The sequence below is a fragment of the Chenopodium quinoa genome, unplaced genomic scaffold (genome assembly GCF_001683475.1).
Source record: "Chenopodium quinoa cultivar QQ74 unplaced genomic scaffold, ASM168347v1, whole genome shotgun sequence".
Classification (NCBI taxonomy): Eukaryota; Viridiplantae; Streptophyta; class Magnoliopsida; order Caryophyllales; family Amaranthaceae; genus Chenopodium; species Chenopodium quinoa.
The window spans coordinates 2,201,083-2,273,171 of NW_018742974.1; the positions used below are offsets into that span (position 1 = coordinate 2,201,083).

At 32.7% G+C, this 72,089-nt stretch overlaps 2 protein-coding genes across 3 annotated transcripts in view; one reads left to right on the forward strand and one right to left on the reverse strand.

The window, feature by feature from the left end:
* Positions 1-12,361: 12,361 nt before the first annotated feature.
* Positions 12,362-55,772, forward strand: LOC110729234 (calcium-transporting ATPase 3, endoplasmic reticulum-type-like). 2 transcript variants are annotated; one of them, XM_021908949.1, is made up of 35 exons: positions 12,362-12,452; positions 12,702-12,809; positions 12,900-12,950; positions 13,180-13,213; positions 16,758-16,775; positions 20,115-20,251; positions 23,456-23,530; positions 25,812-25,857; positions 26,042-26,101; positions 26,243-26,323; positions 27,455-27,540; positions 30,171-30,272; positions 30,406-30,459; positions 31,586-31,687; positions 32,926-32,984; positions 33,083-33,227; positions 37,420-37,527; positions 38,550-38,702; positions 38,854-38,958; positions 39,636-39,832; positions 40,466-40,577; positions 41,577-41,675; positions 41,849-41,994; positions 42,379-42,436; positions 44,057-44,149; positions 45,706-45,756; positions 45,852-45,983; positions 47,442-47,543; positions 48,118-48,172; positions 48,661-48,746; positions 50,157-50,305; positions 51,096-51,201; positions 51,297-51,350; positions 53,399-53,447; positions 55,136-55,772. In XM_021908949.1, the coding sequence occupies exons 2-35, from the start codon at positions 12,777-12,779 to the stop codon at positions 55,201-55,203; spliced, it is 3,006 nt and encodes a 1,001-aa protein (XP_021764641.1). In that variant the 5' UTR covers positions 12,362-12,452; positions 12,702-12,776; the 3' UTR covers positions 55,204-55,772. The 2 variants fall into 2 exon arrangements, with proteins under 2 accessions (XP_021764641.1, XP_021764640.1); XM_021908948.1 differs by lacking the exon at positions 12,362-12,452 and having other exon boundaries at positions 12,459-12,809.
* A 15,770-nt stretch (positions 55,773-71,542) lies between these two features.
* Positions 71,543-72,089, reverse strand: part of LOC110729235 (9-cis-epoxycarotenoid dioxygenase NCED1, chloroplastic-like) — a 2,767-nt gene continuing 2,220 nt past the window's right edge. The window contains exon 1 of the mRNA XM_021908950.1: positions 71,543-72,089. This exon is cut by the window's right edge and continues 2,220 nt beyond it. Coding sequence (XP_021764642.1) covers positions 71,951-72,089 — 139 coding nt within the window. The 3' untranslated portion in view covers positions 71,543-71,950.

Consider the following 72,089-nt stretch of genomic DNA (forward strand, 5'->3'; position numbering starts at 1 on the left):
CAATATTCCCGAAAATACCCCTAGCATCGGAGTGCCCCGAGCATCCGAATGCTAGGGGCAAGACGAGCTGGCGCACCGTGGTGGCAGCCACGGCCAGCCGCGGCTAGGCACAACAGCAGCAGCCGCACCACGCCACAGCAGCACCAGGTGCGGGCTGGGTGCGGGCCAGGTGTGGGCTGGGCTCGGGCCGGGCTCGGGCTTGGCTCGGGCTATAGGGCCGTGAATAAGGGGAAGGTTGAAATATGGGAGTAAGTGGGATTGCCATGTGGCACAAGGTGAGGGAGAGAGTGGGGAGCAAGTTTGGTCCCCATCTCCAAGTGGTCCTCACCTACTCTCTCATGTATGCTTGACACTTGTTGATTTATTACTAGTTTTCTTAATAATTTTATTTTAGCTTTAAAATAAAATGTGAAAATCTCATTGTCCCACATTGATGGGAGAGATTTTCATACTCCATCATTCCCTATAAATACCCAACTTTGGGCATTGGAAATGATGCTTGAGTGGGAGTTAAAAAGAGCATTCCATAATTTTGGGAAAACTCTTAAACTCATATAACACTCGGGTTTTGGTCGGACCTCGCTAACCCCCAGGTAGTAGACCTTAAAGTTGTGTTCGCCCTTTTGTGGGTGGATATCGTCGGAGGCACGACGCTTGACGTGCTCGTAGCTTTCAAGTAAGAGCCCCGGTTTTTGGGCGAAGCTCGCTTCGAGGGTAAGATTCGTGATCTTTTCTTTGTGATTATTTATTTATGCTTTATGATTTTAATTATTGCGAGTGGTTCCTCGGGTAGGGGTTCGTTTCCGCGGTGAGTCGGACTCACCAAACCCCAACAATGACTACTCTTATGAAGAAGCAGAGCAAGTTTTTAGTGGAACGAGAGTTGTGAATCAGCTTTTCAAACCCTCAAAGAGCGGTTGACCACTGCACCAGTGCTGGTATTACCTGATGGGAGAGAAGGATTCAAAGTGTATAGTGATTCCTCGAAGCATGGTTTGGGATGTGTCCAACAACCGAATGGAAAGGTGATCGTGTATGCATCGAGACAACTGAAGAAACGTGAAGTCAACTACCCTACCCATGACTTGGAGCTTGCAGCTGTTGTGTTTGCTTTAAATATTTGGAGGCACTACCTTTATGGTGTTTCTTGTAAGATCTTCACGGACCATAAGAGTCTAAAGTACATCTTCTCCCAAGATCACTTGAATATGCGGCAACGTCGATGGTTAGAGTTTCTCACAGACTACCATGTCCACATCCAGTATCATGAGGGAAAGGCGAATGTTGTTGCAGATGCCCTTAGCAGAAGGTCAAGCCATGATGTCAATGCTTTAATTGTGGCCAATGAGTTGTGTGAGGATATGAGAAAATTAACCTTGAGGTTGTTAATCAAGGAGAGTTAGAGGGGTTGCTGAGTGCCCTGACAATCCAACAATTCATATTTGAGGAGATTATAGTGAAGCAGTCGGAAGATGAGTCATTGCAGAAAATCAGAGATCGAGTGACTAGTGGGGCAGAGACTGATTCAAGATTCATGAAGATGGGAGTCTGAGATACAAGGAGAGATGGTGCATACCACAGAAGTGCGAAGAGATAAAAAGAAAAATCATGGAGGAGTGTCATAATACACCATATCCAGTTCACCCTGGGGGAGATAAGTTGTATAAGGATCTGAAAGAGTTCTATTGGTGGCCAAATATGAAGAGAGAGGTTGCTGAGTTTGTATCAAAGTGTCTGACGTGCCAGAAGGTGAAAATAGACCACAAAAGACCCATGGGAAAGGTGCAACCATTAGAAATACCAGGTTGGAAGTGGGATTCCATACCCATGGACTTTGTGACAGGCTTACCAAAGACTCATACTGGGAATGACACGATTTGGGTGATTGTAGACAAACTTACTAAGTCAGCGATGTTCATTCCTATCAAAGAGACCTGGAAAAAGAAGCAGCTAGCAAGTGTCTACGTGAATAATGTAGTTCGGTTGCACGGAGTTCCCAAGGATATAGTGTCAGATAGAGACTCGAGGTTTCTATCAAAGTTTTGGCAAAAAGTGCAAGAGAACCTTGGAACAACATTGAAGATGAGTACTGCCTTTCATCCTGCAACAGATGGTCAGACTGAGAGAACAAACCAAACCATGGAAGATATTGTACGAGCTTGTGCTTTAAATTTCCAAGGGAATTGGGAGGATCACCTACCTTTGATCGAATTCTCCTACAATAACAATTACCATGCAAGCATCAAGATGGCACCATTTGAAGCATTGTATGGAAAGAAGTGCAGAAGCCCTGTTTGCTGGAATGACTACAGTGAGTGAGTAACCTTGGGAACAGAGTTCATTGAGGATATGGTGAGCAAGGTGAGACTAATCTAGTCGCGTATTAAGGCAGCACAAGATAAACAGAAGAGTTATGCCGACTTGAAGAGGAGGGATGATGAGTTTAGTGTTGGGGACAAGGTCTTTCTAAAGGTTTCTCCAACAAAAGGTGTGATGCAATTCGGGAAGAAAGGGAAGCTTAGTGCAAAATATGTGGGTCCATACGAAATTCTCCTGCGTGTGGGGAAAGTGGCTTACAAATTGGCTTTGCCAATGGAGTTCGAGAAAATGCATGATGTGTTCCACATTTCCCAATTGAAGAAGTATGTGCCTAGTGAAACCCATGTTTTGCAACCGGAGACTATTCAACTAGATGAGTCTCTAACTTATGAAGAAAGACCGGTCAAGATACTAGATCACAAGGTGCATAGTACTAGAACCAAAGATGTGAAGATAGTGAAAATCCTTTGGTCGAACCAGGAGTACGAAGAGGCTACTTGGGAGGCCAAGGAAGAGATGAGAAACAAGTATCCCGAGTTGTTTGACGAGGTGAGTTACGAGGGCGTAACTCTTTTCTTTTGAGGGGGGTAGAATGCGATGTAATTTCGTGCTTTTACCTCAACTATACCATTTATTGCTTGAATTTTCATGTTTTTGGTTATCATTATGCACTATTATTGCGTTTACATACAATAAAAGTATGTAAACTCTACCCAAATATGAGTTCATTGAATACAAAGTTCAGTTTGTTGAGTATACTTGTTAAGGAGCAAGCAATTTATAGCAATACAAAAAATAAAAGTTTGAACAGTTTTGGGAGAAATTATGAATTTTGGGTTAAGTTTCAGGGCGAAACTTCTTTTAAGAGGGGTAGATTGTAATCCCCCATAATTTTCTAATATAATTATTTATTATTTTTACAATATTTTAATTTTAATTTTATAGTATGAATTATTTTGATGTAAAAGTAATAAGATTGACTATTGAGTTTTAATTTAAATCATAAGTCTTTTCAAGTTAGTAGTCCAATGCTTAAATTCTACTCAAGCCCAAACCATACAATTCCTACTCCTAATAAAATTAGAAAACTAAAGCCCAAATAAAAATACAAAAACCCTCACCTCTCTTCCTCTCTTTCACGTGAAACACAAAGAAAAAAAAACCCTCACCTCTCTTTCTCCTCTCTTTTACGTGAAACCAAGAAAAAAAAACCCTCAAGGCCACCGACGCCCCAGCACTGCCGCTGAACCACCGCTGCCCCCACCGACGCACCACCGCCGCACCTCCGGCCACCAGCAGCAGCCCCCTTTGTAGTAACCGCCCTTCTTCCTCCCTTTTTCTCACTTCTTTTATTTTGTTATTTTGATTTAAAGATTTAATTTTTATTTGATTTCAATTCTAAATTATTGTATTAGGCTTTGATAGTATGTTTAATTTATAAAATATTATAAATTTATGAGTTTTAGCATATTTAAATTATTATATAAAATTTCAGATTACATATGTTGTATAATTTAGGGTTTAAACATTGATTTTTCATGTTTTAGGGCTTGAAAACGTGCTAATCAAGTTATCTAATTATACTATGTTTAAATTTTGTTAAAGTATAATTATTTTGATCATATATAAATTTTCAGATTATTAAAGTTTCGATTTTTATGAGCAAATTATGTTAATTTCATGTTTTTATGCTTCTAAGCCTACAAAATAATTATTGTGGGTATTTTATGATTGAAAAAGCTTTGAACTTTAAATTCTAATCTTAAAAATAATTTTTAGCTTTCATACTTTTTTATTTTGAAGCCTCTAATTACATTGAATTGATTTATTTTTGGATTTTTAACACACTAACTTGCTATATAATGATTATTTCAAGTAATTATGCTTATGGGGTTATTTAATATATTTAAACCAAATTTTCAGATTTATTTACTTACTTTAAAGTTGCTGTAATTTGATATTAAACGCTATATTTTCATAATTTTAACATATAAACTTATAGTTGGGATGTTATATTATTAACTTTGACTATTGGGGACAATTTAAAGGCTTTATTTTGATGATTTAAGAGGTTTTAAAGTAGTTTAGTATTGCTGTAAATTTATTTGCTTGAGTATTGATTTATTTCTAACAGTTTGTTTTAGGAGAGGACTTTGTAGAAGGTGACTTCTAGTTTTAAAGTGGCCAACCGGATTGTTTACACAAGGTACGTACAAGTTACGAAACCTTGCTTGTAGGTGCATGTTTAAGGACGGATCGAGAACTTAGTATCATGTATAGGATTGATTGGGTTAAATTGTTTGGTTATACATTGTGAATTTCAAATGATGTGCACTATTTTATATTGCAAGTATTATTTGTGCTCTAATTATGCAAGGTGCGCTTAGAGGCAAAGGTATGTGATTGGTGTAAAGATTAATTTTTACTCATTCATGATTATGCAAACAGGATGAGTAAAGGAAGAATTCAAGTCTTATAAGACGAGGTTAAAGTTTTGGGGTGCCTTATGCACTCAAGGTGTTTATACACCGAGGTAGTAAAGGAATAAATAATAAATGTTGTTTGTCACTAATAAATCAAGAATTTAAATTGGGAATTTGCCTTGTTTGATTGAATTGTGTTCGGAATGTTTGTATTGTAATGCATATGAGTCATCACCAAGTCTAAACTTGTAAAATACGTAAAGTGCAAGATGGATGAGCAATAAAACTCTGGATTGGTGCACGTCTGGAGTAATGACAATCAGGGGTTGGGGTACATGGGGTATTAGCCGTGTACTTTTATCAAGGCCGTCTGATCTACGAGTCTCCTATTTCAAATATTTTTTTAAAACTAGGAGTTAAGTGAGATCTCATACTAACTATGGTCATGGAGTCGCCCCCGTGGTCGTTGGATGTTTATTGATGTTTCCAAATGGAGGCATGGGGTCTTTCTTTTATTGATGTTCCAAATGGAACATGGGTTAAACAACCTTGTCTATTGCTAAATCCAATGAAATAAATAAATGAGTTAGTTAATATCAACTAGTAAGGTCTTAATAAATTTGATAATTGAGTCATGTGTTGAGTATGTATTTAATGATGCTTATGCTTGAATATTAGTAGCATGTTAAGTATTTTCTTAATTCATTTCGCAGCTTGTATGTACTCAGCTTTGCTGATTGCGTGCTTTTGTGTGTGTCTTTCTTTGGTCATGACCTTCGCCTTTCATTGACCCTGTGACGATCCAATTTTTACACTTGTAATATTGGGGAGCAGAATATCTACAGGTTTTTACACATGCAGCATCTATTTCTAGATGGTGGGATCTTGAGTGAAGAGTTGGTTGCTTTTCTTATTTTATTTACTATTTACATTTAAAGTTATTTAAACTCAATTTTGCTTTCACACTATTTCTATTGGTTTCAGTTTTGAATAAGGGCCTTAAGGGTTCCAAGTTGTAAGATTTAATTTGGTTTTGGTTATTGGTTTTGAAACTTATATATATTTATTTTAGTCTTTCCGCTGCTATTTTCTGAAAAAAACCTTAATGTTTGAACACGTGGCGGTAGCACGCCGGTATTTCTCTTGGAATTGTTCAGGTTTTTCACAGGTTTTTAAGAGAGAATTATTGGGGTGTTACATTGCAGTTACCTAAGGATAAGGGTGGACTCGGTCTCCGTTCAGCTAGGCAGGCTAACTTTGCTTTCCTCACAAAGCTTGGTTGGCGTGTTTTGAAGGAACCTTAAGCACTTTGGTCTCGTGTTCTTCGTCATAAGTATTGTAAGGGCTGTTGTGACATAGACATGTTCCTTCCCGCCTCTAATATGTCTAATGTTTGGCGAGGTATCATTGACAACGCTGCTTGGATCATAAGGTTGGGGTTCGCAAGTTGTTATTGGAAATGGTCGAAGAACTTTGTTTTGGGAGCATAATTGGACTTCCGGAAAACCTCTTCGAGACTTTCTCACTGCCTTAATTCCCACTGAGATTGAAGGGGCAGTAGTAGAAGAAATGTGGGATCCTCTCAGTGGCTGGAGGTGGGATCTTTTTGCTCATCTCCTATTAGCATAACAATTAAAGCAAATAGCAGCCTATTTGCTTGTTGATAGTCTTGATGCTGAAGATGTTAGATTTTGGAGGGGTTCTACGAGTGGTAAATTTTCTATCAAAAGTGCAATAGAACTTATGTGTGATGATGATGTGATCCCAAGAGATCCCAAATGGGAACTTGTGTGGTTAATCCCAGCTCAACAAAGAGTGCGCACTTTTTTATGGTTAGCACTTCATGATCATCTCTCTGTAACACAAATACACTCGAGAGAAAGCTTACTAGCGTCCCATGCTGCCAGAGATGCACCCCCACCAGTTGATGAAACCTTGCTGCATCTGCTTAGGGACTGCCCATTTGCTCGAGAAATTTGGAAAAGTGTAGGAGGTATGGCAAATTCCGATTTCTTCTTTATTGGTAATCTATCTGATTGGATTGCAAGGAATTTAGATGCTAAGGGCCCTAATTTTTCTGAAAATTGGCCTACTTATCTTGTTACCACCCTATGGTGGATTTGGAAGTGGAGGAACAACCATGTCTTTGGTCGAAGTGATGAGATTCCACATGATATAAGGGTTTTTCTTAAAAGTCAATCAGAAGAAATTTGGGAGATCTTCACTAAGACGAAACCTCAATTACTGACCCAAGGGCAGACTTCTAAGAAAAAAAATGGATTTCATGTAAGGTGGCTAGCTCCTACCCTTAGATGGTATTCCCTAAACACTGATGGGGCTGCAAAAGGACCCCCAAGACTAGCTGGATGTGAAGGTGACATTCGAGATGCTGAAGGAAGGTTTGTGAAGGGGTTCAAAATAAACTTTGGTATATGTTTATTTTGCAGGTAAAGGCGCTACCAAACCAGTCTTCGAGCTGTAACTCTCCCGAGGGACAAAAACACCCAAAACAATTATTATTATTAAAAATTAATAATTAGTATTATATTAAAATATTAGTTATTATCTTTAAATATTAATTTTTATTATCAAAAATATTAGTTATTATCTTTAAATATTAATTTTTATGATCAAAAATCAATTATTATTAATAATAATAATAATAATAATAATAATAATAATAATAATAATAATAATAATAATAATAAGTATTATTATTACTATTATTGTCATTATTTTTATTATTACTATTATTATTAAATATTAATTATTATTAATATTATTATAACTATTAAATATTAATTATTTATTATTATTATTATTATTATTATTATTATTATCATTAAGTATTGATTTTTACCACCTTCAAATAACCACTTAATTGAATTTACCACCTCAAAAAAAAAAAAGATTTACTTTACCACCACTAAAATTTCCAAAAATTTGATTTTACCACCAACTACCATATTCCGTCCATGAATCCGTTAGTAGGGCCCACATTTTTGACGTTTCTTATTCATCTTCCCCGATCTTTCATGTCAACCAACCAGCAACGAAATCAACTACCTCGGTTGGTCGGAATTTCGTGTGGGTTTCGCGTTTGGGTGGTGGTGGTTTCGGGTCGCGATGGTTTCGCGTCTGGGTGGCGTGGCTTCTGGTCTGGGGTAGGTTGGTTTTGAGGTTAGGTTGGCTGGGGTGGATTGCGGTGGTTTCGCGTCTGGGTGGTAGTGGTTTCAGGTCGCGGTGGTTTCGCGTCTGGGTGGCGGTGGTTTCTGGTCTTGGTTTGGATGGTGGTGGGGTTGGTCGTAGCTGTTAGGTGGTGGCTAGGGTTTTGAGGTCGGAAATTGGTGGAAAGGGGTAGAAATCGGTGCGGCTGTGGTGTGCGGTGCGGTGGTAGCGGTTAGGTGGTGGGGTTGGTCGTAGCTGTTAGGTGGTGGCTAGGGTTTTAAGGTCAGAATTGGTGGAAAGGGGATCGAAATCGGTGCGGCTGTGGTGTGCGGTGCGGCGGTAGCGGTTAGGTGGTGGGGTTGGTCGTAGCTATTAGGTGGTGTCTAGGGTTTTGAGGTCGAAATCGGTGCAGTGGCTATGGGTCCCGACGGTGGCTGGTAGCGGTTAGGTGGTGGGGGTTGGTCGTAACGGTTAGGTGGTGGGGGTTGGTCGTAACGGTTAGGTGGTGGGGCTGGTCGTAGCCGGTCCAGCGGTGGGGGGTCCGACGGTGGCAGCAACCACCGGTTGCTTGCTGGGGATCTTTTAGATTTTTTTTTTGTTTTTTTTATTTTTTTTAAAACTTACCCAATAATATGGAGACACGTGTGCAAGGTAGGCCCCACTAACGGATTTTTGGACGGAATCCGTTAGTTGGAGGTGATTGGTGGTAAAACTGATGTTAAATTTTTTTATGAGGTGGTAAAGTAAATGTTTTTTTTTGGAGGTGGTAAATTCGACAAAGTCGTTATTTGAAGGTGGTAAAAATCAAAATTTCCTATTATTATATATTAATTATTATTAATATTTTATAATTATTAAATATTAATTATTTATTATTATTAACATTAAATATTAATTTTTAATAATAATATTATTATTAAATATTATTTATTTATTATTATTATTAAATGTTAATTTTTAATAATATTATTATTAAATATTTAATAATAATATATTTAATATTATTATAATAATACAATAATAATAAAAATAATAATAATAATTATTATTATTATTAAATTTTAATTATTATTATTAAATATTAATTATTAATATAATAATTTAATATTAAGTATTATTTTTAAGCAAAGGGCATATTTCAACAAAGCAGAGTAAATCTAAGGAACGGGGCCTAAGTCGTTAGCTTCTTACCATTTACGGAGACACGGAGTATCAAGTAAGGTAATACGGATTACTCCGTAATATACCTACTCTCTCTTTATACGTTTATTAGGTTAGGTCTCGTGCCATGCACGGTAATTTTCAATAACTATATTTAAAATTAACATTATATACTTTCGTATGTTACATACATTCATATCAATAGAATCATAAAAAACAACAAAAATGGCAAGAAAAAATCATACTACTAATCAGCGACATGTGTCATCTTTAGCAAGTATTATTGAAGTTTTCATGGAGTGCTAATTGATTAAAATACTAATCATAAATTATTCAAGGAAATAACAAAAGTATTATTTGTTGATTTTATATTCGCATTTCATTGTTTAAGCTTGTAGCTTCCATTACATAATTAAAAAAAATCAAGAAAAAAATTATGTAATCTTGTTGTAATAAACATATGTTGTACATAATTTATATCTTTCTTAAAAAAAATAGTCCATCACAAATGATGTTAAAAATATTATTTTCCATATTTTTTGCTTAAGTTCATAGTTGTCAATATATTTATTATGGAAAGATACATCAAATCTTCAATTATACTTTGTATGTAATTATTACCTTATAAATATATGTAAAAAGATTTATTTTTGAAATTGATTTTTTTTTTTCCAAAAAAAAAAAACACTAAGGACACACTAGGAGATGACACGTGTCATTGCAGGTGTGCCTTTTAGTATATACTAGATGTAAGCCCGTGCGATGCATTCATTAGATATATGGATAAAATTTTGTATATCATTCTATTTAATTAAAAATTTTGTATATTTATAAAGATCATTCATTAGATATATGGATAAAATTCCTAATATCATAAGATAATTTTAATTTTAACACTAAAGTTATCTTTTGTTGTTTTATTTATTTTACGTGACGCTTGAATTTAAAATTCCAAACCTTATTCACTAATTTGCTTATGTGACAATATAAATTTTTAATTCAAAAAAAGAAATGACAAATCTCGTTTTTTATTGATCAAAATAAGTCTTTTGCCTATGCATTTATTTAATATACTCGTTCTGTTTAAAATGTTAGTCTCATTTATAATCGGTTAACTATTAAAAATTATGGAAATCAGTCATATAAGATTTAGTTTTATTCGTCTTGATGAGTACATTATTAAAATCGAACTTTTATAATATTTGTTAGGGAGGGATTAAAGATACGTAGAATGTTTCATCAAAAATTTGCATCCATATGTGTAAAAAGATATTACAAAATTTTCATGTAAAAAAAGATATTTATTAATTAGTGAATTTTTTTATTTTTTTTAGTAAAGATAATTATTGGTTTTTAAAAGTAATTTAAATTTTAATTATTCAATACCTATGTGTCAAAACTCTTAAATCCTATTCGTCACTTTTTCTTACTAGTATTAATTTTTTCACTAATATATACACAAATAAAATAGGCATTTTTCCTTACATATTGTTTTTAAAAGTAAGATGAAGCCCGTGCGATGCACGGTTTGTTAGTATTTTTTTATCAAAAAATATTTTTCATATTTATGTGATTAAAATTGTTATTATATTAGTTTTAAAATATTAGATAAAATTCCTAATCTTAAATGATAATATTTTGTATTTAATTAATTTAAATTTTAAAATCTCATTTGCCAATTTTGCTTACGTGGAATTTGAATTCTTTAATTGTAAAAGAAATTAATAATTTGTTTGATTTTTTTAAATAATGTTTTTTTTTTTGTATTTACGTGCCTAAAATTTGTTATATATTTAGATAAAATTCCTAATATTAAAAGATAATATATAATATTAAATTAATTTAAACTTAAAAATCTCATTCTCCAATTTTGCTTACATGGCATTTAAATTATTTAATTTTAAAAGAATTTAATAATCTCTTATTTAATTGGCTACTACTAAGATTCATAATCCTACATGGCGCGCTGAGAAAATTAGATCCTACGTGGCTCTCTAAAAACTCGGGAAAAAACTCCCCTTTATATATATATATATACTAGATGTAAGCCCGTGCGATGCACGGTTTTTAAATATATCATTTTGTATATTTTTTTGTCTAAGAGCTAAAAATCGAATAAAATGCCCAGCTTCAACGCATTTCTTAAGAGTTTGACTTTAGTTGTCTTACCTTTTTTTTCTTCTTCTTTTAGGCCCATTTAAGCCCTAGATCTCCAAAGGTGTGTTTTTTTACAGAAAAAGGGATTAATCCTCAATTTTGTAATCTATGCTAGTAAGCCCGTGCGATGCACGGTTTTTAAATATTTTATTTTGTATACGGAGTATTTTTTTAAGGTAAAATATTTTGTTAAATTTTAAATTATTCTTATTCAAATTTTACGTGTATAAAACTTGAATTTATAAATTGAAATAAATATTATCTCATTCATCAGATAGTTAGATAAAATCATTAAATCAAAATATATTTTTTAATTTCTAATTATTTGTTAAAATAATATAAATCCTAATGTAAAAGATAATATAAAAGATAATTTTTGTTTTTTTATTCATAATTTAAATCTTAAATTACTATTTTTTATTTTCAATTCTCAAATTTCATTTGTTAATTTTTTCTTAAATGGCGTCTGAAAATTAAAATTCTAAATTAATATATAAATCTAATTTTTCATTGGTCGAAATATTACTTTTGCTTATGTGACGTGCGATGCACGTACATTTTGTATATAAATATTTTTTTGGTGATCTCTTAATTTTTTTCTTGCATTATAAGTTTTATTCCTATTGAAATTTTACGTATATAGAACTTGAATTTATAAATTGAAATAATTATTATCTCATTCATCATATAGTTAGAAAAAATCATTAAATCAAAATATATTTTTTAATTTCTATTTGTTAATTTTTTCTTAAATGGCAACTGAAAATTTAAATTCTAAATTATTATATAAATCTATTTTTTCATTGGTCGAAATATTACTTTTGCTTATGTGGCGTGCGATGCACGAATTTTCATATACATTTGCAAAAATTTAAAATTTCATTCGTCACTTTTGTTTAGGTGGCGAGTGTTTTTTTAATTATAAAATAAAATAGAAATCCAATTTTTAATTGGTCGAAAATATACCTTTTCTTATGTAGCGCACCCAATGCTCTCCAAAAATACCCACTTTATATATATATATATATATATATATATATATATATATATATATATATATATATATATATATATATATATATATATATATATATATATATATATATATATTAGATTAGATTATTGATTATTGATGATTTTTCGTGGTTGCACTCTCCTTCCTACTCTCTCCCCCATTTGAAATTGCTTGTGAGCTTTCTCTCCTCCATTGGAGCACATTTTGAGGCAAGATACGTTTCTCTAATCATCAAATATCAATCTCACAATCTAGGGTTTAATTCCACACTTTCATTGATTTACTCCTCTATCTTAATCATTACAGTTCTGCCACTTTTCAATGCTTTATTTATTTATTTATTTATTTATTTATTTATTGCTTAATTTGAACGATAACTTTCTCTCGATTTCGCATTTAGTCAAACCTTTAATCAATCAAACCTCTGTTGTACCTCCGATCATCAAATCGTGCAACAGTTACATTATTGAGCGCTGAAATTGAGGAGGGAGAAAGAAGTTAGCAGAGAAATCTCTGCTATCGGGATCGATTTCATGGAGGATGCATACACTAGAACTGCTACTGAGGTGAATTTATATATTTTTTTGAAATGTTTGATCTATTTATAATTTGGTTTTTGTTTGATTTAAATTAATGGTATTTGTTTATGATTTTAGGTTCTAGACTTCTTTGGAGTCGACCCATCAAAAGGTCTTATTGATTCCCAGGTATTTGCAAACTTCAATCACATTGCATTTTGAATTTGAATTTTGTTGCAATTATAATTATTTATTCATTTTTTAATTTTTTTTTTTTTTATTATTTTAGTGTAAAAATTCGTCGGTTATGGTGTTATCTTGAAAGATTTAATTAAAATTACTTTTTTTTTTTTTTATTTTTGTTTTTTAATTTCTATTAAGTGTTATTTGTTAAGCATTAAGGGTTTTGTTTTTGCAGGTAGCCGATCATGGAAGAATGTACGGCCGAAACGGTAAATTTAGCTTTAAGCTATGCAATTTCGTGATAAGTCAGTTTTGTATTAGCATGTGGCTTAAATGTGAATGCGGCTTTACTTAGAGCTCAGTTCTTATGCTGACATTTTACCCTTATGTTAGGCTTTCATTGTTCTTCTTAGGTATTTGTCTAGAACAGCGCAATGTTATTGTTCAGAGCTATGGTAGTTTGAAATCAAAAGATACATTCATGTAGGATTGTTAATAAAGTTTGCTTTTTTATTGAATAATTTACAATAAGCGGAAGGTTACAAATCCTGTGTGATGATTAAGTTATTGCGAAGAACTTTTAAATTACGTAGTATAAAGAATTCTTGTGAGTGGGAGTTTCAGGGAACTCTCCAAAATCCTAAGCATTCTTGAAACTACTTTCTCAGCAAAGTATTAAGAAAAGAATATTTGGACTATTCATACTTCTAAAGCTACCTACTGGAAGCATTAAAGATGAAAAAAGCTCTGTTATACTTCATATTAATTTAATAAAAGATCAAGGCTTCAAGTTATTTGATAGATATGAGCCCTTTTGAGACATTGTAGGTGTAAAAGAGGCCTAGAATGGTGTTGTTTCTGCAGTGTGTACCTTTGCTTGTGATGCGATAAGAGTCAACTGTTTTCTTGCACTATGTTGGAAGATACTAGCAGTCTTTAAATTTTAGCAAACATAAAGGGAAAATAGTTGAACCAAAAAAAGAAAAAAAGAGTTTGAATTTATTTATTTTTTATTATGTTGTTCTTTATTTTACTTTTATAGGTGAGTTTATTGTATGTGAAATAAATTAATTTCAAATTTTTAATTTGTTTTCTATGATTAATTACAAATAAATTCGAAAGTTAGTAATACCTCTGTTCCCAATTTTTGACAATTGCTAATTTAGGGGTATTTAGGCAATTAGAGAGACTGAAGGAGTGTTTATGTGGTAAGTGCTAGAAAAATGTGGATAATGCAAGAGAGAGATTAAAAAATGTGTATGTGTATAAAACAAAAATGGAAAAAGTAAGTGAGAGTGAGTAGTGAGTACCAAAGTGTAAATATTGTGGGGTAAAGAAGGTAGAGTAGCGAACTGGTAAAGGGGTACAGTAGTGAACTAGTAAATGGGTGCAGTAAAGGGGGTACAGTACTGAACTAGTTTTGGCAAAAATAAAATTAAGCGAAAGTGTAAAGAAATTTAAGGAATGAACCATCGGAGAAAGTGTTAAGAAATTTAGAAATCGAGGTAGCACAAAGTATTCAATTTGAATCAGTACTTATTTCTACTGTTATGATATTTAGAGAATTGAGTTTTTGATTTGGCTCATCAAAACCAAGTTGTAAAGAACATAACTATTGTAGGGACTAAGATAACTTATTTCCGTAGCTGATTATAAAAGCTTCATAAGAGCATAAGTAGATGGCAAATTGGACATGACTTCCTGTAGCCAAGCCTATGTTAAATATTTGTTTTTTACTAAGCTCAGTGTCCTAAAACTATTGTGTAGTTAAATGCCTAAAAGACAATATGTTGGATCTTTGAGGGAAAAAGTTCTTGTTATCGTGGATTTATTTTATTTTCTTTTTATAAGGCTACTGTATGACTATAGCCAAGCAGTAAAAAAAGAAATTTGTGAACTTTTGTTTGCCAACTTTACCTTTTCTTGGTGTCTTTCTAATATAAATTTCTATTATATAATAATAAACAAGGGGAATAAGGAAAAAAGCTCTTACAAATATATCTAGAGGATGATAGATAGCAGGGTCTTTGTGGATGACTGAAGACGTCTCAAACCATTGGAGCATGATTCACAATTTCACATTATTCCCCATTTATAATTTCATTCAAAAATCAATTTCTCGAATCTGAGTTGATTAATGTCGACTTTTTCATGGTTTCACCACAATAATATTTTCGCCAATATACATTTAGATGCCAATTTCAGATGCCATTATGAATGTATGATTGTAATTTGTAAGAGTGGGGGGGGGGGAGGGAGGGTTGACGGGATGTCATACTACCAATTTCTTAACTCATGAATTTTTCGTTCTAACCAGAAGCTTGTGCAATAATGAATAACAGAAAAAATTCCTCGCCCTTAGTTGTTAAGGGAATAGATATTGATCCGTTTTGTCCTTTATATGAGAACGTCCACTAATATAGTTGCATGCCATTGTTTGGATAAAAAAGGAGGAAGGAAAAGAAGGGGAGGGAGGAGAAGAGGAGGGGAGGGAAGAATGTTGAATTTTCTTCCAAATCTCTCCATTGTTGGAGGGATCAATTTCCAACAATTTAATCCCTCCATTTCTCTCCCCTCCAATTCCCTTCCTTCTTCATTTGTTATCCAAATGAAAGATATTCCATCTCTCCATTTTCCTTTCCTTCCTTTCCTTCCATTTCCTTCAATCCAAACACACAGTAAAGATCAAACTAGCTTTTGTCTAATGAATTAGTGCTATTAAATCGGGTGTTCGTTTGAGTCAATGCACGTTAGGTCGTCTCGGGTTGTATTCATGCAGATTGGGTTGTTAGGTCATGTTCGGGTTGGGTTATGTCAACTGATCCATCTTATCGGATTTGGTCGGGTTAGGTTGGTTCAATTTGGGTTTGGGTTCACTAGGTTTGGGTTTGATACATGTTAAGTAGGTTATTTTAGTTAGGTCATCATCGGGATCAGGTTAATTTTGGGTTGGTACATTATCAGATCGAGCTAAGTTTAGATTAGGTCAAGTTTGGAATGAAGTCATTATAAGGTTCGGGTTTGTGTCATTTTGAGTCATGTACAATTTCATATTGAGTTGTTTGGAGAACGATATACTTCTCTTAGTAAAAAAAACAATTAAAAAGGAGCATGCATGTAATTATGTAAGATAAAGGATGTCTAGGTTGAACTCAAGTTGAGGTGTATACAAGTCGGGTCATATAGGGAAAAGTCAGTTGAATCTGAGTCGGTTTAGTAATAGGTTAAGCTGAATTTGAATCGGGTCGGTAAGTAGAATTTGTGTCAATAACAAGTCAAATTGAATTTGGGTTTCAACAGATTAAGTCGGGTTTGGATCGTTATAATTTGATAGTTATATTTAGGTTCAATCATCTCCATGTCCTGTCATGTTCGGGTTGAGTCTTGACTTTTCGAGTTAACTTGGGTTGGGTTGATTTTAGCTCAGGTCGGGTTTGAGTCACCATTTTCGAGTTAATAGGTTTGAGTCATCATTATAATTTGAACAGGTTGGTCATGATTGGGTTCGTGTTAATTTATTTGGTCAAGTTAGTGTTTGACAGCTCTATTTTCAAATGGTCAGCCTTTTTATCAGCTATTGGTATGCATCATATAAATGCTTCTTTTCTACAAGACCACATTTTTCACATATGTGCACCCAATTTAAATATGCTTCACAGATGCTCTTTAATACTATTTGATTATCTAGATTTGTGTTTGTATGTCTGATCTTTAATATAGTAGTCCTTTTTTGCTTTCTAATGCATGAATCCTTTTTCCTCTTGTAAATACCATGCTGGAATTTTTGGGCTTCTGGCTTCTTGAACATCTCAGTGCTTCCGCAAGAGAAGAGTAAGTTCATATCTAAATCCTCCTTATTCTTACATTAACATTAGAGAGATCCATATTGGTACTATTGTTGCTGCTGTTTCCTCTTCACTTTGTCCCTATTTACCTTTTCACTTATGAAAAGCATTGTTTATATGAAAGTTGTAAAAGATATTTAAATATCAAAGGTTGCCAACTCACTGTAAATTCTTATTGTTGTGATGCTTTTGTTTAGCAAAATAAGTGCTAGGCTGATTAGAAGAGTTACTTTACTAAAAAGAGGACTCTTAAGGGGCTTAAAGGTTGATGTTTAAGGACAGAGTATGATGATTTAGAATTTGAATTGCATGATTCTTGGATAATAATGTAGATGACAATACTTTTAAGAATTACCACAATTTCCACCTATTTCCCCCTTATAATATACATTGCAAAAAATACTTCCTCCGTTTTTATATACTTGACCTATAGCCCTTTGGCACACAACTTAAGGAAGATATTGAAGAAAATAAACATACACTAGACTAGAGTAAACTAATACCGTAAAACCCCAAATGATCCCTGTTATCGGTGGTTATATTTTTTTTTATTTAAGAAACCATTTAACTTCTCTAATTTCGTCCTTAAATTGCGTGCCATGGGACTATAGTCAATTAAAAAGAAACACACAAACACATAGAGGAAGTATAGGTCGTAAATCTAATTTCTATACTCCTTAAAATAGCTCATAGGACTTTGGTTTATATTGGATTATAAAAAAAAAAAATATTAATTAACATATATGCGTTAAAACTAATTAAGCAATGCAAATCCCTTCCCTTGAAAGTTACAAGACTTACAACACATAGCGTTTAACTAAGGCCTTGTTTGGTTCACTTTATTTTTGCTTATTTGAACTTATCTTATCTGGTCTGATTTGATTTGATTGTCTGTTTGACCAAACTTTGATCTTAAGTGTACGATAATCTATAAGGAAAAAATATATCAAGTAGGGTCTTGTTAGATTCATAATAATGCGTATTTTATTAATATGTAATTTTCATAATTTTTTCATTATGGAATTAAAGATAATTAACGATAAAAAACTGCACATAAAACGATGATCTTATCTAAACTTATTTTTTCTGATTTGATATGAACTTATTTTTTCTGAAACAAGTAAAAATAAGGTGAACTAAACAAATAGGCATAATTTAACTACTGAGAAAAAAAACTATTGTACGCCTTGTGTCCCTATTATCAAATGTAGAGTTTGTTCAATTGGCTAATATCTCACGAGTCACACTAAAGCTATATACCCTACACCTTATTTTAGTTAAAATAGCAAAGCAGGGCATGCTAGACCAAATTTTCTTTCTTTTTTGGCTTACTTATTACACCGTTCTTTTTTTGTCCAACTCACTTTCCATTTTAGTCCATTTTCTTTTGTTCTACTTTTTTATTTTGGTCTGTTCTTTTTGCTAACTCACTTTTATTCTATTTTTGGTCTACCCCTCGTTATGACCTTACCCCTTAAACCCATCTTAATTACACATTTCTGCACCCTCTTTCTTACTTTGATCACCTTTTCTTACATCCACTTACCTTTTTACTTTCTCTTTCTTACTTTATCTTACTTTTATTATATACCCATTTCCATTTTTTAATATTATTTTTAGTTGCGTCTCTATTTAATCAAGTAGAAGATAGAAGAACGGAGGGAGTATATTTAATTCCGTAGTAGTAAGTATTACAAAAAAGGAAAAATTGAAACTAATAATCCCACCTTTGTCACTTCTGCTCAAAATAATCCCACCTTTGCGTATTCTAGAAATAATCCCATCTTTTACCCTCATCTGCTTCAAACAATCCGTTAACCGGTTTGTGAAATTGGTAACCGGTTTTATAAGGTGACTTGCCATGTGTCACCTTCAGATTGGTCTTCATTTTTTTTAATTAATTATTTTACAAAAAAAACAAAAATAATACTAATTAGGAAAAAAAAAAAAAATCAACCCAGCGTCTTCATCCCTTTCCCTTTCCGGCCCCTCCTGAAATTTGCTTGCCACCTAGCCGGAGCAGCCACACTCCCCGTTCCCACAGACATGCCGCCAACCCCCTTTCCCGTCACACTTTTGATCGCCACCACGCTCCAACAACAGCCCAACTGAACACCACCATACACGCACAACAGCCCAATCAAGCACCATTACAATCACCACCTCCACCATACACGCTGCACCTCCACCTTAACACGGCCCACGAAATTGATTCCCTGCTGAACTCAACCCCAATCAACCACCAGTTTCACTCTTTCATTCCCAAAATCGCACATAGAGCAATCACTAGCTAATCCGCAATTAAATTAACGACCACAACTTCAAAGACACCACTCCTGAATACCGACAACAGTAGGCCTTAGCAACTCCAAAATATCCAATAAACAACAAACAAATTGACACCAAAACTATCAATTTTAGCAAGTCAATGCCCAATTATGAACTCCTAATTTTAGCAAGGGGATTTCGTGGTGGCTGGGATGTCAAGTTTAGGAGGTTTCCAGGGTGATTGGGTGGTCGGTGGGGGTTTCGTTCGGTGGATGGGTGGTCGGTTAAGGGGGTTAAGGGGGTTTCGTCGGTGGATGGGTGCTTGGGTTTAGGGGGTTTCGTGATTAGGTGAGAGAGGTGGTGTGGTTTGCAGTATAGTTTAGAGTAGAGGTCTGGTGGGGTGATTATGGTGGAGTTACAATTGAAGGGTTGGGAGATGGAGAGTAGGAGAGAATTAAGGCATTAAAATAAAATAGGAAAAATATTAAAACATTAACTTGTTAAACAGGTCGTAGGTAAGAAGGATCATTTTGAAAAGATGAGGGGTAAAGGTGGGATTATTTCCGGATTATTCGAAGGTGGGATTATTTTGAGCAAAAGTAACAAAGGTGGGATTATTAGTTTCAATTTTTCCTTTAAAAAATAGGTATTTGGAATATACTACAAAGATGAATCAAACAAGATCTCATATGATAAAGGTTTATCTTATATAAGTGTAAAATTACAATCAAAGCTTAGTTAGACCACACTATACTATATCTGATTGACTAACCTTAAAGTCAAACTAGAACACCTTTTTTTTGGTTGAAGTAAACAAACCGTAATGTGTAAAATAATATTGGACTACCTCTTGAATATTTGACAACAAATAATAATTGAGAGTTTTCTCTGAAATCATCTTATAATTGCAGGTTCACAAAATGTACCCCTAATTTGTTGGTACTACTAACTTTGTTGATACATGCTATCTCTTGCATCTTCGTTGGACACTTTAATTGTTAGAGGCTTAGAGCAAATGATAATTCTTATTAAATCTGTGTGTTATGTCTCATTGCAGGTACTCCTTTTTGGAAGTTGGTCATAAAGCAGTTTGATGATTTGCTTGTGAAGATATTGATCGTGGCTGCCCTTGTTTCATTTTTTTTGGCTTTAATTAACGGAGATACAGGCTTAACTGCATTTTTGGAACCTTCGGTATGAGGAAGTTGTATTTTTTTAATTCTATTTTCGAATTAAGTCAATTCCTTAATATAAAGCCATGCGACATCTACAAATGAAAATCTAATTTCAACAAATTCATATTACATTGAATCATGCAAAGGTTTCGTTAATCAAACTTAGGATTGTTCAAAGTTTGCACTATGGTACATCCCTCGCACACATTGCCGAAATATCATTTGTTTGTAGAGACAATTTTAACGATTTGCTGTAGCTGCAAGGGTGTTATTTGTTGGATTGATTTGTACGTAAATGAAAATTTGACATCCATTGTCACCTTGGACAAATCCTTTCAAAGAAACTAATTTTAGGAAAAAAATGATAAATTATTAGGTTACTCTAATACACGATAATTGCCCAATGGAAACAAACAATTTTCACCAATAATTAACAACACCACCATAGGGAGACACTGAGATGAGCAACATCCACTCTGAGTTTGTAGATTTATTGAAATTGTTAGAGAAAAAACGAAGGAATAAGGTTGGGAATAGTCTAGACCTGAACGACAAAAAAAAAAAAAAAAAGAGAGAGAGAGAGTTATATAAATTGAATGGGTAATTTAAAGAGAGAAACATACTTGTAGTTTAAATAGAGGAATCATATACATAGCATTTAATGTCGATTTTCATTGAGATGAAAATTTTTTAAACTACAATTTTTAATTCTGATTTTACTAGAGTACCATATTTGGAAACTTTATAAATGAAACAAAATACTATCAGTTAAATAGTGAATTGAAGTGCAAAAATTATAACAGCTACAATTGAAATACATTAAATAGTAGAACAGACATGCAACCCCCACCCCCCGGCGGATCATCATCAATTTTGCTATTATCATTGGAGAGCTTTGCCTCCACTAAGATGCCACCTGAAGATTCATCTCCTTATTTTTACCATTAGAGGAGGGTCGAGGGAGGAGAGAGAAACAAATTGGGTTTCTAAGGCCCCAATGACTCTATGATGGCGATGTGAAATAAAAAATTTCCTGGGGTCTAGGGAGGAGAGAAAGAGTGATGAGGAGTCATTGGAATGTTTAGTGTGAACGCCGTGAACATTTGTGGTTTTGTTCCCTTTATTTCCAGGCAACTTAAATGAATGGCTGAGATTTGATACGTGTGTATCTAATGGTTGAGATGGATTCTTTTTTGTGTTCACTACAAGGTTTATATTCAGCGGAATCTGCCCATATAAAGTGGACAAGTAGTCATTAACATTGATTAGATAATCTGGAAAATGTATTTCATGGTATCATTTTATAATAGTATTAGGACCATGTGGATTTTCTAGCTTTGTAATTAGGCAATATAATCTGTAGAATGCAATTAACATATTAAAAGTTAGGAGAGGATGACAGGATAAGTAAAATTACTCTTTGGTGACATGTGGTTTGATTATTTCCATTTTGGTTACCTCACTTTAAAATTATGTTTCAGTTTGGCGACCAACTGTACAAGTAGTTAGACGCGTTTGTGTGAATAACTCAGTAAATAAATGATGCATCTTGGGTTAAAGTCACCTACTTAAGATCCCAAAAACCTTCCCCTATTTTTACTAAAATTTTCCTGGTCCATTTGTTTCTTCTTTTTTATCATTCACATTGCTTGGGATAGTTTTTCGGGTTTTATGGCGATTTTTTGCACTTTGGTAGGTGATATTCATCTCTAGATGACATATGTCGCTTATCTACAGAGAAGCTTAAGACACGCATTTAACCACTTAAACAGAGGGGTTAACGGAGTTAATAGTGTTACCAAAGTGTACTGTAATTTTTATATTGTGTCACTGAAGTGTAAATAATGAAAATACCATCCACCAAAATTGGAGTTTTTGTAAATATTAGTGCAGTAAAGTGGAAATTTTATTGCATACATGTCGGATTGTGATATGAAGTCCAAGTGGACGGAGTTTAATTAATACATGAATACCTGGCCACCTTTACTAGATGTCATTCAGAATCATGAGGATTTTGCATACTTAGTCAATTGGAATATGTGTATTATAATATAAGAGCTTGACTCTTCTACACAAATAAGATCTTTATTTAGATAAGGAAAACAAATTGTTCTTGTAAACTGAGAGTACATCAAAGGAGAATCAGGAATCCTCGCAGAGAAAGATTGCTCGTCTTTTAGGCTGGGCATCCTAAAATAGCCCCATGGAAAATCCAGTGATGCTAGGAGAATTACCTTGAAAAGTTTGTGTTTAGAGAACTCAATTTCTAATTGTTATGTTATTTTTCTTTCCAACCACAGAATCAAGTAGTTGGTCAAACATGTGGACAGCTACTATAACTTTCTTTTCTGTTCTTCTAACAACATAAATGATTTGCTAATGCACCAAAATAGATTTGCTAATGCAACCCATCTATTAAATAAAGAAAAAAAAAAAATCTTTTGGAATGCTACTATCCTAGTATTGTGCAAGAATCAGAGACACCATGTCTTCCATTACCGTATTGTATCTCTTGTAAAATGTCTTCAGTGTCATGTCTTTCTAGATAAGATGTTCAGGTATGACTTGAACCTTAGCAGGGGGTCCTAGACCAATTAAATTGATTATGGGAAGTGTTAGGTTATGGAGTTTTCTGCAATCCAGGGTAACCATAATTAAGACCTTGACACATTATATTGTAAGAATCTATTATTGGTTGAGGAAGGCCGGAGTTCAATATGAAAACATTGATAATTATTCCTGGCAACAAGGATTGCTCTGAATGGGGAATATTTTGAACCAATTGAGTTGATTGAAAGGAGTTGATAGATATTAAATATATATATATATATATATATATATATATATATATATATATATATATATATTTCAGTTTTTAGGAAGTAGTTCATTGGATTCATATTTGGTCTTGTGAATTAGAATTCTTGTAAAATTGGTCTCCATGTTTTAATGCGATTCTTTTGGTTTTGGCTAATTCTAGTCAAGTAATTGGATACATGTCAATCTATTCAGGTTCATCACTTTGCAAGGATTTTAATTTGCAGGGGTTTTAGAAAAGAGTTAAAAAATAAAATAGTTGTATGAAATTCAAAGGGAAGAACAATTTGGGAACGGTGGGTACAAGACTGTTGTTTTAGGCTGCATCTATGGGTCTGTGATCTTTATTTCTTTCTTTCCTTCTTGCCTCTTTTTCAATGTTTATGTTAATTACCACTATTTGCAGGTTATTCTCTTGATATTGGCTGCAAATGCTGCAGTAGGTGTTATTACAGAGACAAATGCTGAAAAAGCTATTGAGGTAAAATTTTCATTCAATTTAAACTGAGTTTGCTTGCGGATGTGCACCTCTTTTTTCAGCATCTTCTTTTTCATTTGATTTATTAAGTATTGATAAATATTGATAATTTGTTTTTGAAAATGTTCATAAAGTTGTGGTCTTGTGGAAGGTAAGCTGCTCTTCATCATATGTGGAATTTGTATTGTGTAGTGTTTCTTTTACTCATTTAATATCTTCTTTTGTGGTTTAAAATATTGATTTAGCTCCTTTTTGAAGTTAAGTACCTGGTTTTGTTGTTATATTGTTAGAATTCTTCTTGCTTAAATTATAAGTGTGGCTTGCCAAGTTCCACAATTATGATTATCAACATAATATTTGTAAGGAAAAATACACTTTAATAATCCCAAATATTGGCTATTTACTTCTAATAATCCCAACTAACGTTTATTATCTAATAATCCCAACTATGCTATGAGTTTGCCTTCAATAGCCCCTACGGTCAATGATCTATTATAGCAGGTAACCATGACACATGTCGACACGTGATAACTATTGGCAATTTACTTCTAATAATCCCAACTAAGGTTTATTATCTAATAATCCCAACTATGCTATGAGTTTGCCTTCAATAGTCCCAACGGTCAATGATCTATTACTGGTAACCATGACACATGTCGACACGTGATTGGTCCAATATTTAAATTATATATATACATATATATATATATATATATATATATATATATATATATATATATATATATATATATATATATATATATATATATATATATATATAAACCAAAACACCCCAGCCACTCCCCCTTCCCCTTCTCCCACCGTATAACCCTTTGCCCAACCCCTGATCTTACTGAAACCGGTCGGCTGCCCCCTTTAATTTAACCTCATACACGGCCAGCCAACCCCTCCCAACCCCCAAAACCAACGCAGCCTACCCACTCCCAACTACACCACACAAACTCCCTAATTAAGGAGGATGCTCAAAGCTCCTCTTATGGCAGAAATATTGAGTTAGAGAGAGAAAGGGAAGAGAGATGAGTAGAAGAAATTAAGACAAAGAAGAAAGAAGTCAGAAAGAGGAAGTGTTGTATTAAATGTCTAAGTAGCTCACAATTTCCCACAATTGGGACCCCTTTTCTTCGTTTTGGCTGCTCTGATTTTTGGGATTTAATCCCCTGCTTCCCCTACTTTTCTTTCGTGCGCTACTCTTCATCACCGCCGCACACCACAACCAACATCAACAACAAGCTTCAAAGAATTTCAGGTGTTGATTGATGGTGGGTGGCGATTGTTGGTGGGCGTTTTTGGTGTGGCTGCGGCGGTGACTGTTAGTGCGGTGGTGCGGAAGGGGATTGCAGGTGGTTGATTATCGGGCTGTGATTGTTAATTGCGTTGTGAGGCAAAAGCAGGTGCGTGAGTTGTTAGAGGTTGGCAAAGGAAAGTGCAGGGCAACGAGGTTATTGGGTTGGTGGTTGAAATGGCGAGGGGCTTGGGCTGCCGCAGTAGTTGTGGAGTGTGGAAGGAAATTGCAGGTGGTTGATTGCAGTTGTGTTGGTTTTGGGGGTTGGGAGGGGTCGGCTGGCCGATTTAGGGGGTTATACTTATAGGAGGTGGCCGGCCGGTTTCTAGTGGGGTTAGGGGTTGGGCTAAAGGTTTTACGTGGGGGAAGGGGATGGGGGGGAGGGGAGTGGTTGGGGTGTTTGGGTTTTTTCTCTTTATTTTCTTTTTTTTAAAATTTTTTTTTTGGACCAATCACGTGCTAACACGTGGTTTTTAAAAACCAAAAAAAAAAACGAAATTATTTTTTTAGTAGGTGATTGGTTATTGAAACCATTGGGGGCAAACTCATATCATAGTTGGGATTATTAAACAATAAATCTTAGTTGGGATTATTAGAAGTAAATCGCTAAAAGTTGGGAATATTAAAGTGTATTTTTCCTATTTTTAATGTAAAGTGTTAATGATTGCACTGTGCTCTGAATCTGTATACAATAATTTGGGCTGTGTAGAGAGGCTAGAAAGAGATGGCATGCACAAAGCGTGAGAGTAATGGTGTACATCTTGCATATGGAAAAACCTGTTGGTTGATTGGCTGAATACTGATTTAATCATTCAACTTTGACCATTATGATGTGCTTTTATTTCTGCTATTCCTAGTTCTTGTATTCATGAATTTTGCTCATGATGTTAGTTTACTCGCCTTATGTTTGTGTTCTTGTTGTATGTGGTATCTAATAATATATTATTCTATCTCTCATTCTCTTCATTGTCATTTTTGCAGGAGCTAAGAGCTTACCAAGCAGATGTTGCAACTGTTCTCAGAAATGGTAATGTAAAGTAATAATTACAAAGTATACCAAATTGTTTCAAAAACGTAGTATAGTGAATTTTGCCATGAGTATGTCAGTACATCTCCTTATTTGTGCTGATGACTTATCCAAGCTGTTCTGTCTGTGCTTGTGTTTAGTCTGCAACACTAACTCATTTAGTATCTTGTTGGCTGCTCAACAGGTTGTTTCTCAATAGTACCTGCAACAGAGCTTGTTCTTGGAGATATTGTGGAGGTCAGTGGTAAGTTGGTGCTTTCTGTTCCAAATGAAATCCCATATTACTGGGTTCTCTATGGTTTTTTTTATTTATTTATTTTTTTAAAAAATTTAAATTTAAATTTTTTGCTGTTAAACTAACTCCATTTTTAAAATTAAAATATAGTGGGTTGTAAAGTTCCAGCAGATATGCGGATGATTGAATTGTTAAGTGATCAATTGCGAGTCGATCAAGCAATTCTTACCGGTACGTTTGGATTTTATATATCTAGATTTTGTCGTTCCTGTGTGTTGGTCAAATTTCTTTGAATAATTAGTATTGGGTGAGGCAGATGTGAGATGTGTAATTTGGTTGATTCTGCTCATTCCACTGGTTGGCACTTCGATACTGTATGTTACCATCCCTAGTTAGTGGTTACTGACCATTCTCCTTGTGTGTGTGTGTGTGTGTGTGTGTGTGTGTTTTATTTTTTTTATTTTTTATTTATTTATATTTATTTATATAATTATTTATTTTTATACTATCAAAATCTGTGATGTGCTAATGGCGAGGATCTACAGCTTTATGTGTCATATCTTTATACTCCGTAACTTGTACTTGTTAACTAAAGACTGAAATGAAATAGAAATGTTTTTATATTAGTTAAAGGATTGCGGAGCTCAACTATCTGACTAGTGTGTGCTCAATAAGACCTACCTGGCCAAGGAACAAAAATGATCCAATATAAACCCAAATAAAATCATGGTATAGTGCTTTGAACTGTATTCCAAGCATCCTAGCCTACAAACCCCATTTGACCCATCTTGGGAACAGTTCAATTTAGGCTATGATTCCCAATGATGTTCCACAGATGGCCTGGTGGCATGTGATCTAGCTTGCTGATAATGTATCGACTGACCAGATTATGACATTGAATGGCTGGTAGAATTCATAAGGCCTACAAAGTTTTTAATAATTTTTTTTCTACCCCTTATTCTTTTTCACCCAAGACCATGATCCTGTTATATGATAATATGAGGTAAAAAACTGCTGCATTTACTTTTGCTAAGTTCACTGATTTACAAATTACAATTACTCAAAGTTCTAAGGAAAACAGGAAGCTAAGTTCCAATGAAAACAGGAAGCTAAGTCAACTTTTTGTCCTCTAGCTAAAAGTAAAGATTAGTAACCAGTATAATTTTAATTATAAAGCTGTGAGTATGTATATGTGAATTTTAATGGTGATAGGTGCTGTTACATTCTGCCTCTGTTTATTTTTTCTCAGGAAGGCATTTTCTATGGTATCGTGTCTTTATATCTTGTAGCCTCCTTTTCTCTTTTCACTGTAAATTGATTTAGAAATCTCTCCTCATACTTTCAGTCAAATTTTGTTGGCAGGTGAGAGTTGCTCAGTAGAAAAGGAAGTTGATGCTACTTCGGCTGCGAATGCTGTGTATCAAGACAAAACAAATATTCTTTTTTCGGTAATGACATATTCATAATTTGGCACTTAATGAGTTCCTTACGTGCATTCAATATGTTATATTGAATTAATTTTATCTATTTAAAGTTGTAAACCAATGCTAGTTTATGTAATCAATCAATCAATAACTATATACTAAAAGACATACCAGCAATGACACATGTAAATATCTGGTATGTCGTTGGTTTTTTGTTTTTTTGTTTTTTTTGTTTTTTTTTTGTATATATATATATATATAAAACTTTTATATTTTAGGAAATTATATTATGTACAATAATAATTGTCATAGATAACTATAAAAAATAAGTATAAAGATCTTTTACATTCTATAAATGGACGTATATGCAACTACTATAAGTGTATAAGTATGTGTTTTGGCAACATATAATTACTTTAAATATGCAAACTTTGAGAATCTTTTTTAAGAATATATAATCTTCATGTACTTGACAATATTAATTACTGAATTAGGAAAAAAATATATTCTATATATGAATATAAATACTTCTTTGCTTAATAGTAAGAAATAAAAAGAATACATCGATTTTGTCTTTGAAAAATTAAAATTACCCATACGATCAAAGATCACTACAAGAAAACGTGTTTTTAGTGATCAATATTAACGACGGGCGTCAAATCAGTTGGTAAAATGAAATATTAGCAAATAATTTTGAAAAACATTTTCCAATTACCGACCGTTAAGATGATAATCAATCGCTAATAATCGATTGTTTTAAAAAGCAGTCATTCGACATAATTTTAAAATACTCATTTGACTAAAGTTCTAAACAACTCTTTCACGTGATATTCAATATTTAATTTTTTGTAAAGACATGAAATAATAAGAAAATAACTATATTTTGGTAAAAATTTGTTCACAATAATTTTAGAATTTTTTTTTATTAAATATAATGCTAATTTAATAATGAAAATTAAAATATTCCGTGCATGGCACGGGACCTAACCTAGTTAATGTACTAGTTATAATATTCTAGTAATGGAAGAAGAATTTCAATAAAAGGTCATATATAACGTAGAGGTATAGAGGGGATTATGTACTCTCTAAATAATTTAAACTACACTTTTACAGGTTTGGAGGAGGTTGTTCATTGTGAGCTTTAGGTCTTAGGGAACTAAGCTTTTCTTGGGGAGTACACAAGAAGGATGTGGTGTAGGGTTCATTACCCTATTTTTTGGTTATGCTAGTTAGAGTCTTGTGGGTTGTGTGAGGGTTTGGGCCTACTATTGATGTGCAGTATGCACACATGAATTTAATTGGCATAGGATTTACTTTTGTATCAATTAGGGACAAGTAGGGAGTCGCTACCAAGTATTTTAGAGAAATATGGAAACCTATTGCAAGGATTTAATGATTAGACAACCAAGATGGACAATTTGAATGAATATGGTTTATGCATAGGTTCTTGTCATTTATACATGAGAATATGATTCCATGATGATCGAATAAACCAAATTTGACTTAGGAATGAAAAATATAAGGGCTTAAGAAAAGTGTAATACACCCATTAAGTGTTCTATTTTGATAAATGTGACACAACATCACAACTCAATAACAACCATTTACCTTAATCCTATAAATTACCTGACAATATAAATCTAGTTTTGTTTAAATATTAAAGATATATAAATCTGGCGACCAATTTTATTACTTCCTTCGTTTCGTAATAATATCAAAACTAGGCATTGCACAAAATTTTAGGAAAATTATATGGTGGGGACCAAAGGGGGAATATTGTAGTATAAAGAGTATAGTTGGTGGGGATATTTACTTGTTAGTAGTCGAGAGAAATAATAAAAAAAAGTAGTGTAAATGGGGTTAGTAGGAGAGAAATAATAAAGTACTTGTGCAAGTGGGGTTAGTGGGAGAGAGAAATAATAGAATAATAGTGGATCCTTAACAAAGAAGTGTTGCAATTATTATGAGACCAATGTAAAAGGAAATTGTTGCAATTCCTACCAAATGCATATGAGTAATGTTTGAGTCAAATATGGACTTGGTCCTCTAATGTTGTCAAATGCACTTCATGATTTTATTTAACATATGAAACAAGTATGTATTGCTTTGAATGACACTTCTAGTCACTTATTAGGTTATTGCATGATCGTATCCCAATAAAATTTTCACATTTTCTTTAGGCACTAATATTATCGATACTCCCTTTGCCTTGCTTTGTTTGCCCTTCTTTCCTTTTGGTTTGTCCCCTTGAGTTCGTAACATACTGTTGATAACAAAAAATCTAAAAAGTTACAAAACCTCAATGATGCAAACAAAAAGGGACAACTAAAATAGTTGTTAAAGTGAATAGAATAAACTTCTTTTTTGTTAAACAGATAATTTGTGAAAGCTTAAGAGAAAATGCTATTATAGAGAAAGTGAAGTGGGTAATTATTAATTGTGACGAAGAGAGTAAAATTTACTTGAAATGGAGATGTGTAATTGGGAAAACACGAAGAAAGTTGTAAAACATATGTAATTTTTTCCACTTTTTCCCCAAAAGGGAGAATGAAAAAGCATTAGAATTGTGTATTTTTGTTACTATAGATTATAGATTGCCATTTTGAGGTAAACCATACTCTTTGTTATTCTTATCTCTATACATAAATTGTTAGGGTACAGTTGTAGTTGCTGGTCGTGGAAGAGCTATTGTGACTGGTGTTGGCTCTAATACTGCTATGGGCAGCATACGTGATTCAATGTTGAGAACAGATGATGTGAGTTTCTTTGATGGAAGACAACATGCCTTAAAGCATCTTTTATGGAGAATTATCTTCTTCTTTGTGTGGAAAAGTCTGATGCATTATTTTCTAAGGGAGTTGATGCACAAATGCACACCATTTATTGCAGGAAGTGACACCGTTGAAAAAGAAACTGGATGAGTTTGGTTCATTCTTGGCCAAGGTACATGCTTCAAGTTTCTAACTATCAAAAAATTTATACTACAGAAGAATAACAACAAAGCTACTTTGTGCTTCCTTTAGAAAATGAATATTCCGCCCTTTATTAATCACATAATGTGAATCTTGTCTATCTGTGTCCCTTGTTTTTTTTTTTTTTTAAATTTTTTTAAATTTTTATTTTATTTATTTATTTTTATATTTTTGTCAGATTCCTAAGGTAGGAGACTGAGGGATGCTAAATTCTTTGTGTGCTCCTTTTCTCTCCTTTTTATAACCACTTATAAATAAATCTAAATTCATTTTCTCTTAGTCGTTCCATTAAATGGAAAGTTAAGGTTCTTTAGTGGCTGGAAGCTTGTGTGGGCTGTACCTTAGAGAACTGGAAAACAAGAAATTGCAGTTGGTAGACTGAGCTAGGCATTATCTCTGTGTGCATTTTATATCATGCTAGTGAGGAAACAGGGAATAATTTGTTTTTCCATGTTAGGCATTGTCTATTTTGTAGCAGAGTCTTTACAGTTTTTTAGGAACTCATTTGTTTTCTCCTTTACTTTTTATTGGGCTTTACTGATACCATAAAGTTTGGGAGGCTGAAAGCCAGTGAGAGGCTGTTTTTTTTGTTTATGCGGATGTTGGAAAGGCATAATAGGATTTTTTGTGATAAAGTGTCTTCTTTTTTTTGGTTAGTTTATGGAAAGAGTGGTGTATCTAGCATTATTTTCTCCCATATACATGGTGTGTTCCTTGGGTTGATATGATAATGAAACATGTTTCTTTATTCCCCTAATATTGCAAAATGTTGAGTTTTTACGCTTCCCAATACACAACTTTAACTCTTAATATTGTTAAACTTCAGTAAGTAAAAAATTATATTACAAACATAAATAGAGATGAATTTAACAATATCCCACAAGACAATTGTTCCTTATTTATGAATCACCATCGATGGTCAAAAGAGATTGGATGAATTGTGTGAATGTCCAACTGTTGCAATATTAGGGGAACGGAGGAAGTATATTTTTTCCTTTATTTTTGGTGGACTTCTTGTCCCACCTTTGTAATTCTGCATTTCCTTCTAGATAAGTTATCTTTTCTTATCTAAACAAATGTGTTTTCTACACTTTTAGGTTATAGCAGGTATCTGTGTACTAGTGTGGGTTGTTAATATTGGTCATTTCCGTGATCCTTCTCATGGCGGCTTTCTACGAGGAGCTATCCATTATTTTAAGGTAATCATTTATGGTTGAGCTTATACCATTCCAGGCTATAAATTCATACATGCTCAAATAATGTCTATGAATTGTTGATTTGATGTAGTTGAGCATCAACTGATCCTTGTATTTTGAGTTGTTATCAAGTTATTGAAGAATTTGTTTGATGTATGTTGGAGACTTTTGATTGTTTTCATTGATAGTATCTCTGGGTTTGATGTGAACTAATAGTTTCTCACCAATTTAAGACTAAACCGGAAATTTAAAATTTAAGGACCTGGAGATAGGACCAGTTTTGCATTAACTGGACCCGGACCTGACTGATCAAATAGGTCCAGAACAGATTATTGATTGTGGAGATATCTTCCATTGTGTCATTTTTGGCATGATGTTTTCTGTGTTAAGGGCTCTTTAGGGCTCTTTTGATTTACGTTAACTTGAGGAAGCCGTTTGTATGGATGCTGTGTTTCAAATTGGAGTGACCAGACATATAGGAATGTTTCTTTTTATTGAATTATTTAAGGAAAATTTGTCTAATAACACCTTTTATAACCCTTTTGTTATGAAAAAACAACTTATAATTTTTTTTTTGTTAAAACACACCTAAAATCAGATTTTTTTTTTGCGAGAACACACCTTAGGGCAGTTTTAGGGAGATTGACTCGGGCGTTAACCAACACGTGATGGTCCCGTGCCGACACCCTTCCTTTCTTTTTCCCCCTTTTTTCTCCAATTACTTTCTCTCTCCTCAAAACCACCAAACCACACCGACACCACCGCCTAGCCAACCCAATTACCTACACCACCACCCACCAACCTATCCGATCACCAACCTAGTGTGTGAAGGTTTCAAATGAGTAAATGGTGCAATATTAAGGGAACAGAGGAGATATAAACAAAAGAAAAAAAAAATGTTATCTCGTGTTCCAAATTTTTATATTAACCTCTAAGTAACCAAAATTTATAAGTGGACTGGGCCTCATAACTGATAGTTTCGTTACTTTGTATCAAGTTACCACATTTTATATTTGGATTGTACTTGATGACACCAATTATCTCTGATTTTCCTTAGAACATCATAAAGATTAGAAGGGACATGTTTGTAATTTTGATGATGTGTAAAGATTTTTGCAAAAGGAATCATAATTTCTATTCCTGCTGATGTTTCAGGGTTTGAAAGTAGCATTTTAGTTTTATTTTATTAAAAAAAAAAATTCCTTTTTTTTTTTTGAGTGACCTTCTTTGTTATTTGCTAGATTGCAGTGGCATTGGCAGTTGCGGCTATTCCGGAAGGGCTTCCAGCTGTTGTTACAACGTGTGTATAGAGCTTTTATCATGTTTGCCTCACTGATTAATCTTTAATGTATGGATTGGCTTCAGAATGTTGTTTACAAGTCCACTTTCATTTTGAAGGTGTCTGGCTCTTGGCACGAAAAGAATGGCCAGGTTGAATGCGATTGTAAGGTCTTTGCCATCAGTAGAGACCCTTGGCTGTACTACTGTGATTTGTAGTGACAAAACTGGTACTCTGACAACGAATATGATGTCTGTCTCTAAGGTACGTTTGAATTTAATTCATATGATAAATTAACCTCTTTAATCAACATATCTCAAGAATCTGAATCATAAGAGATACCGGAGCATTCCATTGTTAATTGATTCAATCTTATTGCAGCAGGTTGATTATACTAAACAAATAATATAAGAACCATTGTTTTTTGTTGGATCCAAAGAACTGTGTATATTATCATGTTACGAACATTCGTGACAGATAAGTTCTTAGATACTTGCTAATAGTCAAGGGTGTCTCGCATAATCTCTCTTTCTGCTGATAAGAAAATTGAGTCTTGTATGTCTATATCAAGTGATCATTGAATTCCAACTATCATATAAAACTATAAAAGTGTTGGATGTGGGTACACTTCCAGGTGTGTGACATCAACATTGTCCTAAAATTGGACTGGGCGTGGTCATGTTATAATGGAATATATTTTGTTATAAGAAGATTGTTTCAAATGAACTCTGATTCTTAAATACATTTTGGGGGTGTTTGGCTTAACAAAGGGAAAGGGAATGAGCATAAGAAAGAGAAACAAGCAAAATGTTCACCAAAACCTTTAGATTTAGGTAGTTGTTTGTTTTAAACAACCATTTCCTTTCCTTTCAACTACTACCATCACCCTAAATCGGAAACCACAGTACAACCACCACTGTCCCATTAATTCTTCCACTGCCGCTGGTGCCCCTTACTCCCAAAGTCACTGCCTCTACCACCACTCCTCCCCTTGCTGCCGCCGCCACCCCTGCTTACTCTCTCTTTCTCTCTCTTTTCTTATCATGAATAATCTTCTAGACCTAAGCTAGTTTTGGGTTTGGGTGTTGTGGATTTTAGGTGTTCGGGTGGGTGAGGTAGTGTTTATGGGGAGTGGGGGTGGGTTTTTAAATGGGCGGGGTTGTTTTTTTGAATGTGGGTTGGGTTTCAGGTGGTGGGGTTGTGTTTCACAAGGTGGAGGTTAGTAATTGGTGGTTTCGGTGGGTGGAGTGGATATTCTAGGGTGGTTATGGTGGAAGTCAGGGCGCTGACGCCTGGCAGTGAGGTGGCGGCAGTAGGGTGATGGCAGTAAGATGCTGGCGGTGGTGAGGGTGGCTGTGGTTGATGTAATGTGGTGGTGGCTAAAGAAAGGGAATCCAAATACCTTGGGGGGGGGATCAACTTTGACTTTTGGGGAATTGAGAGGGGAAAGGGAATGACCTACATGTCAATACAAACATCAATATAGGGAATCAGCTGTTTTGATTCCCTTGTCCTTTCCTAAATACCCCAACCAAAAGTCACCTACACATTTTACGTTGATTTGATTATTAATTCTTATTGATGTGCTTATCCGAAGCCCATTGGGAACACGTATTTTACATATTTTCTTTAGCTTCCTTTTATTTGAACATTTCTTCTTCAATGACTATGTGGTTTTAGATGACTATGTGGTTTTAGATAGTTAAAGTTCCTGGCAAGCATAGAAGTGTTGAGTAAGAATTTCATACTCTTGTTGGACTGTCGAGTTTCCGACATAGGTGTGTAAGACAAAATGAAGAATCAAAATAACTTAGCTGTATAGAGCCAATGCAATTTTCTGAAAAACTTATGCTGGGTAATTGTAAGCTAATCGCCCATGGGACACCTGTAACACCCCAATAATTCTCCCTTTTCCAAACCACTTACTTTAACTAAAAATAGAGGAGAACCATTGGCATGTTACCGCCACGTGTTAAAACGTTAAGGCTTTATCAAAGTATTGCAGCGGAAATCCAACTTAAATATTAAAATAATATAATTTAGAAAACCAATAAGTCAAAGCTTACAAATTGGAACCATAAAGACCCTTATTTAAAACCAAACCAATAATCAAAGTCCTAAAACATAATTAAAGTAGTAAAATATAAACAAGTTCAACACAAAGAACGAATACTCTCAATCACACCAATCCCTTGACAATGCGTATGTCAAATCACCGAACTTCACATCATCAAGCTAACCTGTGCAATACTGCTTCCCAATAATACAAGTGTAATAATTGGATCATCACATGAAAGGCAAAGATCATGACCAAAAGAAAACACACAAAAGCACGCAATCAGCAAAGCTGAATACATAGAAGCTACAACGCACAAAATCTGACATGCTCAACTAATTAAAGTAAATAAACATACAACTTGAATTCATTAATCAAGACTCCACACTTAAACAATTCAATTGACTCAACATACTTTCTAACCAATTCTAAACACTTGACTCTTTATATTTAATTTAATTAATTTAGTTTAATTAATTTAATTTGGAGTAAGCAATAGACGAGGTTGTCCAATCCACCAAATCATTTTGGTCCCAAATGACCATTTAAAATAAAAGTTTAGCGCGATGCAAGAATGGGCACGACTCCATTCTCACAAAGTTAGTCTAGGATCCCATCTAACTTTCATTATAAAATAAAATGTAAATACCAAAAGAAAAGAGGACATGTTGATCAAACAAGCCTTGGAAAGCCACGAGCTACCACCGTGTACCCCAACCCATAATTGTCAATACTCTAGAAGTGCACGCTTTCTAGAGTTTTATTGCTCATCCATGTTTCACTTTATGTGATTACAATTTTAATTAATAGCCGACTCAATCCAATAAACCATACATAAAAATCATACATCAATTTACTTTTAATCTTATTTAGGACAATGGTGATCACATCACAAATTGACCTTTAATTTCATTAAACTTCCAAATTATCCAAATTGTTGAACATAGTCAACTCACCTAGCCATTTCGGCTTAATCTACCTGTACTAAACATACTAACAATTCATGATTGAGTAATAAAATAAATAACAACCTCGTGGAATAATTAATAAATTCATTCCACTTAAATCATTCAATTTCAATCCTTTAATAATCCAAATGTGGTTAACAAACCGATCCAATAAAAATATGCTTGTATCAACATTCCATACAAACAATTAATCCAATATAATTCAACATGTTTGCATCCATAATTCCACACAAACATAATCAATTCACCAAAACATGTCTCATAAACATAAGCACATGAATTAATTAAATGTAAAACCAAACAATTTTCATCCAAGTGTTCTCTAATCATGAAACTAAGTTCTTTTCTTTGGTACCTAAACATGATACTACTTACAACGAAGTAGACATGTACGTACCTCGTATAAACAATCCTTTGTGCCACTTTTAATCACTTAGAAGTCTCCTAAGGAATAATAATCACTTCCTAGAAACAACCAACAACAATAAATTAATACTTAACCAAATTTCCAGCATTATAATTTAGATTAAAACTCCTTAAACTTCATTAAAAACATGTTTTTATGCTTAATTAATCAATAGAAATACAATAGGAATAAAAGCCCAACTTAATTGCTCATTAGAACCCTAAAATCCCAATTTGAATAAATTGAAACCCTAGGTTTATAATTCATAAAATCTGAAAATTATAATAACAATTATAATCTGAAATTATAACTTTAAACTATCAAAAACATGATTTTGATACTAAAAATATAATCTTTATACTATAAGATCAAAACCCAAAATAATTAAATAAACATTAAGCAAAAATAATGAAACAAAGGAGGAAAGAGGAAAGGAAGGCCACGGTGGTGGCTGGATGGTGGGCCGCCGGCGGCGGCGGCAGGGGGGTGCGCCGGAGGTGGCTGGGCGGCAGGTGGTGTGAGTGAGGATTTCCTCACGTGAAGGAGGAGGAAAGGGAAAGAAGAAAAAAAAAAAAAGAAAAGAAAAGAAAAAGGAAAAAGAAGGGAAAAAAAATAAAAGAAAAGAAAAATAAAGGGAAAATAAGAGAAATAAAATAAAGAGAAGAGAGTTTACTAACCTTTTTGTGTGGGGAAAAATTTGGGGATGTATGGGGTATTTATAGGAGAGAGAGTGGTGTAGCGTAAGTAGTAAAATTGGGCCTCAAAATTAATGGGCCAATTAAGTAAGTAAAGTGGGTTAGGTTTGTTTGTTGGACATAAATTATAGAATGAAGGTATGTATAAAAATTTGTACCAAAATAATTTTCGACCCAAAATTATAAATTGAAACTTTTGAAATTAAATTCCAGAAAAATACAAATAAATATTATAAATAATATATAATTTCATTTATAATATATTTTAAAAAATATGGGGGATTACAACACCTAAGTTTGATGGTTTGCTTCTTTAAATTGTTTCTTGCAGATCTGTGTTCTTCATTCTGCACATCATAGTTCTGTTACATCAGAATATGCGGTTGATGGGACAACATATGCCCCTGAAGGGGCAATTTTTAACGATGATGGTGTCCGGGTAAACTCTTTCTTCACATCTTTGTTTACAGGGTGGAATCTTTACTATGTTTTTATTTTTTTATTTATATTTATATTTTTTGGTATTATAGCTTTCATTTCATTAATGTCATAGTGAATGAATTTTATGTTACAAAAAGGTCAATTGAAGAACCTTAGTCCTTGAGTAAACCACTTATATTTCTGACTTCTGGATGGGAGAAAATTTTGTAGTCAGTCTGCTGGTTCATTGTTGATAAAGGAATGCTTAAATTATTTCAAATTGCTTTTTGCTAGGCCTGTGCATGATGGTACAGAATCCACTACTTTCACTATTTGATTGTTTTTGTTGGGGGGTGGGGGGACGTGTTTAAGAAATCTGATAAATTTGTCGGTTTTCTTCTATGTTATGGGAATTCATGTATGTCTCGCTCTTGTGGTAACATTCTTGTATTTCTAAGTGGAAACACAGTATGTTATTAAGAAATAAAAATTAAAAACAGAATTCTTCAACGAGTGACATTCCATTTATGATGATACGTGGTAATGATTTACAGTTTACCTCAGCGGTATGCTTAAGGCTCATGCAGTAGAACATTCAGAATTTCAGAGCATAGATTTACAATTTCAGTGAGGTTTACATTTGGAATTGATATGAATGTTTTTATAAATGTAGGTTGTTTTTCATATTATAATTCTGACATGGATTTCCTTATTCATCTAGGGTGTCAAGGAAAGCAAATAATTTGATACTCTATGAGTCCATGACTCAATTACATAAGTACAAAGTAATTAACTCAATGTTGGATGAAGAGCATGCTTTCTGTACTTTGGCTAATATATCACTCCTTTGTTACTTGGATGCTTTTAAAGATAAGATCTTAGTGGTAGCTTATTATTTATTCTACATTTACTGTTCAGTGTGGTGGTTTTTTTTTATTTTATTTTTCCTCCCCTTAAAATAGTTGTATTGAAAATTACTACAGTTTATTGGATGAATGACAAGTAGCTTTAATTGATTTATGACTGATGGATCTGCTGCAGATTGACTTGCCTTCACAGCAGCCTTGCCTTCTTCACATAGCCATGTGTTCAGCCATGTGCAATGAGTCTTCACTGCAGTATAACCCAGACAAAGGAGCCTATGAAAAGATAGGAGAGTCTACAGAAGTGGCACTTCGTGTATTGGCTGAAAAGGTGGTTGTCGTGTACATTATATGAATATTGCAAATATTTACTGTTGCACTTGTGCTCGTTTTGCATGTATCTTTACGTTTTGTTCATAGCATATGATGAAAAATTATTATTATTTTTTTTTTAATTTTTTTTTTAATGAATCATTATTCAGATTGGAATTCCAGGCTTCGATTCTATGCCATCTGCCTTGAATATGTTAAGCAAGCATGAACGAGCGTCTTATTGTAATCGATATTGGGAGAATCTATTCAAGAAGGTATGCTTATGTACCTATATCGTTTCTCCAGTGCTTCTCTTTCTCTTTTTATGCCGAATTCATTAACTTTATTTTTTATTACATGTTTTCGGGGTTTATAGTTTCCTTTCCAAAGTTTAAAAGAGAAATCATCCCACCATCAAAAACTAATGAAAACCTTATTCCATATTGTTGTTTTTACAATAAAACCATCTTAGGAACCAAGTAGTACTTGGTTTGATAAGGATTGTATCTTACAACTATGAGATTGTGGGAAACCCACAACTAGCAATTTGGTTGTGGGGATTCCCTTACCTTCCCCTCCAATCCCAAGGACCCTAGTTTAAATTTGAAAGTAACCTAAGCCAATGCGGAGTAAAATACAAATAAAAAGATAAATAAAAATATACTTATTGTTACATCAAAACAAGATCCACGATCTTGAGCAGTAGATCTGCAGAAGTAGATTGTTTTGACATTCTACTTCTTGGAGGACCCCCTAGAGCGGATGTACACTGATTGCATACCAGTCTGTGAAACTTGCACGTCTGAACGACTGTGACTGAATCTTCTTCCCTTTGGTTCTAAACTTTCTACATGTAATCTAAAGCTCTGTTATATGTATCTTTTTAGAGTTTTTTTTTCCAAAGAATTAAGGATACTACTTGACTGTTGACACTAATATAAATGCCTTTCAGATCTCTGCACTAGAATTTTCTCGTGATCGCAAAATGATGAGTGTGCTTTGCAGTCATAAACAATCTACAACAATGTTTTCTAAAGGTGCTCCAGAGAGCATAATTTCAAGATGCACGAGTATTCTCTGCAATGACAATGGTTCAATTATACCATTGACGGCTGAGATTCGAGCTGAGTTAGAGGCAAAATTTAACAGGTTTACTCATTATGTCATAAACTGACAAACTTGCATAAATTTATGTATGTATGTATGTATGAATATATATCCCATCATGGCTTACCAATGCAACATATATACCGAAACCATCTTGTATACCTTCATCACAATAAATTTTTTGACTGTGTCTTCATCAGTTCTCCAGTTTAATTTTGCTTGACTTTCCTCCTTTCTTCTTTTTCTCTATGACTGATCTTTAAGCTGTAACCTGAGTGTTTGAAATTCCTTTGTTATGTTCCTTCCGTACAATAAAAAGTATTTTTGTTCCTTCCCATATCTTTAATCCTGCGCCTAATCTGATATATCTTTTCATGAATTTGTCGTCTTCTATTGCTCAAAATGCAGCCTAACTTCCTTCACCTAAACACTATCATCAAGAGGGGTACTGTAGGATTATATACTTCAGTAAGCCCAGCTTCGTTTGCACTTTATTTGCACAGACGCCATTGAAAATCCTACATTTCTATCTGTTTTCTTTGTTCCATGTAAAATGTTATTTAGTCTTACTTCGCAGTATTCAGTTTAAAATGTTCCTGAAGTTTTATGTTTCTACCAGTTCACTTATATAGTTTTAGGGATTTGTTTTAAAAATGACCTATACCTTTATAATAGTTTTGCAGGAAAAGAAACTTTGAGATGCCTTGCTTTGGCTGTCAAACGTTTGCCCATGGATCAACATGTTCTCTCTTATGATGACGAGAAAGACCTAACATTTATTGGGATGGTATGCTTTCGTTGTAATTTTCCACATTTTTTCACTATGCTTATCTGCTGATGTTTACTAGTTTGCTCATTGTGGTGTGGCTTTGATGATTATGATGTCCTATGTTAATTTGTTAGACCCAATTCTTATTGACTTCTTCCCCTTGGTAAATTTTGAATGGATTTTGATTTTGATCATGCTATTTGTTTGTTGGCTGACATTTCACATATTTGTTGCTTAGTCTATCTCATCATCTCTTTGAAGTATGAACTAATTTATAATTGTTTACTTACTTAGATTTGTGGACATATAGTGGAACTAATAATGTTGTCCAAAAGATAAATCCTTATGAACCTTTAAAGAGCTTGCGTTTGGTTCAATTCTCTACCTTAAGACTAAGGGGGCGCTTGGTTCGCACGGAGTAAAGGGTATGGAATCAAGAAAGGGATAGAAGGGAAATGCAAAGTAATTCCGTTTGATATCATTTGTTATTTGGGTGATATTCTCCTTTTTCCACCAGTCCTGTCACTGTCGCCCCATTCTCGTCGCTGCAACAGCCACCTCCCTTTCTCATCGCCGTCACAGCCACCCCCTTTTTCATTGCCACCTCTGCTTCCCCCCATTCTCGTCCCTACTGTCTCCTGCTATCTTCTTTATTGTTCCACCACCTCTGTTAGAAGGTTGGTTGTTAAGGTCAAATTTGAACATTAAAACTCCATATCTGGAATTTTCATGGTTGAATTTGACCATATAATACCATAATTGATGATACAGAAAGGTTGATTTCTATTTTTCTTTACTATTGCTTTTTCGAAATTTTAGGGTTTGTAGGTTTTTTTTTCGGGTGGTTGGAGTGTTGTTTAGGGTAATTGGTTCTTTTTGCTGGGACTGGTTTTAGGGGGTTCTTTGGAAAGCTTCCAGCGGATTAGGGTGGTTAGGTGGGAATGTTTGATCTCTTCCTTATGTGCATGCTTGTAAAGTTTGTCTATCTTCTACATTAACCTTCCATCTTGTGGTTAGGTGGGAATGCTTGATCCACCAAGAGAAGAAGTGCGAAATGCCATACTGGCATGTATGACTGCAGGAATACGGGTCATAGTTGTAACGGGGGACAATAAGGTATTTTCAATTTTCTTATTCATATTATTTGTCTCCCCCAAAAAAGAAACAAGAAGTAAAAAGAAAAAGATGAAGTCAAAAGAAGAAAATGAGAAAAAGAAAAGGCGGCTGTTTGATTTATTACATGTCACAGGTTTCTAATTTTGGTTTTGTAATTTGACTATCAACCTTAGGCAACTGCTGAATCATTATGCCGCAAGATAGGAGCTTTTGATCACCTTCGAGATTTTGTTGGGCACTCTTTTACAGCATCTGAATTTGAAGAACTTCCAGCTTTGCAGAAGACAATAGCATTGCAACGTATGGCTCTCTTTACAAGGTACAAATAAATTTTTCAGATGGCTGTCAAATCTTTGGGGAATTTATAAATGTGTAATGTGACACTATTGTTTGATCTATGTGTCCTTGTTCCCTTTCTTGCTCTAAAATAGATTTATTGTTTGAAAGTAATTCTAAGCTTTGCACTACTCACTAATTAGTAGAAAGCTCTGTCGATTCAGACATATGGGAAATCTTGAAAGGCTGAATGTTGAAGTTTAATTAAGCAAATTGATGCTTCTTGTCAAAGTGTCCATTTTGTATTTTAACACTTTCTTTAGTGTTATTTTTCTATTTTTTATGTATATTTTTGCGTGAAAGTTTCCCCTTACTCTATTCGCCTTGCAATTCTAAATAATCTGACATCCTTACATGACATTTTTAGGGTTGAACCTTCTCACAAGAGAATGCTGGTTGAAGCCTTGCAAAATCAAAATGAAGTGGTAAGATATTCTTGAATGGTACATGCTTCCTTTGTTTCTTTTTACTTGCAGCACTTTAACTTTTGCATTATTCGCACGTTTTACTTATACTAGCTTTGATGGTTTATAGCTTAGAAAAATTATAATCTTGTGAGGTCTTGTTAGATTTGCCATAACAATATGACATGAGCAGTAGGTGATATCGTAGTAGTTAGGGCTTCCCCTAGAGACCTTGCAGTTTGGGGTTTTATATATATTCTTGGCTTTTAGATTTGGATGGCCAAATTTCTCATTTTAATTCTCACAAATTCTATATGTAAGTGCTAAATGACATAACGCAACAGTTTATGGTGCAAAAATTACTAAGCACCCCCTTTAAATTTTTATTTCTCTTTTGTTTAATATTCTCCCCCACCATTCTTCATTTATTTCTCTTGTTGTGGGATGAGTCTTAATGAGCTAGTTTTATTTGTGAGGGAAGGCTCTAATCTCTTATGCCTTAGAGGGTCACATACATCTGCAACAAGGAGATACAATCCTTGGTTATTATCAGGATTTAATAATAATTTATTTGAGAGACTTTTACAGAGGAGAGGATAAGGATATTAGAGAACACTAAGCTTTCTTGTGCCATCAAAGATGGGAGTTTTAATAGGATTCTTGGAAAAGGGTCTCCTATCTTACCTAATTGCTCCCTGTTTTATGGTTGGTGTGTGTGTGTGTGTGGGCGCGCCCACGCCTCTATGGCCATTAATTATTCATGAAGAATTTGGTAATACTGGTTGATTACCCATAAAAAATTATCCAAAGATCTGATAGTGGCTCTACCAGAGTTGCCCCTATTTTCTAACATCAACATCATTACAATGCCTCTAGAGATGCTCTTGTCCTAGGCAATATGAGGCATTTGACGCATACTATGTGGTTATAGTGTTGTACTATTGTTTTTATTTCCGTAAAAATTTAAATTTTATACCATAAAGTATATTGAAGGAACGGTAAGGTCACGTGGGCTGTGTAGATAGAGGATTGGTGTGGAAAATGTGGATGAAGCCCTTGATACATTCAGGACAACTCATCCTATATATCTAGATTTTAGGGTTTTTCCCTCCCCCTCTCTTCCTTCACAAACTAATGTGTGAATGTGTGTGCAAGTATATGGATATGCGTGTGCCTGTGTCTTTTTTTGGGTTCTTGAAGATTTTTCATTTTTATTTCTTTTAGAAAAAAAATGTGAGCAATGAAAAACTTAAATCATCAATCTCCAGCGACCATAATTAGTTTCATGCAATACTTATCTGTACTTTCTTAATTATTTACATTTTATTTTACCACAATATATCTTGAAGGAATGGTAAGGTCGATCGGTAGTGGAAAATGTGGGCAAATCCTTTGATGCATTCTTGACAACTAATCCTATATATCTAGGTTCTATGGTCTCCCCCCCTCCCACCCACTTGTAAATATATGTGTGAATGTGTGCGTCCACCCTGTATCTCTGTGGGTTCTTGCAGAATTTTGTTCTACAAAAAATGTGTAGCAGTGAAGAACTTAAATCATCAGTTTCAGCAACCAGTATTATAAGTTCCAAGCTCATCTAATGTAATTTATTTTTGCATTGTTCTTGTAATTTTGTTTCAGGTTGCAATGACTGGTGATGGAGTCAATGATGCTCCTGCATTAAAGAAAGCCGACATAGGAATTTCTATGGGTTCTGGAACCGCTGTTGCTAAGGTAAGCCACATCTGTTACCTGCATTACCATCCTGCCTGAAATTTTATAAATTCATATACAAAATATTGTGAAATGTATTCTTGCAGAAATTCCTTTCTGTTCTGTCCAGTTGTATAGAAATAGGGCATGCATCTTATCTTTTCGGGAGCGTAAGACCGTTGGAAAATGCGTCATCAGAGATCTTTGTGTCTTCTGTTACTTCCATAGAACAAAGACTGTCGTTAATGACAAAGTTTTCCCTACCCAGTATTTATGATCAACACTCTGTCAAACTTAGTCGACCCCACTTATGGGGTTAAGGCTCTGATGGATTGATTCTGTCAAATTTGGAAAATGATTGTCAGCAAAGCGTTTGAAAACCTTTTAAGACTGAAGAATTCCTTCCTTATTTTTGGTGGGTGCAACAGAAATTTTCGTTTTCCTGCATATTGTGTGTTGTCTCTTTGCCACTGCATGCTGCTCACTCCTGTTGAAATTGCTTCATTTTTTGTGGCTCATGAATTGGCTAAGTATTGAAATATAAAAGCAACAAAGAAATAGTGTTGCTCTAGTGCTTCAAAGATTGTTTTGTGATGCTTGAATGAGAGCACAAGCCTTTGTATGGATGAATTTCTTAAATGAGCCCCGTGACTATTATTGCTATATTGTTACTGTTGATTGAATGTTCATTAAAAATAAATGCCATGCCCAAAATCTTTATGGAAGGCTGCCGAGGTTGCCTATGAGATCCCCCTTTGTCGCCACTATGCCCACTCATTGAGGCTGACACAAGGGACTTAGAGTCGGACCATGACATTCGACTTTCCTTTCATTCCTTTTAATTTTATTTTATTTTAATTATGAAATTAGGGGTGGGGGGAGTATTTCATTCAACCATTGATACCTTGCAGAAGAGAATGAGTTATAATATAAATTACTAGATGAATAACTGTATTTCCCATCCTTTTCGCATGAGTACATGACTAACAGAGAGTAAATTAAGATTCTCAACTGCGGAGAAGATGTCATCTTAGACAACACCCATAGAGTATATATAACTCTAAGATGTCTCCTTTATATCTTTTGAATTGGACCCAAATCTCTTCTTTCCAATCAGATAGATTCCATGCCACGCATCAGCATTGCCTTTAAGACAAAAGCTGCATCCCTTCCTCCTGCTTCTTTCGTTGAGCACACTCATCCAGCTTGGAAGATAAATTGCATTACACAACCTTTTTTCCTCTTTTTGATGGATACTTCTTGAGTAAAGGTGGATCTGGGGTCACCCCTCTTGAGTATTGATTTCTCAACGCTTTATTCTTGTGGATTTGAGTGTTAAATATAATCATATGCTCCAATTACTTATGCAGTTTTCATAGATCTCATTCAATGTATCTTTCAAATATCCTCTGGCCTTCACAGTTGATTGTTTGACATATTTTCAGTTAGATGTTGGTGTGATCTAGTAATTGGCTTTATGTTTTTTTTTTTTTTTTTTTTTTTGGTTATTTATTTATTTGTTAATATTTAATTCAAGTCAACATTTTATTAAGTGTTTATCTACTTTCCCAATGCAGAGTGCATCGGACATGGTTTTGGCTGATGACAATTTTGCCACTATTGTTGCGGTATTTTTTCTTTTTCCTATTTGATTTATAATAACTAAACAATAACTAAATCACTGTGATTTAGCTTTTCATTGCTAATGCTGAATCAATTACAGGCTGTTGCTGAGGGGAGGGCTATATATAATAACACAAAGCAGTTCATCAGATACATGATCTCTTCAAATATTGGTGAAGTAGTGTGTATATTTGTAGCAGCCGTACTTGGAATCCCTGACACCCTTGTGCCTGTGAGTCTATAACTGATAAGCATTTAATGTTCTTTTGTTAATTGTGCTGATAATTGTCCTGAAAGCGTAATTGATATTATTCTATCAATCTTTTCGTTCTCTGTCAAATTGAGTCAAATTATTATTTTTTTTTTGACGTTTTAATTACAATGAAATTAATTGAATGCCTCATTAAACTTTATGAACTTATTTCTTGGTAAAGTGGCAACAAAAGGGTCTACATGAAACAACTTTGTTATTTTAAGGGCAAGGGTGCATACATTTTACCTCATCCATCTGACGCAAATTAGGCATTGTGCTTATGTTAATGTTAATCAAGATCATGCTCCACTTTGGAAATGAAGATTTGGGGACAAGTTTCTTCTAGGGATGCATTATATACATTTTGGTGTTTATGCCTTCAAAATATTAGATCAAAGACAATTTGGGACTGTTTTGTTGGCTTGCTTGTGGGCCAACCCTGCTAGCAGTCTTGGGTGGGATGCTGTAGGATATTTGCTCGGAGTATTTATATTTGATAAATCATAGTAGGGTATTTTGCTTGGAGTATATATATTTGATAAACCATAGTGAGATATTTTGCTTGGAGTATATATATTTTATAGACCATAGTAGACTAGTAGTATATTTTGCTCGGAGTATATATATTTTCTAAGCAATTGTAAGACTTTTCTTAATAACTCAAATATCTGACATGGAATTGAAAATAACAAGAATATTACTGGTTTCAAACAGGAGAAAAAGAGGAAAAAAAAAAAAAAACCGAAGAAGCAAGTAATTCATCTAATTCTTACTCTAATTGCTAATCATTTTGTCTCGCTTTAACTAATATGCTAATATTTTATTTTTAGTATACACTTTGTATTTCAATCAGCAATCTCTTTTCTAACAGTTGATGAGTTCATTGATGTGGTTAAATTATAATGGCCCTTTTGAGTTTAATGGGCTTGTTTTGGCTTCTATATTCTAGACTTTGGTTTCCTTTGTTACTTAGTATGACTACTATTGAAAAATTAAGTGCCTTCTTATCCAATTGGAATCAAATTGAAGCCTTTGCAAAGGCCTGTGAAAATTTAATATATTCATTCTGTTGATGACAGTGCTGTTCATTTTCCTGGTTATTGGATTACTGATGAGAATAATTTTGAAATATATAACAATTGATGATGAATGATAGTAATATGTGTGATGTGTTAATTAAAAAAGCTGAAAAATTCTGATTTTTTTTTATTCTTTAGATCAAGATTGTGCTATCTCAATTCTAGTTTTTAATCTTTTTTTAAAATATATTGGATTTTATTTAAATATTTGATATGCAAATTGCACAATTTCTTGCTAAAACATTGGTCTTAATTTTTCTGTTAGTGGGGCTTTGATGGTTGCCGATTATTGAGGACTCTTAGATGCATACGTTGTTATGCACGTTGAATTTAACATCTATTACTTGTTAAATCTCAGGTTCAGCTGCTATGGGTTAATTTAGTTACCGATGGGTTACCTGCAACTGCTATAGGTTTCAACAAACAAGACTCGGATGTGATGAAATCCAAACCCCGTAAGGTAAATGTGCTGGATTAATGATTTAGAAGCTTAGTAAAAATCCTTGTTAATAAATCCTTCGAAACAGAATCCTTGTTAGTGAGTTCCCAAGTTGTTCTATCATTCCTTGGTTGGAAAAGTTTATGTCAAGATTGCTTGGTAGTACCAGTGGTTGTTTATCCATGAATACAAAATAATACTTTGTGACTCTAATGTCACGTAGTAACCGATGTCTAAAACAAGGACTGCAAAGGAACTAAGGATATTAATTATTATACCACAGGCTTGAAGAGGCTGAACTGGTTCCTTTGAGTACTAGGACAAATCCTTTACTTCTTTGCTCTTGACCATTGAGTTTAAAGACCAGTTTAAGCTGACATGATGTAGAGAAAAAATTGGATACATGTTATCCCTGTCCTTTCCACTGAAAAATTTATAGGACATTCAATTCTCAGTTGTTTGAAATCTTTGAATGTCCGTTTATGTGGAAAAAAAAAAAAACTTTCATATATTATCCAGCACTCCAGCCATAATGTTTTATATTGTCAATAATGCATTGCTCTGAAGTGGGTGTATTATATTGTCAAATCTGCAGGTTGGTGAAGCAGTTGTTAGTGGCTGGTTGTTTTTCCGTTATGTAGTCATTGGAGGTAATTTTTTTTCGTCATTTATGCTTACATGTGTTAGTCAACTGTGTATTATGTGTTTGTGCTTCGCTTTCTGCTGTGATCACGGGTGAAGATATTACTTTGCATAAGAAGTTTAATGTTGCCGCATTAACAAGGAAGAATTTGTTTTATCCTTTATGTGATTTAGCAAATTAGCTTACATCCCAATTCTCAAACAAGTAAGATATTGTATTTAACATCTGTTGCATATGAATTATCAGTCACTTCTGATTTACTTTTGAATAAAGTATATGCTTATGGAGTGTATTATTTTATTTGTATTATTTTCGGTTCGGACATTGGGGGTGGGGGGAGGGGGGGGGGGAAGAAGAGTGGAGGTCTGGGTTGATTGTGTAGATATATGGCTTTCGTAACTCTTTTGGAAATTATCTTTTGATTCTTGATATTACTATGGATCAGATAAAGAAGAAATAGTTTCGTAACCTTTTTCCCTTCTATATTTATCGCAGCGTATGTCGGCCTTGCCACTGTTGCGGGTTTCATATGGTGGTTTGTCTATGCTGATACCGGACCCAGGCTTCCGTATAGTGAACTGGTAAGCGTCTTTGATATTAATTATGTTCCCTTGCCGTACAATCTCTCTTGTGGACTCCTAGGCGCTTGGTGAGTCATACCGCCTGGTAAATCAGCTTGGCCAATGTCTGGGTGCAGTGCGGTCCATAAGGCAGTGGCGGAGGGAGGGGGGTACAAGGGGGGACAGCTGTCCCCCCACTTAAAAAAAAAAATCAGGTTTTTCAAAAAAAAAAACATTTTTTAATCATTTTTTTTTCTAACTTGTATTTATATTAAGATTTTTTTTTTTTTTTTGCAATCATTAGTTAGTTAACTACTATATAAAATTCATACTATATTTTCTACAGTTATAATATGGAGTAATTTCTAATTGTTTGAATGATAAAATTTTGTATGTATATATTGGATTATTACTTGAGGTGTATGTTGAAATTTAAATCCCACATTGCTTGAATTAGATTTTACAGAGTATAAAATTATGTTATTCTATTAGAATATAAAGGTTTTTCAGTTGTTAACTTACTAGTTATTTAATTTAAGTTGTTTGATGATTTGATTGTAAAATTATATATGGTAAATTAGTAATTGATTCATGACATGCCAAATGATTCACTTAATTGAAACTAATCTAAGACAATATGAAAACAACTTGATCTTCGAAAATTCCTACTAGAAAGAATGATATCCGAAGGAAATCATCATTTTTTCCGACTACTTAATAACTATTTACATGTCAAGTATTCAACTTCAGCTATTTAATTATTTTTGTGTCAATTTATTTTCCTAACATTTTTGTCACGTCATGCGATGTCTTCCATTGTCCCCCCGGTTTAAAATATCTGGCTCCGCCACTGCCATAAGGTGAGCCTAGGTGCGTGCCTCAGGCTGCCTTTGGCAAGGGTTCTTGCCTGCTTCTTGTTCAGATTTGGAATCTGACATGAAAACAAGAGGAAGAACCAAAACAAATTTGAAATTACAACTTATTGAGGATTTAACGGTCAAATGGCGCAATATCCCTCAATTAATTACATAAATTTCTACTATGAAATAAAAGCCCCAATTATTAGAACAATTTTTGCACTTGTTTATCAATACCCAAACGAATTATAGTAGGATGATGAACAAAGCGAGTAGCAATTACCTGCCGTGAGATGAAAATGAGCATTCTCTCCTTTTTTTTCCTCATTGAAGAAGTTTTATTATAGCTTTCACATGAGGATATACATGGTAGTGCTAATAGCTTCAGTTTCTGTATTATCCAATAAACAATACTTTTTCACTCCATAAAATATCTCATTTTTTTTTTTTCGATTTTTACCCTGTTACTATGTGCAACATAACCAGTTATAATACTCTGGTCTATGTTGTTATTCTTGCTGCTTTCACTTGTGCTCTTTTGTGGGATCATGATGCTGCCTCTTTCCTGTACCAGATGAACTTTGACACCTGTCATATGAGGCAGACAACATATCCATGCAGCATATTTGATGATCAGCATCCATCTACTGTTTCAATGACAGTACTTGTTGTGGTAGAGATGTTCAATGCACTAAATAACCTGAGTGAAAATCAATCTCTTCTGTAAGTATTTAGTTTGACTTAAGTTTATTTTCTATATTTGTTGCTGTTGTACTCATTCTAAATTATATCATGTCATCATGTACATTAGAAATATTATTGCAGTTTTATTCCTTTTCATTCACCATTTTTATTTCTGGTCTTTCAACACCATGAATCTCATTAATAAAATTTGAGGGGGGGGGGGGGGGTGGGGTGGAAAGCAGTCATAAAGAGGGTGATCCGGCACCCCTTCGGAAACAAATGTTACAGATTTCATTCTGATTGTTGTGGAAATTATCAAAAAAGAGGCTTTTGATCATGTATCAAAAGAGACACTGAATACTCAACTCTCCTCATCCTGAAGATATGTTACAGAGTCTTTAAAGATTCTGTTATTGCTTTTCATCCTAATCACCCTCATGAAAACAAAGAACAGATTGTCTGAAAATATATTGTCAAGACTCAAGAGAATGTTAGAGGTTCTAAACTTCTAATTGTTTTCTTATCATGTGGTATTCATAATTCATCTGTTTCTCATATTATCTCCCCTTTTAACTCTACTGGATGCCCAATCATGTGTAACTTTTTTTGGGTGGGAGAGAAAACATAGTTGAAGAAAGGGGGAAAAAAACATCCAGCAATATGGCTTTGTAAATATGGTTTTTGCATTTTTAAAGAATATTCACCCTGACATTATATTAATGTTTAACACATGTATTGTGGTTACTGGATGGTAACTACCCTTGTAATTATTGTCAGACTGTGGACAATTTTATGGTGACTAATCGTTATGATTTGGTTTCTTGTTCAGTGTTATACCTCCCTGGACCAACTTGTGGCTGGTAGGTTCTATCATACTGACCATGCTTCTTCACATACTAATTTTGTATGTTCAACCATTATCAGCTCTGTTCTCTGTAAGTTGGTAACAATTCACTACTGTTATTTCCATCAATTTGTTTGTTCTCTTTGCTGATGCTGCATGTTGTAACCAAGTTTTGCTTAATCTCAGGTGACAGCACTATCTTGGACAGAATGGAAAGTTGTTTTGTATCTATCATTTCCGGTTAGCCATCTAAATTCTCTATAAATGATTTTCAATTGTTCTGAGGTGTTATGTTTTGAGGCTTTTTACCTATCGTCCTTGCCGAGAAAGAGGAGTTGGGGGGGGGGGGGGTGGGGCAGGGATGGAGCTGGAAAAATATGACGCGGGGGGGTGGGGCAGGGATGGAGCTGGAAAAATATGACGCTTCTTCGCCAAATGAAGTTAAACCAACAATTTAGTTTTTATAGTGATAGCAATTTAAATACAGCATTCATTATGCAAGATAGGAGGAATTTTTCTTTCTTTCATTTTTTTTTTTTTTTTGTTATTTTACATGTCTGGGAAAGGGTAAGCCACCATAACATAACATGATGATTCTACTATGTCATTTTACAAAAAATGACACCATAACATGATGATGTGTCATGTTATGATTGGTCAATTTTTGATTATTTTTAAAAACCTAAATGTACTATACATGTATTTGTAATTATAAATACATGTATTTTTTAAAGAATACGTAATTATAGTTTTTAAAAATCTATTTTTATCTTTCTAAAACCATTTTCGAAAATTAAATTATAATTAAAATTTGGAAAATAAAAAAATTATTATTGTTCACCCTTTTCTTCATTCATGATATAAATTAACCACCCTCTGTATAATCTATTCGCAATTCAAACCAAAATTCCGACCAAAAAATTCTGTCCAAACATTGGATTTATTGGGTTTTCAATCTGCCTTCATGATCCATATACAAATTTCGTTTTAGGGTTCGATTGATAATTTTGATTTATGTAAAAATCATGTTGTTTGATAGTTTTGAGAATGAAAATAGCGTGTATTACAATGATTTAAAGCACAAATCTCTCAATTTTTATGAAGACCAATGGATAACGAGGGTGTACTCTACAATTTAGAGTTAGATTTTTTTTTTTTTTTGCAAACTTGTTTGATCCAGAATCGGGATCTGCGTTTTTTTTAATCTGTTTGTGGTTAGGTCATTGCCTGTATTTATTTAGGTCATTACCTAACCCACAAACAAGTTCGAGAAAACTTATTTACATTTATCGGATCAAATAGGGATTTCGGAAAAAAAAAAATGCAAGCACTTCATCTTCCTCTTTATTCTTTGACAAAATTGCACAATTTGAATTCCCATAAATCATATTTTCAAACCATTCAAAGAAGAATTAGTCTTTTGCAAATACTTATAAATGAGAATGTTGTTGAGAACAAAAAACCTAAAATCAAAATTTTTTTTAAAAAAAAAAAAAATATAAACACAATTTGTTTACGAATTTTTATCCCTATTTTATTTCTGATTACAAATTTATCAACAATTAACATTGATTTTGGGAATGAGATGCTATTTAATGACATGATTGATGAACAATTTTAATTTTTTGATTTTAATTATAATTATAAATTCTAAAATTAATTAATATTATAAAAATAGACTTTCATAATTTATAATTATGTATTTCTTAAAAAAAATACATGTATTAAAAAGAATACATACAAAAATAAAATTTTAATACATTAAGGACATTCAAAATAATTCAAAATGAAAATTAAAATACTAAATATAGGCCAATCAGATTTCGCCGCATCAGCAAATTGTGGTGATTGTAGAATTTTCAGGGTAAGCCACCATAATGAAGGGAGTAATTCTCCATCTAATCCATTTCCATTTATACCCACGTATCTGTTAGTAAAGCTACTATTCACTTTTTTTTTAAAGTGATTTAGGGTCTGTTCTTATTTACTGAGTTGAACTGAACTGAATATTTTATGAGAAAGAAATTAGGAAATGAACTGAAAATAAGTTGAAGAGAATAGACCCTTAAACTATTAAAGTTGCCCTGTGTGCACCAATTCTAGTTTTGCGTTAATTAAAGTTAGTGGATTCTCATACAATAGTATGCTTGGTGTACATTTACATATAATGTGCACTGGTTGTGCAAGAGACTGTATTACGTCAACTTTCACTTCTCTGCCAAAATCAATTTGATAATCTCTTTTTAGCTATTTTAATGAATTCTGAAGTGCATTTATACTGGCTGTAGGTAATTTTAATTGATGAACTGCTCAAATTCTTATCCAGAAATTCAAGAGGTATTTTTCTTGTGCCCTGAGTAAACAGTTTAATCTTTTCTAAAATCTTAATTAATGATTGATAGGGTCCAGATTTATTCTCTTTGTGATAATACATGATATGGTTAAGGTGTACTCCGCTTCAAATTAATTGACCATTTAGGTTTCATATAATTTGTCATCTAATAAGTTTGTGAATATATTATGGTTTAAGGTTCCAATACGGTGTTAATTGTTAATTTCTTCAAATCAAGTGAGATCTAGTAAATTGCTTTATATGACAGTAAATTGGAATGGTTGGAGTATTTTTTTTACTCCAAATCTTACACGTTCTTTATTTATAAATTTCTAAACTCTGGTAGTAATATCTGACATAATATGTATATCATGCCGTAGTCATGTACAGTGCCGGGGCTAAAATTGTAAATTATTTATGGGGCCCTGTTCAACTTTTTAAAATGGGGCCTTTTTCTGCTCCCACAATCCCACCCACAAAATTCAACAAAAAAAAGTTAATAAAAATCAGAAAAATGCAATTAAATTAAACAACAAGAAATAATTCAACATACCCAGATATTAAAATTTAACAAAAAGTCGTACCGGGATGAATTCGAAGAGGTTTGTGATGAATTTTTTTCCGATTACTAGCTATAGCCTATACTCACAATAGTTGAAAAGAACTTTGGATTTAAGATTATCTTAAAGATTTCTTTTTTATTTGTAAAATTGAAAGAGTAAATAAAATGCATATATAGGAAAAATTGGGAGATTAACAATGGTTTAATAATTAATTTCATCTTCAAATTGAAGATTTAACCGTTGAAATTATGAACTAATATAGGGAAAAATAATTTTGGGAGATGAAAAATTTTGAAAACTGATTGAATAATTGAAGAAAATGAAGAAGATAATAAAAGAAAGTAAATGAAAAATATAGAGTTTAGAAGATAAAGAGTTTTTTTGGAATTAAATTAGTAGATTGAAAAATTTTGGGGAAAAAAGAAATCTGATTTTTTGGGTGGAGCTTTTGGAAGATTACTAACTACATTCAATGAATTTGAGGAAATCGAAGCCAGTTGCCAGCTCCCCAAGAAATTAGAAAATTGTTTGATGCATGTCTCGAACCCAAAACCTTGTATACACAAGGCAATTGATCTAACCACTACATCAACTGCAATTTCAGGATATTATGCCAAACTTAATTATATATATCTAAATTTTGGGGCCCCTCAAATTTGGGGGCCCTGTTCCGTCGACCACCTTGCTCCGGCCCAGAACCGCCACTGGTCATGTATATGTGTTTGGTTTCAAAAAAAAAAATGTATATGTGTTTGCTTTGTTTATGAATGATATCGGAATGGACAAGTATCACCAAGGCATCTAGATATTTGTTAGTGCAAAGAATGGTTGGCTGGAAATTTGTCTCTTTTATTGTTCACTCCTAACTTATTTTAAAGAAATATCTTTGTTATCTTACATCGATGAAACTCTCACTTGAATCTTTGACTCTCTAAGTAATGAATACTACAATCAGAATCGAAATTTCTTATTTTTATTTCATATATTTCTTATGTCCTTGAAATCTATGGTAGGTTTCACAATTTCTTAGAACTTAATCGGATTTTAATTGCCGAAAAATGAAAGTAATGTAATCATGTAGTTTGCAGAAGCATTTACTCATAGTTTACAAGCATTTTCTTTGTCTACAGGCATAAGGTTAAGGATACGGTTCTGGAAAACTGATTTACTTCCCAAAAGAGAAATGCGTGATAAGTAATTGATGGTGGCTATGAGCCCAAGCACACCATACTTTATTGTGTTACAGAACAATGCTTGCTGTCTGGCCTTCAGCCTACGATTCTTAAACTTTGCTATATGCTTGCACCAAGCTGTCAGATGAGCTGAATGAAAGATATATTCATCTATGAGGGAATTTGAACATTGAAGATATTACAGAACTCTCTTTTTGCGTATACCAGGGCACAATTACAAAGAATTTTGATATCTAAATTTGTATCCTGTTCTTGTAAAGTATGTAGCGTAGGTACTCATACTTGTGCAATTAATCTTGATATGATAACTTACAGTGTACTTTCAATTACTACTGAAGATCAATAAGATAACTGACAAAAATACTGAGGGGGTGTTTGGTTTGTACGGGATAAATGGAATGAAATTAAAGCTAGGAAAGAGGGAAATAAAAGTTAAAACCTTTTATTTAACTAGGGTGGTCGACGCGTGCGATGCGTATAGAGAGACTAGCTTTTGCGGAGAAGTTATATTGGCTTGTGTTTATACCTTTGGTTTGGATGGTACTTTTAATACATACTATTTGAATTATGTGCTTATGTAGTGGCTTTTTAGAAGGTTTTGAAGCCATCAAAATCGACTATTGTTTTTTTAAAAACCCTCTAAATTTTGACAATACAATTCCAGAACTATTATTGTACAATATTTAATTGATTTACATCACTTCATATCTTATTATTATCCCTTCCTGTCATATTTTAACCTAAATATGTTTCTTTATCATGTTAGTGTGCGGTGTTTTAAGTTGAAGCATTTATACAGATTATGTTTGGTGGTAGTGTTTTAGGAGCGATTAGCGTTTTGACTAGTTAAAATACTATTAGGAAAAGTTTGAGAGTGTTTGATAAGGAAGCAATTTTAGTAGCGGTTAACGATAGAGGTAGCTTTTCTCAAACGTTAAAAATAGTAGCGTTTAGAAGTAGCGGGTAGCGTTTGACAAATTTTTATTACTTTGCAATTAATATTTATATGAATTTTAATATATTTAGCATTGCAACCAATATTTTTGCCAAACACTCGTCAAGTATCAACTGTTACTTTGACAGCAAACTTCTACCCACTACTAATTGACAGTTACTCGCTACCTTAATAGCTACTCACTATTCGATCGCTAAAAGTTATCCGCTACCGCTACTTTTTCCAAACAGGGCCTATTACATGGTATGTGTTATACATTATTTCCTCTTAAAATTGCTTTGTTGGTAATTTTATTAAAATCACTAGTACTTTAACAAGTCTTTAACAGCTTGTTTGGATTGAGAGAGATGGAGGGAAGAGGAGGGAAAGAAAGGGATGAGTTTTCCTCCATTTGGATAGCAAAAATGGGAGGTGAGGTAATTGGAAGGAAGAGAAATGGGAGGAAATTATTTCCTTCCACAATTAAGAAACAAATCTTTTCAAATTAGAGATGATTTGGAAGGAAAATTGGACGAATCTTTCCACCACCCTGCACCTACTGTTTGTAACCTCCGCCACATTAATTGCCGCCATATCCAAAATTGAGTTATGGTTCTTCAAAAATCAATTTTCTGGAAAAAAAAAATGGTTTTAACATACGAAAAATCAATTTTTAGAATATGTGTTCTTTTTCTAAAACCAATTTGTTTTGATTTTCAAAAATCAATTTTCAGAAATTTTGGGTTTAATTTTCAAAAATCAATTTTCTAAAAATTTCATTTTGGAAATCAATTAGGAAATGATTTCTAGGTTTTTTTGTTTTTGGAAAATTTATATGTAAGAATTTATATTTCCAGGATTCTATATTTTGCAATTTTTTTATTTCGAAAATTTGAGAATTTCAATTTATACTATCTCACGAACAAAAACATTATGTTTCAAAAATAAAAGAACAAAAACATTAGTTCAGCCATGGGTAAAATTCACAAGAACAAGCAAATTCCCTCACTCTCTCTTCCTTCATTTTCTCTTTTATCCAAATGAGGGATTTGGTTTTCTTCACCCCTCCCATTCCTTCATCTTCCTTCCCCTCCCTTTCCTTCCAAAAATTATATCCAAACACAGTGTAAAAGTTAAGACAATGTCAAAAACACTCCATATCACGCGCAATAAGCGATGGAATATGACTTGCTTGTTGGCTAGATCCTTATCGGTTCGTCCTTAACATACGCGTTTAACTCTTTTACCGGCTGATCCAAATATACGAATTTAGTGCCTAGGTGGTATATGTAAATTCGGCCTATCTCTACCTGTAAAGGCAACATAAACCCATGTGGATTTTGGGTTAGTTAGCCTCCACAGAATCTGCTTCACTGCTTATGTTATTTTAGTTAAGATCAATTATCATTAATTATTATGGAATCATTGACATCATGCAGAAGAATCTTGACCTCAATTTCTCATGAAATAATTTAAGTGGCTGAAAAACATGATTATTGTTGCTGGCAAAATTCCTCCTTTAATTTCCTACCTCGTATTAATGTATGGGTCTTACTTGAGCTACTTAATATAATACATAAAGAATTAAAATTTGTGACTCATATGTTCATAGAACAAACTTTAAGATGTGACAACTATATATTGCTAATATATTATACGGACTATAATATATGTTTGTTTTGGGTGGCACCACTTATTGTAATTGAAATCTGCGTGCATATTAGATATATAATACATTATCTAATTGGACAAATCCCGGTAAGTCAGCCTACCTGATTATATTAAATTTACAAGATTATTGTACATTTCAATTTCTCTGAAGTTTATAGTTGTTGTCAAAGTTGTTTCTTGAGGGTTCTAGATCATATTGTTTAACAATTTTGTACTGCCTACGTATCATTTGTGATTGGTGTGTCTAGGTTATTGCAGTTGTCGGCACGACGCACCTGTACTACAAGCGTAAGAGTTAGTTGTACACATCACAATGGCATCGTGGCACTTATGATGGTTTATATCATTTTCTTAGTATACTTAGATCAGTTTATATATGTATTAGTACAAGTAGCATATGTTGTGTTCTGCATACTCTATTTCAAGTGCATGTTCTTGTCATGACTGAATGCATTAACATCGCTTAATTGCACACAATATATGTGTAGGTTATACATTGTGACAATGTACATTTTTAGAATTGACAATCCTTAAAATGTTCGTAAATTTCAATGTAATAACCATAAAAGAAAGGTTATTATATTTCAATATAATCACCATAAAAGAAATATCACCTATATTATCGTACTAATCTATGAATAAAATCACTGATTAAAAAAAAAAAGGTAAATAGTAAACAAGGTGTATGGATGTTAATGGTTACCGATATAAATTGGATAAATGGGTCGGATTCATAAATCAAGATCGATTGTCTACAATCAGCATATGTTTCTATCAGCCTATTCACTAGGTCCACATAGAGAGCTGCTTTTGGCGGCGTGGACATCTGTCATCAACCCCCACATGGTACCTGCTTCTAATACTCCAAATACCCATCATAACTAACTTTCAATATACACTCTCAAACATTTAAATTACCATTTTTACTCTTATTGGACTTTACTTACTTTATCATCAGAGCGGATTTCCTACAACAAAATCCTACGGGTAGCTCGTCTACGTTGACTATACAAGTACCAAACTAGGCAAGAGACCATTGTCGGCCCAAATACAAGTTCCCTATTCATACAGGACCACGAGGTAATTTAAATTGAACTAATGTTAAATTCTTATCTATCAATTTAAATTAACTAAAGTTAATAATTTCAATTCTTAAATTAATTATTGAACAAAAATGGTTGTCGTTTTGTACACCAATAACTATAAAATTAAAAGATGAATTAAGCTTAAAAGGAACTTTGAAACTTTCTAAGTTCAAAAGGTCTTGTAGTCTTTTGGGTTTGGCAGTTATTAAAAAAATTCTTTTAGTGTGTGGTTAAGGTCATAACCTATAATTACCCTATAATTTGACTCTTAATAACGTATGCAATGACGAAGTTTGAAAAGTTAGGTTGGATTTAACTGAAAAATAGAGAGATTTTGTAGCCACATGCTAACTATGAATTGGGATTACTTTAGCATTAAAAACTCTAATAAGCTTATCATGATGGATAGGTCTAGATGAAGATAATCAAAGTGCTAATGCAAGCGTAAGCTTGTATTTTTATACTACTAGAAAATATCAATAAGCACATTTTCTTTTTTTCTTTTTTTTTTGTTTTTTTTTTTTTTTGTTCAGTTTGGATGCAATGTAACCATATTAATATAGGTTGCTTTCATTTTAATTAAATTATTTTGCATCTTATATATAACTCTCATGTACTCTGGAGTCCTTTCCGATCATAAGTGCAAGCTAGGGTACGCGGTAATTGTCATGAGGAATGTCGATGAATCTAACTAGTTGGCTTGTGCTACTTGACCTTGGCTTAAAAAAAATTATGTAAAATTGAGCTAAGCACAATTGTTTAGCTAGAGTAAAGACCCGTGCGAATATTTCACTTAACATTTAAAAATATAATAATATTATTTTAACTGCAAAGATTTGCAAATACTTCATGTGAATTACATAGATTTATGCATGTTTATAATTAATATATAAGAGTAATGATTTGGTTACAATTTTTGACTTCAGGTTGATTTCTAATTTATGTTTGTCTTGAAAATCTATACTTGAAAAAGTTCTAGACTAACTCAAATAAACCACAACTACACAAGTGTAGTTAGGAGCCGAGAGCCAAATAACTAATCCCAATAACGAAAACTAGGTGTGTGGAGTATTAATTATCTTGTATCCGAGACCCAAGTGTATGTGTGAAAGGTAAGAAAATTCATCACTAAGTCAATATAATTGAGCTTTTGACAAGGAAGGTTATTACATAAAGTTTATGTTAAGAATTGCAAGAAAATTAAGCATTACAAAAGCATCACTTATACTTCTATACAATGTCCCATTTGTAATTTGTTTGCAGCTTACTTTGATTGTTGAAATTCTTTAAGCATGATATTCAAACTTTCAGCTAATAATTGAAGTTATACATACTTAGATAACTTAGGTCATAATAAACTTGAGACATATTTAGTGCTATTATAGTACGACCCGCTTTTTAAACTGGTCAATATAACTTTTGAGCTTATTCTATGATGGGGTAGGTTAAATATTTAAATATTCCTTATAAATCAATGATTATTTTTTAAAAGAAAAAAAGTAAAATCATTAAAACCCCTAAAAAAAGTAAAATCATTAAAATATTAGGTAAAGCATGAATTATTGCATGAACATTTATACTAAGAGTTGTATGTAATTTATTGGTGTTACTAGACATTTTATTTCCTCCAGAGGATCATCAACTAACAACTTGATTCTTTTATATTTTATTTACAAATACAAATATATAATGTACATTATTGACTAATAGATCTACTAAGTTAGTTTGCTAAGATTCTACAAATAGTAAATTTTATGAAGTCCATATTAAATAAAAAATACATACAGATAAGGCTCCTAACCAAAAAATATATGCTTCTTCCGATTCTTTATAGTTTGAACTTACCACTTTGACTCAAGTTATTACACTAGATAAACCATAAACATACATATTAATAAAAGAAAATATTAAATTATATGATTAAAATTTATTTGATTAATTTTTCTCTTTACCTTCTGTAATTTTTTCCTTAATAGCATATCAAAAAAATGTATTGCAGCAACTATAATCTTTCTATATGTCGCTATATAATTTTAATATGAGGCGTAATTTGACTACGTCTCTATCTCTTTTTTCAATACACCCGTCTAGGTCTCTATATAGTCCTCATGTACCCTATATATGTAGCCCTTAGGGCTATGTATAACATGCGCAAATCGGTGTAATTAGTGTGTTTTTGTAATGATTTTCTAAATTTAAACAATTTTCAAGAGTAAATTAAATATTTATATGTAGTCCTTAGGGCTATGTATAGCATTTTCCTTAATTAAATAAACTATTGTAGGAGGAATAAACAATAGAAACTCTTTAACTTTAGTTCAAGAGTTGGCGTCATCAATTCTTCCATACAATTCTCAAGGCCAATATGATTTGCATTTATTTAATTGTACTCTTTTGCCTTTTTGGTTACCACGATTATCGGCCGCCACATAATCATCATAATTAATATAATTCCTATGATTTCGGCGCATAAAAGAAGAAAATTTAAATAAAAATCATACAAAAATTATTTCCCCTTTATTCTTGGATTCTGATTGGATAATGGACACCTGCCATGCAAAGTAGCCACTAGAAATTCATGAAATTTGATTGTAGGAGGTCTGTTCCCCCATTCCTACATGTTTGTGCCTTTGCCTTCTTCAAGGTGCCCCTCATGTCTTTAGTTTGCCTTTTCCAAATCTTATAGGTCGGACCAATTATAAATTTTATTAATAATTTGTGTTTTAAGCTATTTGATTTTTTTTTTTAAAAAAAAAAAAAAAAAAAAAAAAACTAACTACAACTGATTTCAAATAATAAAAAAAAAATTTAAAAATTGAAGATTCTAGAATTTTACAGTAATACTTTCTAATTGCATGGTATCCGTCCTCGGCCTAAAACGGTATTAGAATGTTTTTAAGTCTTGAAAGTGTTCGTTCTTAAAATGTCTAAATGACATACGGTTTGTATTTAATTTCAATGAGACTAGATAAATATGGTATAATTTGTGTGAACAATATGATTTATCACTCACTCTCATCTAGGATTATATATTAACTAATAATTTTATTAAAGATGATTGATAAGGATGTTAATGATTCAGAGCTTAATTGACTCGATATTTATCATCCCTTCACAAACAAGTTCAACTCTAAAACTCATAAATAAGCCAAAAAATTACTTTAACCAATTTCTTTTACAATGTACAAAACAATCTTGAAAACAATAAATTAAAATAACACATAATTAATTGCAAGGTATTGGAGAGAAGTTAAAAATTTAAAAGTAATATATGTACTAAAAAATTTACAATAATGAAAATATTATTTTAAAAAAAAAAATCAAGCTCATTTTAAAAGGGAATTAAAAAATCCCTTGAATTTTTTTTATTTTTTTTTTTGGTGCAACTTGAAAAAATTTATTATTGTATGCTTTAATCGAACTCAACTAGTTACATACAAATAAATGTTATGACTTATGATGAGTACCCTAAGCTCAATCTCAGATCGGCTCGCTAACACATTAATGATGCGTGCCACAAGATGAAGGCATATTTCCTGTGTGATATGTGTTATTTATGTCAAATATATCTATATCTATATTTATACTTAGTATTTAAAAACACAAACTATCATCTCCACATGCCACATGTAATTAAAATTTATTTTTCACCAATGCCACATGTTACCTCCCTTCATTAATTAATCTCCTTTCTTATTATTTTATGAAAGAACTAGCTTTAATTCAATACATGTATGAATGTTCCCTTAAAAAAAATACATATATGAATGTTATTTGATTCATTTTTCCCCAACTTAATATCTCTACAATTACATTCAATTATCACTCATTCTTCTCCTTTATAAACTATTCATTTTCCAATTAAAACATATTATAAAACAAAAGTTACTATTGTACCCCTTATAAACATCCCGTGCATTGTAAGGGTCAGAAGGCTAGTTGTATATAATACACATAAAGTTTAACTATAATCAAGTTGCGCTACTTATTGCAACTTGCTTGGTAGCTTTGTAAAAGAAGACAATGCTTTTTAAGTTGAGACAATATGAGACAAATTACGAATTTTGTCCTCTAGATTTTGGTTACACCAAAACCGATTATCTCCTCTCCAAAAAAAAAAAAAAAACATGGCTGCTGAGCGTTTCCATGAAGGTTTAAGACATAGCTGTGGCGGCAGCGTATAGCTTACTAGCTATTTTTCACCATGCACTCTTTGGGCAACAAAACCGGGTGCATGCATGCTTCAAATACGTCGCTCTATTACCTTCAATGGGCAGCGAAAGGTGTGGGAGAGCATCAGTGCCGGGGCTAAAATTGCAAATTATTTATGGGGCCCTGTTCAACTTTTTAAAATGGGGCCTTTTTCTGCTCCCACAATCCCACCCACAAAATTCAACAAAAAAAAGTTAATAAAAATCAGAAAAATGCAATTAAATTAAACAACAAGAAATAATTCAACATACCCAGATATTAAAATTTAACAAAAAGCCGTACCGTGATGAATCCGAAGAGGTTTGTGATGAATTTTTTTCCGATTACTAGCTATAGCCTATACTCACAATAGTTGAAAAGAACTTTGGATTTAAGATTATCTTAAAGATTTCTTTTTTATTTGTAAAATTGAAAGAGTAAATAAAATGCATATGTAGGAAAAATTGGGAGATTAACAATGGTTTAATAATTAATTTCATCTTCAAATTGAAGATTTAACCGTTGAAATTATGAACTAATATAGGGAAAAATAATTTTGGGAGATGAAAAATTTTGAAAACTGATTGAATAATTGAAGAAAATGAAGAAGATAATAAAAGAAAGTAAATGAAAAATATAGAATTTAGAAGATAAAGAGTTTTTTTGGAATTGAATTAGTAGATTGAAAAATTTTGGGGAAAAAAGAAATCTGATTTTTTGGGTGGAGCTTTTGGAAGACTACTGACTACATTCAATGAATTTGAGGAAATCGAAGCCAGCTGTCAGCTCCCCAAGAAATTAGAAAATTGTTTGATGCATGTCTCGAACCCAAAACCTTGTATACACAAGGCAATTGATCTAACTACTACATCAACTGCAATTTCAGGATATTATGCCAAACTTAATTATATATATCTAAATTTTGGGGCCCCTCAAATTTGGGGGCCCTGTTCCGTCGACCACCTTGCTCCGGCCCAGAACCGCCACTGGAGAGCGTAGCTAAGCTGTAGAGGTGGCGAAATTATTCGAGAAGGTCTGATGGTGGCGTGGGAGGCAAGGTAATAGAATTGTTGCTGGGCTGGCTTGGTTTGCAAGAAAGTTTGTTGGGCCTTGCATGATAGGAATTCCGGGCTTTTGGTGAAAAATAAGTTGAAACCTTTTTGTTGTTGGGCTTTCAAGGGAGCTTATACAATTTGTTTGTTGTCGCTGTTGTGGTAAAACCTTTTACATATCCCTAGTTTCTATAGTCTCACACTTTTACATGACATTTTTATAAATAAACCAATAACTTTATTCAATAGTTTCTATAGTCTACAATAACGAAAAAGTTGTTGATTTATTCACAAAAATGCTTTCATAAGAAACAAATTTTGTTTCTCATAATTTGTTTCTCAATATGAGAAACAAATTTTATTTCTCAATATGAGAAACAAGGAATTTCCTATTTCTACATCTGTTGTATGAATTTGGACTCTCAATATTGCTCCGATTCATTGATGAGATAATGTTTCAACTTTCAATTGTAAACAAAATAATTGAAGACCCAACAAATTTATTTGTTGAGATTCTTATAATCAAGGTCTTATTATATAAATTCATTAGTTTGTCCCTTTTCCTCGAGGTGCTTGATCTTCATTAGTTTATTAACTAATTGTTTATGCTTTTTTTTTTCCATAATTTGTTGATCTGTCCTAATATTACTCCATATGATACGTAGCTATACATATACTTAATTAATTATTTGTGTTTAGAGGATTCCTCATAGTATTAATGATGGATTATCAATGATGCCAGACAAATGAACTTTCATATCTGCCACCTCTTCAATTACTTACAACAGGTGTAAAATAATACCCGCTATTCACCAAAAACATACTCATAAAATAAGCCAGGTGTCCTCAGCTCCTAACTAGCTTAGGACTTATGCGCGTGTAAGGCTAAGACTAAACAAAAAATATCTCAATAGGTAAATGAGTCATATAAATAATTTAAATAGTATTACCAATAAGCAAACGTGATAGGATCATGAATTTGAAATGGAATATACTCATTCTCGTAAAAGAAAAATATATATTATTGGAAAGTATAATGGAGAGGCACAAACAGAACAAAATAATAGGGACACCATAAAAACTTCCATTTCTAGATAAGATTACACCACTTAAATTAGGAAGAAAGAGAGAGTTTTGAGTGGAAGTTCGTTCTCTCGAGTTATCAAAATATGACAGTTACTAGAAGACATACTCTTATTAGTTTTGAGTGGCACACATGTTCCCCACAATCTTTACTTGATGCTTCAAGCCATAACTTTAGATAGAGAAGGACTAAAATTATATTTTATTTATTTAAAGTAAATGTAAACATAACTTTGATTATCTTCTCGCTAAAATTAGTATGTCATTAGACACATTTAATATAATATTAAGGAATCTAAAAGCTAATTAAATGATGATGATTTAAATAAACCCTCATAAAGCACTAACAACTTAATTAGGCTTAATTTTTATCTTGGTTTAGTTGTTGGCATTGTCATTGCACTAAGGCCATAAATTAGAAATTTACAATGCTATCCTACATCATTTAAACAAACTACGTAGTAATTAAATACAAATTTATGTAATTTGTGAAAAAATATTATTGTTATAAGTTATACTCCGTAACTTATAAGTGATGGTTAAGAACTTTTTTAGACAAAGGTAACAAAATTCGTACTCGTATTAGTAAATTTTTCTGTGTATATTTAGAAAGAGCTGCAAAAATAATAATAATAATAAAGTCAGAATTTTATCCCAATCTTACGTATCATCTAATGAGATCCACGTATGAGTATTATATATGTACCAACATTTGAACATGTCATATATTTGTGGGTCAAGATTTTTTTATATGTTGTAAGGATATAGTGTATGTTACCCATGCTTATAGTCATAGGTCGGTTATTGTAAGTTGTAAGTCTTGTAACCTCTCATGGGCAGTGCCGGGGCTAAAATTGTAAATTAATTATGGGGTCCTGTTCAACTTTTTAAAATGGGGCTTTTTTCTGCTCCCACAATCCCACCCACAAAATTCAACAAAAAAAAGTTAAAAAAAATCAGAAAAATGCAATTAAATTAAACAACAAGAAATAATTCAACATACCCAAATATTAAAATTTAACAAAAAGTCGTACCGGGATGAATTCGAAGAGGTTTGTGATGAATTTTTTTCCGATTACTAGCTATAGCCTATACTCACAATAGTTGAAAAGAACTTTGGATTTAAGATTATCTTAAAGATTTCTTTTTTATTTGTAAAATTGAAAGAGTAAATAAAATGCATATATAGGAAAAATTGGGAGATTAACAATGGTTTAATAATTAATTTCATCTTCAAATTGAAGATTTAACCGTTGAAATTCTGAACTAATATAGGGAAAAATAATTTTGGGAGATGAAAAATTTTGAAAACTGATTGAATAATTGAAGAAAATGAAGAAGATAATAAAAGAAAGTAAATGAAAAATATAGAGTTTAGAAGATAAAGAGTTTTTTTTGGAATTGAATTAGTAGATTGTAAAATTTTGGGGAAAAAAAATCTGATTTTTTGGGTGGAGCTTTTGGAAGACTACTGACTACATTCAATGAATTTGAGGAAATCGAAGCCAGCTGTCAGCTCTCCAAGAAATTAGAAAATTGTTTGATGCATGTCTTGAACCTAAAACCTTGTATACACAAGGCAATTGATCTAACCACTACATCAACTGCAATTTCAGGATATTATGCCAAACTTAATTATATATATCTAAATTTTGGGGGCCCTCAAATTTGGGGGCCCTGTTCCGTCGACCACTTGCTCCGGCCCAGAACCGCCACTGCTCATGGGTATGTCTGACTGTCCTTCATATCCTACCAAACTCATACGTCTCTATAGTTTATTGGATTTGCATGAGCCTCTCCTATAAATAGCAACCATGCATCTAGCAAGATTTAGTAAAATATTCACTAACTAGTGTTGATTGGTATATATCTACATGTACTAATGTTTCTTTTACTCAAAATAAATACGTAGTAATTTGTATTTAACGATAAACGAATTTTTATTAATCTGATGGCATTTTTGTAAATATATTGAAAAAGCATGGTCATTTATTCAGTACTTTTGGTGAGCTATTCAATTACTGTTTGCTTTTTGCTTTTACAGTTTGGTGAGGAAATTACACATATATCCCTCAACTAATAAATGAAAAGACGCATATACCCCTCCACTAGTATCTGAAAAGACAATTATACTCCCAGATAAACAAAATTTGTTTATCTAGGAAATTAACTGTGTTAGCTCTATTTCTAGGGGTGTGTATATGGATTTAAGTTTTTAATTTGATGAATAATGGATAATTTTGGGATTCAATTAAGTAGGATAATGATCAAAATTAAATAGAGATCAATAAATCAATAATTATCATCTAACTAATGAATTATTATTATTATTATTATTATTATTATTATTATTATTATTATTATTATTATTATTATTATTATTATTATTATTATTATTATTATTATTAGATGTAAGCCCGTGCGATGCACGGTTTTTAAATATATCATTTTGTATTTTTTTTGTAATTTCTTAATATTTTTTGTTTTTATTTTCTATTCTATTATTTTAACATTAATTTAAGGTAAAATATTTTGTAAAGTTTTAAATTATTCTTAGTCAAATTTTACGTATATAGAATTTGAATTTATAAATTCAAATAAATATTATCTCATTCATCGGATAGTTAGATAAAATCATTAAATCAAAATATATTTTTAATTTCTAATTATTTGTTAAAATAATATAAATCCTAATGTAAAAGATTATATAAAAGATAATTTTTGTTTTTTTTCATAATTTAAATCTTAAATTACTATTTTTTGTTTTCAATTCTCAAATTTCATTTGTTAATTTTTTCTTAAATGGCCACTGAAAATTAAAATTCTAAATTAATAAATAAATCTAATTTTTCATTGGTCGAAATATTACTTTTGCTTATATGGCGTGTGATGCACAAATTTTTTATATACATTTTGTATATAAATATTTTTTTGGTGATCACTTAGTTTTTTTTCTTGCATTATAAGTTTTAAAATTTTGTGTGAAAGTATCATATCATGAGATATTTACATAAAACCATTAACATCAAGTGATAATTTATATTTTTTAATTAAATATCAAAATATAATTTTTAGTTTTTTAAATAATATAAATCCTAATATCTAAAGATAATTTTTAGTTTTGTTACAAATAAAAATGATAAAATTTAGTGTTCTTAAATAAATAAAATCCTAATAAGTTACTACTTGTCGTTTTTACCTACGTGGCAAAAATTTAAAATTTTATTCGTCACTTTTGTTTAGGTGGCGAGTGATTTTTTTAATTCTAAAATAAAATAAAAATCTAATTTTTGATTGGTCGAAAATATACCTTTTCTTATGTGGCGCTCCCAATGCTCTCCAAATATGCCTACTTTATTTATATATATATTAGATTATATTATATTATATTATATTATTATTATTATTATTATTATTATTATTATTATGACAAAGCAGTCAATTATTACTACTATAAACTAATTGAAACACGTGTAAATTTTTACAAGTAAAAAAAAAAGGAGTATAAAGTCTATAGTGGAGCTTTTTTATAAATTTGGAATAGTAAGGACACCTTATATAAAATCTTGTTACAAAATGAAAACAAAATTCATTAAATTGAATTCCATATCAAGTTTTCTCCTTTAAAACATAAACAAGATATCTACTGGTACTATTATTGTAAGGTACATCCTCCATCATTATTTGTTTCTTTACTTAATTAATAAAACTCAATGCCTCTTTTAAAATTAATTTCGCACACCAAAAACACAAATCATATATTTTGTATACATTGAGATGTTGATGAATTTCATCCCAAGTGTGAAAGGTATGTAAAATAGTTTCTTTAAAACTAAATAATGAACCTATGTGCTAGAGATTTAAATGTGAATGACCAAATAAAAATTGTTTCAAGAAGACACACAAATAAAATAAAATAAAATAAAAAGTAAAAGATATAATATAATAAAAAACTAATACAAAGTTTAATTCCTATAAGAAGAAAGTGGTCCTATGACTCCTAATCGCTAGTCCTAATCTAGTATAATGGACAAAGGTAAATAAAATTGCTTTATTAACTTTATAATAATAATTCAACAAGATATAGTTTAAATAACATTTACCTACCAAAATAGTGGAGGCGTTGACATAAAATCAAAGTTAAAATAGCTTTATTTGTTTGGCGGTGGTTAGGGGAAGGAAATTAAAGGGGGAAGTGAATGAGATTGGGGAGAGGGGGGGTGGTGCTTAGTAATCATGAGGAAATGACATGATTAAAGCAAGTTTTAGCCTGTAATATTTGTCAAAGGAATATGCATGAGTACTATGTAAGTGTTTTTTGATGCAGTTCAACTATATATTTTCTGACTGTATTTATGTGCGTATCAATAAAGTGCACTAAAATTGGAAAGAAAGGTTATAAAAGTTTTTAAAGAGTCAACTACATACACTACACTTGGATTGCTTATAATATAATATAATATGATCGTTTTTGTGAGTGGTCACCTGATTATGTGTTAACCAATTCAATGCAACTTTGATAGGTTTACCCTTTTTTAGGTTTGGTTTATGTTGATTTCAGGTATACAAACCTTCCCTACACAAAGTTACGATTGAGGTTCAACTCCGGACACTAGCTTAGGCAATTGAGAAGGAAAGGAAATAGGTTGTAATGTATTTTAATCTGAATTGAATTGAGCCGTGCTTGACCCTATTAGATAAAGAAACCCTCCCTAGACAACATGAAATATTATGTAGATTGTATAATCTATTTTAGTCTGAATTATATTTTGTTGACGATCCTACCAAATTAGGTCAAGTCAAGTATGATCCTATTTTATGTAAATTCAATTCATTTGTTTCTAAAAATTCATCAATCTTGTAATTTTTCTTTATTTAGTCCAAATCGAGGCATGAAACAGTGAGTCAGCTAGTTTGGAAATGGTCATTGGGTTGATTCGATATTGTCATGTTAGGGTGGGGAGAAAGGCTAGGTATAGTACATAGTTTTTGCTACTCACTCTAGTAGTCTACCTTCCTAATAATTAAACTTGATTGATAGATACATGTATGTTCAATAGAGTTGGCAATGACCATTTTGAATTGCCCGTAATAAATTCAATTCATTTGTTTTAGAAAATTCATCGATATTATGTAACCAAATTAAATCATGTTATTTTGGTCAAGTCCAAATCAAACATTAAGTCATCGAATCGACCCTTAAATCTGGCTTTTTAGTCAATTCAATATACAATTTATGGTCGAGTGGGAAGGAAGGGATAGAATAATTTGCTACTCTCTCTATACCTTCCTAGAAATGCAACTTGATTGATAGAAACATACACGCCCAAAAGAGTTGCATGTATGATTGGTGCTACTCAACGATCTTGGTTACAAGTAGACGATTTTATTCGTCTAATTGTCCTTGTTTATATTATGAGCAAAATATATACATGATCATTATTTGTCATGTATTGTTTGTGTGAAAGCCTACATTTTTACAACAAAATTGACCTTTGCATCGTATTACAGACGAAAATTGCAAAATTCTAGCAACCTTCAGCGCACTTATTATTGGCTGCCGTCGCATAACAAAATTTGCCATGTGATGTGGGGGATGATTGCATTTGCAGCTCCATTAACTTTAATTGCAACAAAAAAAGCCAAAAATATATTGTAAGAAAATAAAAAACATAGTAATCATAAAGTCACTGTCTAATAAAAAAAATTATTGGATGCACTACTCAGTCATTCTTAATGATGTACGTGAACTAATCAATCACATATATATACTCTATGCATTTCTATTTGATTAGATAGGTTCATTTGTTTTATCTTGTGACATTACATCCCATTTTCTCAAACAAATTACAATATCTCTTGTTTAACCCAATCATCACTCCCTTCAATAATTTATTCTATTATTCGATATTTTAAATTATACTCCGTATGCAAGTATTGCGACATAATTCATGTGATTATGAAATGGATTTTTTTTTTCTTTTTTTCTTTTAAGATTTAAAGTAGATAATATGATTAAGTTGATGCCCAATAAAAATATCAGTACACATTGAAACAACAAAAGTAGTAAGCTCTCAATTTTGTTACCATATATATAAAGTAAATGATGAGATTTTCAGGTCCAATTTCAAACAAGTTGGACGTGGTCGTTTAAGTACATGTCACTAAACGTAGTCATTCTTTAAATCTGTTTAATAACCAGAATTTAGATTGATGTTATTTTATCATACCAAGGCAATACGTCATAATCCATTGGATATATTTACCTTTGATAATTATTATGTGCAACTTTTGAATATATAAAAAATATTGGGAAATTAACGCGTGATATAAGAAGATTTTCTATAATTACAAGGTACCCCGAATTGAACAGAGCCGCAGAAACAGAGTAATACAAGGTGGATAAAATGTACATCGCAAATCTTTACTTTTATTAGTAACTAATACTATAGTATATACTTCATGCACAGGAGTGAAAGAATCAATAGAAACCAGCTGAGCTTCATCTATATATCCAAAAAGCTACAAGCTGATCCCTCAAAACCTTTCCTTCTGTTTTTTCTTAAGATAAATAGGAAAAAAAAAAAAAAGATGGCCTGATTTTCCTTAATAAAAAAGGATTTCGAGCTCGATCTTTGCAAAATGAAGAATCTCCGGGGACTTATCTGCAAACATCCCTCTGGTAGATAACTTCGCGGACTAAAATAAAATAGGGTTTGTTTACCAAATCAGATGATTAAGCTTGCCTTTGTAAATCGTTAGCATGGATGAAAGTACCGTGGAACCCATAAGGAACCCTTGACGGAAGCTTGACTGTCGCAACCAGCTCTAAATCTGTGGCATTGACAATCTGTAACTCTGATGTCCAGTTCATC

What these genes read in the sequence shown, in the direction of transcription:
- LOC110729234 (XM_021908949.1), top strand. Translation starts at nt 12,777, where the DNA reads ATGGAGGATGCATACACTAGAACTGCTACTGAG. An exon ending in AAGGTCTTATTGATTCCCAG is followed by an intron (nt 12,951 to 13,179) that starts GTATTTGCAAAC and finishes TTGTTTTTGCAG; the next exon opens with GTAGCCGATCATGGAAGAAT. An exon ending in AAACAAATATTCTTTTTTCG is followed by an intron (nt 27,541 to 30,170) that starts GTAATGACATAT and finishes ATAAATTGTTAG; the next exon opens with GGTACAGTTGTAGTTGCTGG.